General features: G+C 48.2%; 1 protein-coding gene and 1 long non-coding RNA gene across 4 annotated transcripts in view; both read left to right on the top strand.

Moving 5' to 3' along the window:
* Nucleotides 1-2,594, top strand: part of LOC143766819 (uncharacterized) — a 112,873-nt gene extending 110,279 nt beyond the window's left edge. For 2 of the 3 annotated variants that reach the window (XR_013213645.1, XR_013213646.1), the window contains exon 2: nt 2,361-2,594. This is a non-coding gene — a long non-coding RNA (uncharacterized LOC143766819). Of the gene's footprint in view, nt 1,272-2,360 lie in introns of all 3 variants that reach the window. The other variant, XR_013213644.1, reaches the window with a different exon arrangement.
* Nucleotides 2,595-35,347: 32,753 nt separating this feature from the next.
* On the top strand, nt 35,348-61,675 carry LOC143766799 (protein S100-A10-like). Its single transcript, XM_077254763.1, has 3 exons — nt 35,348-35,504; nt 52,905-53,059; nt 61,400-61,675. The coding sequence occupies exons 2-3, from the start codon at nt 52,925-52,927 to the stop codon at nt 61,553-61,555; spliced, it is 291 nt and encodes a 96-aa protein (XP_077110878.1). The 5' UTR covers nt 35,348-35,504; nt 52,905-52,924; the 3' UTR covers nt 61,556-61,675.
* The last annotated feature ends 10,414 nt before the right edge of the window (nt 61,676-72,089 follow it).

Genomic DNA, 72,089 nt, shown 5'->3' with positions numbered 1-72,089 from the left:
AGACTCCTTTCCATGTTGTCAATGGATCTGTGTTGCCAGCTGCACATTTAGATCCAGAATCTTGGCTTCCAAATGCTCAATGTGCTCACATCTCGCACAGCAGTATGCACCCTCGACCGGCTGATCAAGGATTGCATACATGTGGCAAGATGTGCACTGGATGGCATTAACAATAGTGGAGCACATTTCCTAATGGGGATTGCACCACACAGAAACGTTAAATAAAAAAATAAATACAAAGTATTAATAAAAAAACAGACAGCAATTCCTCCCTTGGAAACTCCCTGATTCCAAAGTCACTGAATCACAAGTCACACTTACCGCCATTCACACTTACACTCAGGTCACACTCAGCACGCTCACACTCGCTATGCTGAAGATTTATAGATTTTTTTTTTTTTCTCTATTTCCCCTCAACAGCAATCCACCTTGCTGTTCAAATGCGCTTACCCTTTGAGTTCAATGGTGGTGCGTACATGTCAGATCTTTCACATGGACCATATGTCCATGTGAAAAACCCGCAAGCTTGTCCATTTTATTCACCATTGATGAAATGCATGTGGCACAGGTGCACACTGATGACACATGGAAAGTTCACGCTTTTCCCGGGTGCTGAAGACCACTCTGATCGATCGCTGTTGCCTGATCTCTCTAAGCTCAGTGCGACCAGGTGACAATGATGGGAGTTGTATTCAGCAGCAGCTGTGTAACTCCTGGGTAAAGTAAAGAGATAAATAAAAAAAAAAAAACCTGGGTAGGCTCCCACACAATTTTCTGAACCGACAGCGAGAAAGATGGCTGATATTAATAAAGTGGGACTAGGGACAATACCCCATAAGGATATTAATAACCGCTCACCACTGCTTGCTAAGCCTTTCTTGGTGAATTTATGGGGACCCCAGAAAAAAATGGGTACCGCTGGTCACTGCCAGTTATTCCAACACTGAGTTCAGTGTAAGCCAGCCAATGAACTGCGGTAACCTTCATGATGTCACTGCTAGCACTGAGAATTTTCTCATGGTGCTAGCGGTGATTTCACTGAGGTCACCGCTGTTCATCAGGCTGCTCACAATGAGCAGCGCATGGGAACCGCAGCTTCAGTGACCCAAAGTAACCTCCATGATGTCTGCGCAGGTCACTGAAGCTGCGCTCTAACGCTAAGTGTCTCCTGGATGCCAGGCTGAACAATCAACTCATATCACCATTCATCAGGGCCTCCAGATGAAGCAGAGATGGATTACGGCGGGGGACAAATAATTGTTGCCGGACAGGTGAGGAATATGGTGTGTTTTTGTGGTTTTTAAAATTTTACACAAATAGGTAAAAGAGGGTGGGGAGTGTTTATTTCCAATGAAAGGATTTTATTCTGGCTGTGCCTTTTCACAATATGACTATGGGGTTAGTAATGGGGGCGTCTTATAGAGCTCAACCGTATTGGGTGAAGGTTGATGTCAGCTGTTTTATATCCGCTGACATCTAGCCCAGGAATTAGTAATGGAGAGGCATCTATTAGATGCCCAATTGCTAACCCCATAGTCATATTGTATAAACACTCAGCCAGAATAAAATCCTTTTATTTGAAATAACCACTGCCAACCCTCTTGAACCTATTCATTAGTGTAAATAATCCCACTTTCCCCCACACCAGGGCAAGTGGGAAGAGCAAGGCCAAGTACCAGAAATGGTGCATTGAAGGGGGGCAATATCCATGGTCCTTTCCTTGACCATTAAAATCCACAGCTCTCTGTTTAGCCTTTGCTGGTTAGAATTTATAGGGGGACCCTTTTTTTTCTGGCGTACCCCGTAAACTAACTATTAAAGGCTAAACAAACAGCTGTGAGCTGTTAATAGTCTTGGAACCTTTTGGGATATTAGCCCCTTTCCCAGAATAGTAACATCAGCCCCAGCGGTCAGCTTTCCCTCTGCTGGTTATGAAAATTAGGTGGGAGCTCAAAACTTGTTTTTTATTTTTTTATTAAATAAAAGAAAAAAAAGTACAGAAATTCTATACTTATATGAAATATGCTGCATTCCATAAATGATACACGGATGATACATACATACATACATACATACATACATACATACATACATACATACATACATACATACATACATACATACATACCATGGATCTGACAAGTACTGCTTTTTCCAGTACCAAAATCACCAGGATGTGTGAAGGGGCCTAAGTGTAAGAGCGCTTCCAGCAGCACAGAACATGTCATGATGGACGTGGGGTTAGTGAGATTGGGGTAGTGTCATAGTGTGAGGTCAGTGTGACTCCAGTCTTTTACCCTGCATTTTGGTAGGCCTTTTCTCTGTGACCCCCTTTGTCTTTCTTCCCCTCTTGCCCTCAGAACCAGAAGGACCCAGACATCGTTCGTAAGTTGATGAAATCGGTGGATGGAGCAGTGGACTGTAAGCAGGATGGAGAGCTAAATTTCCAGGAGTTCATGAACCTGATCGGAGGGATGATGGTGGCTTGTCATCAAGCTCTATTGAGACATCTGAATCGGGTGTGAGGAGCCTGGGGCTCCCCAACCATTGTCTGTTTTTGTCACTTTTCTTGTAATAAAATGATAAAATCATCACCACAAGTCTTGTACGGTTCAGAGATGTCTGAGGTTAAATGACACTACATCAATGACCTCTTTCCCCAGCACAGTCTTGCCTCTTGCCGAACAAAGGACAAAATGGGCAGGGATAAGATAAAACGAGCCCAAAAGTTGGCACTCCTGAGGTGTCCACTTTACCTATTAAAATGCTGGTAAACAATCCTGGATTGTAACATAGGGTACTGTTACTTTCAAAATGGATGCTGTCTCTTACCATCGTCTTTGTCATACAGACCCTATAGCAATAAAATGTCCAGACTCCAGCACAGGCCTCTTCTTTATGCCACCTTAAACTAGTATGTCTCCATAAGGAGCTACTGTGTATGTCACATGACTCAAAACTATATCCACAGTCCACTTACCAGGCCAATTGGGTAATCAAAGGGGTTGTGTCTAGAGATGAGCAAATATTTCAATGTTCGGATTACGATCGCCGAATTTGCAATATTCGCTGAACATAACCGAATGCCATTCAAGTCAATGGGAGGCAAAAACAAACGGATGCACAACACCTTATAATGGCCCCAAAATCTGCTAACACATCAAATGAGGGGCAGACATCAGGAAAGTGGCCTCAATTCACCCACAGTATAAATTGTAGCATGGCAGCACTACAGCAATCAGCCAGCCATGAGGTATAGGGGTCTGGGACAGCATTTACAGGTTTCAATTAAACGCAGTAAGATGAGGTGGGTGATGGATCAGTGTTGGGCACTTTTGATGGAAGCCCTGATACCACATACACTAGCTCAACCTGCTTTCGTGCTCATCCACACTCAGGTGGCACAAATATCATATCAATTTTGTAGACTACTAATGTCAGAATAATCTAAGGATAATAACATGGGTAGTTGACTCCAAGGAAGTGAAGGTCTGCTGGTCTTGGAGGCATACTGGTACAGGCAACAAGCAAGAAGGAGACGCAACCAGAAGTCTACACATTTACAAAAATTAGCAGCAGACACCAACAAAGTGGCATCTATTATTATTAATTTATTATTATAGCGCCATTTATTCCATGGCGCTTTACATGTGAGGAGGGGTATACATAATAAAAACAAGGACAACAATCTTAAACAGTACAAGTCACAACTGGTACAGGAGGAGAGAGAACCCTGCCCGTGAGGGCTCACAATCTACAAGGGATGGGTGAGGATGCAATAGGTAAGTGTAGAGCTGGTCGTGCAGCGGTTTGGTCGATCGGCGGTTAGTGCAGGTTATAGGCTTGTCGGAAGAGGTGGGTCTTCAGGTTCTTTTTGAAGGTTTCTATGGTAGGCGAGAGGCTGATATGTTGTGGTAGAGCGTTCCAGAGTAGGGGTGATGCGTGAGAGAAATCTTGTATGCGATTATGGTAAGAGGGGAGTAGAGAAGGAGATCTTGTGAGGATCAGATGTTGCGTGCAGGTAAGTACCGTGAGACGAGGTCACAGATGTATGGAGGAGACAGGTTGTGGATGGCTTTGTATGTCATGGTTAGGCTTTTGTACTGGAGTCTCTGGGAAATGGGGAGCCAGTGAAGGGATTGACAGAGGGGAGAGGCCGGGGAATAGCGGGGGGACAGGTGGATTAGTCGGGCAGCATAGTTTAGAATAGATTGGAGGGGTGCGAGAGTGTTCAAGGTGAGGCCACAGAGCAGGAGGTTGCAGTAGTCAAGGTGGGAGATGATGAGGGCATGGACTATGGTTTTTGCAGATTCTTGGTTTAGGAATGTATGGATCCGTGAAATATTTTTGAGTTGAAGGCGGCAGGAAGTGGAAAGGGCTTGGATATGTGGTTTGAAGGAGAGATCAGTGTCAAGGATTACCCCGAGGCAGTGAGCTTGTGGGACTGGGGAGAGTGGGCAGCCTTTTACTTTTTACTGTAATGGATAGGTCCGTTGGGGGGGTCGCGAGAGATGGGGGGGGGGAAAGATGATGAATTCTGTTTTGTCCATATTAAGTTTTAGAAATCTAGTGGAGAAGAAGGATGAAATAGCGGACAGATATTGAGGGATTCTGGTTAGTAGGGTGGTGATATCTGGTCCAGAGATGTAGATCTGTGTGTCATCAGCATAGAGATGATACTGAAAGCTGTGAGATTCTATAAGCTGTCCCAGGCCAAAGGTGTAAATGGAGAAGAGCAGGGGCCCTAGGACTCAACCTTGCAGGACTCCGACAGATAGGGGACGAGGTGAGGAGGTGGTGTGGGAGTGGGAGATGCTGAATGTCCGGTCTGTTAGATATGACAGGAAAGGGCCAAGTCTGTGATTGCAATAGAGTAGAAGTAGAACTAGTATAGCAGGGACAGGCACCTCTTCAACTACAGCCAACCCAGCAGATGGAGACTAACGGGCAAGGTGATGGAATCACTGTTCTGTATCCCTCTGAAAATCTGGAAGGGGCGTAACTAGGTGGCCTATTAAATCCCTGCTTGGACAAGTGACAGTTGGCGAAAACTGTGACCCAAGGAGAAGGCACCAGGTGCTACTCCGTGGCTGACCTACAGAAAGTAGCAGCTGACCTCCTACAGTGGGTAAGCTGCTACGGCCCAAAGGAGGGATGAAAAATGCAGGCAGACAGTGTAGGGACTCTGGAACCATGGAGACATAGGTTGAGAGGGCACCATCCAACTCAAATAAAGGAGGGGGGGATCACCTGATGCATATCAATATAAACCTACACCACACAAAGAAAAGTACATGCATCATACAAATGGGATCACCACACCAATAGTTTATGTACAAAAATATAACAAAGTTTTTGTTTAGACAACACCACACAAAAACTGTAGTTTAAAAACAATTAGAAAACTCCCATAGACAAAAATGGGAGGTAGGGGTCCATACAATACATGAATTAAATGCTCAAAGAAACATTGCATAGTCTATATTAAATTTGTGAATACAATTCTCAGAGTGTGAACACATGCAAAATAGTGTGGGTCAGACAGTATAAGCATGCTGTCTCTCCTATCGATACGACAATTCAAATAAGCTTAGTGTCCCAATACCATATTGAATGTACAAGTAGCATACATACTGATATGGCAATACCCCATACAGATTAGTGGGGATATCTAAATGTCCAAAGGGCTCAATAAGGTTGATCGTTTTTGGAGAAAAAATATATAGCAATCTCTCAAAAGAGCCGCACCTAAAGACCCGGTATCTTACCCCCCACACCATCAGACAGGTCACCTCAATTCATGACAAAGCAGACTAAAGCAATGTAAGACCCACGCGTATCGACGCTTGAAGCGTCTTCCTCAGGGTCCACAGTCATCTAGTGGTGTAGTCCCCATTTAAATACAAATTTTTAAGTCAATTTTACATACCATGACCGTTGGCAAGAAATTATGCTGAGATATCATATAAGCAGCTATTGCAGCTAAAATAGCTGTATAGAATCTAATTATAGGTAAATGGTTATTTTGTTGAACAATTGTTGCATATTTATTCATAATAAGATGCCCACAGCATGGCTACCAAACCCCAGCTATGTACCCTGATAGATAAGAACATAAATTCCTAATCCTCATCCTTGAAATACGGCCTTTCCCATATTCTGTGATACAGAAATGGGTGCCTAATATATCTAAAGTGCAATAGATCCCCTAATTCACTTAGATACAAAAAATGCACAACACACAGGGAGACTTAATGGGAGTAGCAGAAAGTAAGCCTAAATGATCTGGAAACCAGATCAGTAACTGTGGAGGAAGACCCAGCATGCTTATATGAAAGAGGTGACCTGGACATATATATTAATTATGAAAAAAAAAACAAAAAAAAACCACCTTTATATATATATATATATACACACGTATCATATGGGCTAAACCTTCATAACAATAGAATCAAATATCTAAAGCAATGTTGTTCCAATAGTCCAACAAATGTCCATATGAGGTTGAAGCAGTTTTTGGGCTTGATCTTATCGTTCTTCAGAAAGCCAAAGGATGGTGCTCAATTAACGCCAAGATCCGAGTAATCCAAGCTGATGCAAGATCTAAGAAAGGAGGAAAGATGATCAAAAAAGCAAAAAATTATCAAAAAGTGTTCAATTTACCACCACCCGAACCCAAAGGACTGCACCAATGGTAATCCACAAATATGTAAGTGCCACCAAGGTCACTATAGTCTTTTGTAGAAGCCCGTGTACAGCAGTTCCTCATTCAGACCACCAGGTGATAAACTATTCAGTTTGTAGATCCAACGAGATTCCCTTCTCAGGAGTTCATCCGTTATTCTACCACCCCTAATGTTTAAGGTAACCCCCTCCAATCCCATGACCCTAAGGGTTCTGGAGGTATCATTGGGGTGGTCTAAAAAATGAGCCACCACCGATGTGATCTGCTTACCCTTTTCTCTGTCAGTCCTGGCCGTGGTGATATTAGATAGTCTCTTTACCTCTTTACTGAAGACTTCTGGATCCTCAATCCGGAGTACGGTTAACAGGGCTGGCTGAGACCGGCCGGTCCGATGGCACCTCCAGAGTTCCCTTTGCAGGTGGAAATCTGTGCCTTCCTTCTAGCGCTTGTGTGTTGTAGTCCTTCCCTGCTTAGCTTTCGGGATAGTCCTCACAACTGTTGTGTCTGTTTCTGAAGTTCCCTCACAACTGCTTTTGATGTTCTTCTTCGTCCCCCAGATGATATGGCTAGGACGCACCCGTATGACGGGTAGGCTCGGAGGTCTTCCGGGATCCTAGTGTCGCCCCTCTCCAAATGTTGCCCCCTATGTCTGCTTAGGTGATTTGAGTGAGACAGCCCGCCTATAACTGACTGTCCTGCCGTAGGTTTGAAGTAAGGCCTGGAGCTCAATACTTCCTCGGCGTTTCCGGCCACTGGCTACGCGCCTCAGTAGGATGTTGCCTCGTTTTACAGCACGACTCCTACTGGTGTTCTCCTTGTTGCGTTGATCTCGTTTCTCACTCAGCACAATAAACCTTGCTTCTTGTCCTTTCTTGGCGTACCGCCGCAATGAAGTGCAGGCGCGGTCCCGTAACGTTCTTTCTGTTCGCTAGGCCTCTGTCAGGATCCCACCCCTGACAGGGACCCCCCTGAATCTTCCCCGGCAACACCCTATGCCACAGGATGTTGCCTGGTTCCAACCCAGTCAGCTTTCTGTCTAACTTTCTATCTAACCCCCAGTTTTACCAGATTGTGAGGAGTGGCCTAATACATAGCACCCTTAGCTCCCCCTGGAGGCCAGACTGTGAAGTGTGTGGGTGTCTGTGATACCTGGTCAGGTGAACTCCTTCAGTGCCATCAGACGTACCATAGCCCCCCTTAGTGGCGGAGCATCAGTACTGCAACGACCAGGACTCTGGGGCGCTGCAACAGCATAATTTCTTGCCAACGGTCGTTCATATTCTAATTGACCCAACTGGGTGTACGTTTCGATAGACCCAGCATTGTATGGAGGTTAAATTCCTCCTTTATGCTTGGTCTGTTACAACTGTATCTTTGCAGGTCATGTCTTCGCCTTATATGACTGCGCATGTGGAGCGGCCCCCAAGCGCAGGGCAGCAGGGTACTCGGTACCGGTCCCTCAGTCCTGGGGATGTCACGGTGGCCCGACCCGGTCCGTGGCCCTGCTAAGGGGCGCCCAATTAAAGATGTAGGTGATGGTGTAGGTTCGCAGTAAATAATGAGGACACAGGGTTGCAGTCTCTTTACCTTTTTACTGAAGGCTTCGGCATCCACAATCCAGAGCACTGCTAACAGGGCTGGCTGAGACCGAAGGCACATCCAGAGTTCCCTTTGCAGGTGGAAATCAGTAGCCTTCCTACTAGCGCCTGGGTGTTGTAGTACCTCCCTGCTGAGCACCACGGGATAGTCCTCACAACTGTCGTGTATGTTTCTGTTCTCTCTCTCCGTCCCCCAGATGATATGGATAGGACGCACCCGTATGACGGGGTAGGCCTGGAGTTATTTTATAGGGACCATAGAGACGCCCCTCTCCCACAATTGCCTCCGTTGTCTTCATTAGGTGTAAAGGTGAGACAGCCAATCTAAAGTTAACTGCCCTGCCGTAGTTCAAAGTAATGCGTAGAGCCTATTACTTCCTCGGCGTTCCGGCCGCCGGCTACGCGCCTCAGAAGGATGTTGCTGATCTTGGGGCACGACTCCTTCTGGTTTTATCTCCTTTGTGCTGTGATCTCGTTTCTCACTTCTCCACAATATACTTCGCTTCGTGTCCTTTCTTAAGATGCCGCCGCAATGAGGTGCAGGCACGGCTCCGTAACGATCTGTCTGTGCTAGGCCACTGTCAGGATCCCACACCTGACAGGTCCTCTCTGGAACTCTTCCAGACTGCTTTCTCCCTAACTTTCTATCCAACTCCCAGTTTTACCCATGTGTGAGGAGTGGCCTAGTAGATAGGACCTTTTGCTCCCCCTGGTGGCCGGAGTGTGAAGTGTAATATGTGACTGTGATATCTGGCAAGGTGAACTCTTTTAGTGCAATCAGACGTACCATCACTCCCCCTGGTGGAAGAGCGACGTTACTGCAATGACCAGACTCCGGGGCGCTGCACTTGGACAATACCTGATCCCTTGCCATCACCCAAGTAGGGGATGTTGTGATTACAACTTTTTGCGAACATCCTCTGAGTAAATTGGTGCACACTTTAAATCTATATAGTTTTGGCAGAGATGTGGGGTTTGTAGCAGAGGCTTACCGCACTGCCCAGAGTGCAATACTCCGTTCCCTTCTTATTTACTTGTATATGCGTCTTGGTTGTCATGGCGACTTGCCTGCTTAATCACGCATGCGTTGTGCGCTGTAGCTAGGTTTCCGGCTAGGCAGGTAACTTGGCATCTGCGCACTGGCCAATATATTACGCCGCTCTGACACATATTCTTTTGGTGTCGCAGTCTAATACATATAGAATTTGGTTAGGTCTTTGTGACTTGTAGCGGAGACATACCGCATTATACGGAGTCATATACTCTGTTTACTTGTAAATACGCTTTGGTTGCCATGGTGACCTATTTCGCTGGATCACGCATGCGCAGTGCGCCAGAGCCAGTATTCCGGCTAGACAGGGAATCTAGTGCCTGCGCATTGGTGATGACAACACGCTGGACTTACACATTTCCCTTTGTTGTTCGCCGCCATCATGCTGCACACCTGGTATGTAAAATTGACTTAAAATTTAGTATTTAAATGGGGACTACACCACTAGATGATTGTGGAGCCTGAGGAAGACGCTTCAAGCGTCGATACACGTGGGTCTTACATTGCTTTAGTCTGCTTTGTCATGAATTGAGGTGACCTGTCTGATGGTGTGGGGGTAAGATACTGGGTCTTTAGGTGCGGCTCTTTTGAGAGATTGCTATATATTTTTGCTCCAATAACGATCAACCTTATTGAGCCCTTTGGACATTTAGATATCCCCACTAATCTGTATGGGGTATTGCCATATAAGTATGTATGCTACTTGTACATTCAATATGGTATTGGGACACTAAGCTTATTTGAATTGTTGTATCGATAGGAGACACAGCATGCTTATACTGTCTTACCCGCACCATTTTGTATGTGATCACACTCTGAGAATTGTATTCACAAATTTGATATAGACTATGCAATGTTTCTTTGAGCAATTAACTCATGTATTGTATGGACCCCTACCTCCCATTTTTGTCTATGGGAGTTTTTTAATTGTTTTTAAACTACAGTTTTTGTGTGGTGTTGTCTAAATAAAAACTTTGTTATATTTTTGTACGTAAACTATTGGTGTGGTGATCCCATTTGTATGATGCATGTACTTTTCTTTGTGTGGTGTAGACTCTGGAACCATGGGTGCAGATGGGACCGGCTGAAGAACAGAAAAGCACTGGCAAGTGCGGTCTGGACCGGGTGTTAGACAAATGGGCCCTGGCAGGGGCGATCTGGACTAGCTGATGGACAGAAGAGAGCAGACGGGCAGACCAGGGGAACCTGACAATTAGCAAGTATACAAGGAAAACTAACAACATATCTCAGGCACCTCCATATTGGAGGAGAAGCCTTTAATAGAAGGTGTTGTAGAGGAGGTGACTGGGCTGTGGATGCTGACAGGGCACCAGGTCCGGAACTGCTAGGGCCGAATCTAATGTTGCAGGGGGAAGGAGATTGGAAATGGAGCAGAGTTTGTACAGAAAGGACGTGTTGAGCCAGGGAGAAATAAAAGCGTTTGTGTGGGGAAAAGATGGGGGCTTCTCAACCGAGAGCGAAGTCAGGGCAGACCAGCGCTGGGCTGTGGAAAAAGATAGGCCGCATAGCAGCAAAAACGGCCATGTGTGGAAAGGACTCTCATGCTTCAGCGGGTGTGCAAAGGAATGCATGCCGAATAAAAGATTGCAGTGGATTCCTGTCATGATCTCAATGGCAAGAGAACATAGCATCAGCATATATAGGAACTAGCTCTTGGAAGATGGAAACTGAGCTGACCATGAACTAAACCTAACGCACAACTAGCAGTGGCCGGGTAGCATGCCTACGTTGATTCTAGATGCCCAGCACCAGCCGGAGGACTAAATAATGCTAGCAGAGGAAAATATTAGTCCTAGCTCACCTCTAGAGAAATACCCCGAAAGGAGACAGAGGCCCCCCACATGTATTGGCGGTGAATTAAGATGAAATAACAAACGTAGTATGAAAATAGGTTTAGCAAATTTGAGGTCCACTTACTACATAGCAGAAGACAGAAAGGACACTTTCATGGTCAGCTGAAAACCCTATCAAAACACCATCCAGAAATTACTTTAAGACTCTGGCATTAACTCATAACACCAGAGTGGCAATTCCTGTTCACAAGAGCTTTCCAGACACAGTAACGAAACTACAGCTGTGAACTGGAACAAAAATGCAAAAACAAACATGGACAAGAGTCCAACTTATCTAGTAGTTGTCTAGGAGCAGGAACAAGCACAGAGAGGCTTCTGATAACATTGTTGACCGGCAAGCAACTAACAGAGAAGCAAGGTTATATAGCGACTCCCACATCTTGATGGGAACAGGTGAACAGAGAAGGTGAAGACACCAGTTCAATTCCACCAGTAGCCACCGGGGGAGCCCAGAATCCAAATTCACAACAGTACCCCCCCCTCAAGGAGGGGGCACCAAACCCTCACCAGAACCACCAGGGCGATCAGGATGGGCCCTATGAAAGGCACGAACCAGATCAGAGGCATGAACATCAGATGCATTCACCCAAGAATTATCCTCCTGGCCGTATCCCTTCCACTTGACCAGATACTGGAGTCTCCGTCTGGAAACACGGGAGTCTAAGATTTTCTCCACAACGTACTCCAACTCACCCTCAACCAACACCGGAGCAGGAGGCTCAACGGAAGGCACAACCGGTACCTCATACCTGCGCAATAATGACCGATGAAAAACATTATGAATAGAAAAGGATGCAGGGAGGTCCAAACGGAAGGAAACAGGGTTAAGAATCTCCAATATCTTATACGGGCCGATGAACCGAGGTTTAAACTTAGGAGAAGAGACCCTCATAGGGACAAAACGAGAAGACAACCACACCAAATCCCCAACACAAAGCCGAGGACCAACACGACGGTGGCGGTTGGCAAAAAGCTGAGTCTTCTCCTGGGACAACCTCAAATTGTCCACCACCTGCCCCCAGATCCGATGCAATCTCTCCACCACAGCATCCACTCCAGGACAATCCGAAGATTCCACCTGACCAGAGGAAAATCGAGGATGAAACCCCGAATTACAGAAAAACGGGGACACCAAAGTGGCAGAGCTGGCCCGATTATTGAGAGCGAACTCCGCCAATGGCAAAAAAGCAACCCAATCATCCTGGTCAGCAGACACAAAACACCTCAGATATGTCTCCAGGGTCTGATTAGTCCGCTCGGTCTGGCCATTCGTCTGAGGATGGAAAGCGGACGAAAAAGATAAATCTATGCCCATCCTAGCACAGAATGCCCGCCAAAATCTAGACACGAATTGGGTCCCTCTGTCAGAAATGATATTCTCAGGAATACCATGCAAACGAACAACATTTTGAAAAAACAGAGGAACCAACTCGGAAGAAGAAGGCAACTTGGGCAGAGGAACCAAATGGACCATCTTAGAGAAACGGTCACACACCACCCAGATGACAGACATCTTCTGAGAAACAGGCAGATCTGAAATAAAATCCATCGAGATGTGCGTCCAAGGCCTCTTAGGAATAGGCAAGGGCAACAATAATCCACTAGCCCGAGAACAACAAGGCTTGGCCCGAGCACAAACGTCACAAGACTGCACAAAGCCTCGCACATCTCGTGACAGGGAAGGCCACCAGAAGGACCTTGCCACCAAATCCCTGGTACCAAAAATGCCAGGATGACCTGCCAACGCAGAAGAATGAACCTCAGAGATGACTCTACTGGTCCAATCATCAGGAACAAACAGTTTATCAGGTGGGCAACGATCCGGTCTATCCGCCTGAAACTCCTGCAAGGCCCGCCGCAGGTCTGGAGAAACGGCTGACAATACCACTCCATCCTTAAGGATACCTGTGGGCTCAGAGTTACCAGGCGAGTCAGGCTCAAAACTCCTAGAAAGGGCATCCGCCTTAACATTCTTAGAACCCGGTAGGTATGACACCACAAAATTAAACCGAGAGAAAAATAATGACCAGCGCGCCTGTCTAGGATTCAGGCGCCTGGCGGTCTCAAGATAAATCAAATTTTTGTGGTCAGTCAATACCACCACCTGATGTCTGGCCCCCTCCAGCCAATGGCGCCACTCCTCAAAAGCCCACTTCATGGCCAAAAGCTCCCGATTCCCAACATCATAATTCCGCTCAGCGGGCGAAAATTTACGGGAAAAGAAGGCACAAGGCCTCATCACGGAGCAGTCAGAACTTTTCTGCGACAACACTGCCCCAGCTCCGATCTCAGAAGCGTCGACCTCAACCTGAAAAGGTAGAGCAACATCAGGCTGACGCAACACAGGGGCAGAGGAAAAACGGCGCTTAAGCTCCCGAAAGGCCTCCACAGCATCAGGGGACCAATCAGCAACATCAGCACCCTTCTTAGTCAAATCGGTCAATGGCTTAGCAATATCCGAAAAACCAGCAATAAATCGACGATAAAAGTTAGCAAAGCCCAAAAATTTCTGAAGACTCTTAAGAGAAGAGGGCTGCGTCCAATCACAAATAGCTTGAACCTTGACAGGATCCATTTCAATGGAAGAGGGAGAAAAAATATATCCCAAAAAGGAAATCCTCTGTACCCCAAAAACACACTTAGAACCCTTCACACACAAAGAATTAGACCGCAAAACCTGAAAAACCCTCCTGACTTGTTGGACATGAGAGTCCCAGTCATCCGAAAAAATCAGAATATCATCCAGATACACAATCATAAATTTATCCAAATAATCGCGAAAAATATCATGCATAAAGGACTGGAAAACTGACGGAGCATTTGAAAGACCAAAAGGCATCACTAAATACTCAAAGTGGCCCTCGGGCGTATTAAATGCGGTTTTCCACTCATCCCCCTGCCTGATTCGCACCAAATTATACGCCCCACGAAGGTCAATCTTAGAGAACCACTTGGCCCCCTTTATGCGAGCAAACAAATCAGTCAGCAACGGCAATGGGTATTGATATTTAACAGTGATTTTATTCAAAAGCCGATAATCAATACATGGTCTCAAAGAGCCGTCTTTTTTTGACACAAAGAAAAAACCGGCTCCTAAGGGAGATGACGATGGACGAATATGTCCCTTTTCCAAGGACTCCTTTATATATTCTCGCATAGCAGCATGTTCAGGCACAGACAGATTAAATAAACGACCCTTTGGGTATTTACTACCCGGGATTAAATCTATGGCACAATCGCACTCTCGGTGCGGAGGTAACGAACCAAGCTTGGATTCTTCAAAGACGTCACGATAGTCAGACAGGAACTCAGGAATTTCAGAGGGAATAGATGATGAAATGGAAACCACAGGTACATCCCCATGAGCCCCCTTACATCCCCAGCTCAACACAGACATAGCTCTCCAGTCGAGGACTGGGTTGTGAGATTGCAGCCAAGGCAATCCTAGCACCAAATCATCATGTAGATTATACAGCACCAGAAAGCGAATAATCTCCTGGTGATCCGGATTAATACGCATAGTTACTTGTGTCCAGTATTGTGGTTTATTATTAGCCAATGGGGTGGAGTCAATCCCCTTCAGAGGAATAGGAGTCTCCAAAGGCTCTAAATCATACCCACAGCGTTTGGCAAAGGACCAATCCATAAGACTCAAAGCGGCGCCAGAGTCGACATAAGCGTCCGTGGTAATAGATGACAAAGAGCAAATCAGGGTCACAGATAGAATAAACTTAGACGGTAAGGTGCAAATGGAAACAGATTTATCAAGCTTTTTAGTGCGCTTAGAGCATGCTGATATAACATGAGTAGAATCACCACAATAGAAACACAACCCATTTTTCCGTCTAAAATTCTGCCGCTCGCTTCGGGACAGAATTCTATCACACTGCATACTCTCTGGCGACTTCTCAGTGGACACAGCCAGATGGTGCACTGGTTTGCGCTCCCGCAAACGCCTATCGATCTGAATAGCCATTGTCATGGACTCATTCAGACCCGCAGGCACAGGGAACCCCAAGGCCAGAAAAAACGCATCCACATTGAGCAACGCAGGATCCCCTGGTGTCAATGAAAAAGCCCAGTCTTGAGGGTCGCCCCGGAGCAAGGAAATCACAATCCTGACCTGCTGTGCAGGGTCTCCGGCAGAGCGAAATTTCAGGGACAAAAATAATTTGCAATTATTTCGAAAATTCTGAAACTCAGATCTATTCCCCGAGAAAAATTCCGGCAAAGGAATTCTCGGCTCAGATACAGGTGCATGACAAACAAAGTCTTGCAAATTTTGTACCTTCGTGGCGAGATTATTCAAACCTGCAGTTACACTCTGAAGATCCATTACAACAGGTGGACACAGAGCCATTCAAAGATTAGAAGGAGAGAAAAAAAAAAAAAAAAAAATTTCAGCAGACTTCTTATTTCTCTCCTTTCTCAGCCAAGGATTTTAACCCTTTAGTGGGCCGGTCAAACTGTCATGATCTCAATGGCAAGAGAACATAGCATCAGCATATATAGGAACTAGCTCTTGGAAGATGGAAACTGAGCTGACCATGAACTAAACCTAACGCACAACTAGCAGTGGCCGGGTAGCATGCCTACGTTGATTCTAGATGCCCAGCACCAGCCGGAGGACTAAATAATGCTAGCAGAGGAAAATATTAGTCCTAGCTCACCTCTAGAGAAATACCCCGAAAGGAGACAGAGGCCCCCCACATGTATTGGCGGTGAATTAAGATGAAATAACAAACGTAGTATGAAAATAGGTTTAGCAAATTTGAGGTCCACTTACTACATAGCAGAAGACAGAAAGGACACTTTCATGGTCAGCTGAAAACCCTATCAAAACACCATCCAGAAATTACTTTAAGACTCTGGCATTAACTCATAACACCAGAGTGGCAATTCCTGTTCACAAGAGCTTTCCAGACACAGTAACAAAACTACAGCTGTGAACTGGAACAAAAATGCAAAAACAAACATGGACAAGAGTCCAACTTATCTAGTAGTTGTCTAGGAGGAGGAACAAGCACAGAGAGGCTTCTGATAACATTGTTGACCGGCAAGCAACTAACAGAGAAGCAAGGTTATATAGCGACTCCCACATCTTGATGGGAACAGGTGAACAGAGAAGGTGAAGACACCAGTTCAATTCCACCAGTAGCCACCGGGGGAGCCCAGAATCCAAATTCACAACAGATTCCCCTTTGCTGCGCTGCAGCATAACGGAACAAGGGGCTCAGCAGGTAAGACTGGTGACCGCCCACTGCCGCCAGAAGTGAGACAGACTTGTTAGGCGGGGAAGCCAGAAGAACTCAGCACCGGCCTCAGCCGGCAACCATCCATCCAATGCATACACACAGAAGGACAACCAAGTCACACTAAGTGAAGTTGATATTTTCAAACTGCCATTTTGAGTTATTCTTTCCCTTTGTACCCTTCAGCCTTTACATGTTTATTCCTTGTTGCTCCCTGCGAGGAGGTTACCCCTGTACTTATAAAGTGAGTAATTATTAACCCCTACTCTGTGCTTCTGTGTCACTAAATCCGAATACCTGTGTTACACGATATTGGTGCATACCTGGTTGGTGGACCTACGCCAGGCTAACCTTACACACGTGCCTTGCATGGCTTGCATCCTCAACCTGATGGTACAGCAATTTCTCTGCCACTGTCCCAGCCTGGATGCGCTGCTGCAGAAACCACTGTTGTGTGCTGACTTCCACCATTCCAATTCAGTTGGTATAGAGATCTTTCAAATTACCTGTTAACTGGTTGATATGTGATATGAACCTACCATGGAATTAAACTCTGCACATGTTGCAGTGACTCTGGCAGCAATGCCGAGACCTGGTGCAGTATGACATTTTTCATAGCCTGGCACAACGCAGTACGGACGTGGTGCAATTCACACTTGCATAGTGGACACAGATGAAGGACCTCTGCACCCTTCTGCATGTTTTCTTAATGGCTACTAGGATGGTTATTGGTGACGATGCCATCATCAGCACCCCTATTACTGTCATCTACATGCTGGAGCACACTTTAAATACTCTAGGTGAGATGGTGGTGGTGGTCCCGAGGGAAGAGTAGGAAGCAGAGGAGGATTCCTTTAGGGTTAACAATATCTATACGTTCAGTTCTGTTGTCTCACAGGCGATTGCCATGGGAGGAACAAATGAAGAAGGATAATAAAAAGGACGAGAAGGAAGAGGTGGACGCGCAACAGTTCGGAGATGAGACGATAATTATTCCCTCTATGTTGTCCATGATGGTTAGGTGGGGATGGAGGAAGAAAGCTTGAGTGTTACCCTGCTACCAACACACTGTGGAGTTGGACCTCATGAAAGAGAAGAACCCATGAGTGCCTTCTTGCAGCACTATCTACAACATGATTGTTACCCGTTGTGGTAGTTCACTCACATGGCGGCACACAGATATAGAAAAAAATGGGAACACCGTCTCTTTAACCCCTTAAGCCCCAAGGGTGGTTTGCACATTAATGACCGGGCCAATTTTTACAATTCTGACCACTGTCCCTTTACGAGGTTATAACTCTGGAACGCTTCAACGGATGCCCGTGATTCTGGCATTGTTTTCTTGTGACATATTGTACTTCATGATAGTGGTAACATTTCTTCGATGTAACTTGCGTTTATTTGTGAAAAAAAATGGAAATTTGGCGAAAATTTAGAAAATTTAGCAATTTTCCAACTTTGAATTTTTATGCCCTTAAATCACAGAGATATGTCAGACAAAATAATTAATAAGTAACATTTCCCACATGTCTACTTTACATCAGCACAATTTTGGAACCAAAATTTTTTTTATTAGGGAGTTATAAGGGTTAAAAATTGACCATCAATTTCTCATTTTTACAACACCAATATTTTTTAGTGACCACATCACATTTGAAGTCATTTTGAGGGGTCTATATGATAGAAAATAACCAAGAATGACACTATTCTAAAAACTGCACCCCTCAAGGTGCTCAAAACCACATTCAAGAAGTTTATTAACCCTTCAGGTGTTTCACAGGAATTTTTGGAATGTTTAAAAAAAAAATGAACATTTAACTTTTTTCACAAAAAATTTATTTCAGCTCCATTTTGTTTTATTTTACCAAGGGTAACAGGAGAAAATAGACCCCAAAAGTTGTTGTACAATTCGTTCTGAGTATGCTGATACCCCATATGTGGGGGCACTGTTTGGGCGCATGGCAGAGCTCGGAAGGGAAGGAGCGCCGTTTGACTTTTCAATGCAAAATTGACTGGAATTGAGATGGGATGCCATGTTGCGTTTGGAGATCCCCTGATGTGCCTAAACATTGAAACCCCCAACAAGTGACACCATTTTGGAAAGTAGACCCTCTAAGGAACTTATCTAGATGTGTGGTGAGCACTTTAACCCACCAAGTGCTTCACAGAAGTTTATAATGCAGAGCCGTAAAAATAAAAAATCATATTTTTTCACAAATATGAACTTTTTGCCCCAATTTTTTATTTTCCCAAGGGTAAGAGAAGAAATTGAACACCAAAAGTTGTTGTGCCATTTGTTCTGAGTACGCCGATACCCCATATGTGGGGGTAAACCACTGTTTGGGCGCATGGCAGAGCTCGGAAGGGAAGGAGCGCCGTTTGACTTTTCAATGCAAAATTGACTGGAATTGAGATGGGATGCCATGTTGCGTTTGGAGAGCTCCTGATGTGCCTGAACATTGAAACCCCCCACAAGTGACACGATTTTGGAAAGTAGACCCCCTAAGGAACTTATCTAGATGTGTGGTGAGCACTTTGACCCACCAAGTGTTTCACTACAGTTTTTAACGCAGAGCCGTGAAAATAAAAATTTTATTTTTTTTCCCAAAAATTATATTTAGCCTCCAGTTTTGTATTTTCCCAATGTGAAATTGGACCCCAAAAGTTGTTGTCCAATTTGTCCTTAGTACGCTGATACCCGATATGTGGGGGGGAACCACCGTTTGGGCGCATGACAGAGCTTGGAAGGGAAAGAGCTCCGTTTGGAATGCAGACTTAGATGGATTGGTCTGCAGGCATCACGTTGCATTTGCAGAGCCCCTGATGTACCTATACAGTAGAAACCCCCCACAAGTGACCCCATATTGGAAACTAGACCCCCAAAGAAACTTATGTAGATGTGTTGTGAGAACTTTAAACTCCCAAGTGTTTCACTACAGTTTATAACACAGAGCCGTGAAAATAAAAAATCTTTTTTATTTTTTAGCCCCGGTTTTGTATTTTCCCAAGGATAACAGGAGAAATTGGACCCCAAAAGATGTTGTCCAATTTGTCCTGAGTACGCTGATACCCCATATGTTGGGGTAAACCCCTGTTTGGGCGCACGGAAGAGCTCGGAAGGGAAGGAGCACTGTTTTACTTTTTCAACGCAGAATTGGCTGGAATTGAGATCGGACGCCATGTCGCGTTTGGACAGCCCCTGATGTGCCTAAACAGTGGAAACCCCCTAATTCTAACTGAAACCCTAACCCAAACACACCCTTATCCCTAATCCCAACCCTAACCACAGCCCTAACCCTAATCCCAACCCTAATCCCAATTGTAAATGTAATCCAAACCCTAACTTTAGCCCCAACCCTAACTTTAGCCCCAACCCTAACCCTAACTTTAGCCCCAACCCTTACCCTAACTTTAGCCCCAACCCTAACCCCAACCCTAACCCCAACCCTAACTGTAGCCCTAACCCTAACTTTAGCCCCAACACTAACCCTAACTTTAGCCCCAACCCTAACCCTAACTTTAGCCCCAACCCTAACCATAACCTTAATTTTAGACCCAACCCTAACCCTAACCCTAATTGGAAAATGTAAATAAATGCATTTTTAAAATTTTATTATTTTTCCCTAACTAAGGGGGTGATGAAGGTGGGTTTGATTTACTTTTATAGCAGGTTTTTTATCAGATTTTTATGATTGGCAGCCGTCACACACTAAAAGACGCTTTTTATTGCAAAAATAGTTTTGAGAGCTATAATTTTTCCATACTTTGGTCCACAGAGTCATCTGAGGTCTTGTTTTTTGCGGGACAAATTTACGATTTTATAGATACCATTTTTGTCAGGCAGAATGAACAAAAACCAGCTATTCATGAATTTCTTTTGGGGGGGCGCTTATACCGTTCCACGTTTGGTAAAATTGATAAAGCAGTTTTATTCTTCGGGTCAGAACGATTACAGCGATTCCTCATTTATATCATTTTTTATGTTTTGGCGCTTTTATACGATAACTATTTTATATAAAAAATAATTGTGTTTTCATCACTTTATTCTGAGGACTATAACTTTTTTATTTTTTCGTTGATGACGCTGTATGGCAGCTCGTTTTTTGCGGGACAACCTATTCATGAATTTTTTTGGGGGGGTCGTTTATACTGTTCCACGTTTGGTAAAATTGATAAAGCAGTTTGATTCTAGGGGTCAGTACGATTACAGCGATATTTTATATAAAAAATAATTATTTTTGCATCGCTTTATTCTGAGGACTATAACTTTTTTATTTTTTCACTGATGATGCTGTATGGCGTTTTTTTTTTTTGCAGAACAAGATGACGTTTTAAGCGGCACCATTTTTTAATATCCCTCTTTTTGATCACAAGTTACACTTTTTGTTCGGCGGTATGATAGTAAAGCGTTGTTTTTTGCCTCCTTTTTTTATGGTGTTCACTAGTGGGACAGTTTTATAGGTCGGTTTGTTACGGACGTGGCAATACTAAATATGTGTACTTTTATTGTTTTCTTTCATTATTTAGATGAAGAAATGTATTTATTGGAACATTATTTTTTGTTTTCTTTATTTAGGAATTTTTTTTTTTTTTTTACTCATGTAAATATTTTTTATTTTTTTATTTTTAACTTTGTCCAAGGGTGGATCATCATGGTATAGTGTCAGATCGTGATCTGACAGGTAGTGCAGAAGGCTTGCCGGCGCCTGCTCTCAGCAGGCGCTTGCAAGCCGCCTACCTGCAGGACCCGGAAGGAGCCCCGCTGCAATTTTGGATCCGGGGTCTGCAGAGAGGAGACGCTTGGAACAACGCGATCACATCGTGTTGTTCCGAGGGTCTCAGGGAAGCATGCAGGGAGCCCCCTCCCTGCGCGATGCTTCCCTATGCTACCGGAATGCTGCGATCATGTTTGATTGCAGTGTTCCGGGGGTTAATGTGCCAGTAGCGGTCCATGACCGCTCCTGGCACATAGTGCCGGATGTCAGCTGTGATAGTCAGCTGACACCCAGCCATGATTGGCCGTGCTCCCCCCGTGAGCACGGCTGATCGGTGATGACGTACTATCCCGTTGGTGGTCATAGGGGCCCAGACCACTTCGATGGGATAGTACGTCGGATGTCAGAAAAGGGTTAATGGTACAATATCTGCTTGCTGTCATCTACTGCTTATCCTGCAACATTCCCTTTAATAGTGCAATATCTGCTTGCTTTCATCTACTGCTTATCATCCTGCAACATTCCCTTTAATGGTATATAACACTGCCTGCTGAATGTGTGCTAAATCCATTTGTTGCATTGTACTCACTGCTGTGTATCCATGCTGGGGCCACAGGAGATGTTATCTGGTGCAAGGTGTTACAGCATATGGATGTAGCCAGGCCCAGTGCCTTTGATGATGTAACCTCCCCTGGTGTGTTGGTCAATTGCTATCCCAAATCAGGTCCCACAATCCCTTTCACCTGATCCTCTACTTAGTCCTACAAATTTAGTAGCATGAGTAAGCACTTCTTATTACTTGTATCTAGCTTTTCTATTAACCCATCTTCATCATGCTTACATATGCCCTTACAGTGTTTGCTCCAGTAATACTCACTCTCCTTCGCTATCTACAAACCCCAGCACCCTCTATCCAAGTAATCATCTCCCCTTCCCTCTTACCTCCCCACCTGACCTCCTCTTCTCACCTGCTCCTCAACCTCAAATCTGTCCTAAGAAAACATAAAACAAGCCTCCCACTCTCCTTCTCCCACCTGCTCTCCCTTTCTCTGCCTCTCACTGCTGGAAACATATCTCCCAACCCTGGACCCCCACAGCTCATACCTCCCATTACTACCCCATCCTACCACTCCCTATCTAATATGAACTACCGCAATCTTTCCAACTTAAAACCCATGCCCCTGACGCCCACCCCCCTGCTCCCTCTCTCTGGAGCACTCTGGAATGCCTGCTGAATCTACTATATAATTGTCTAAGGGTCACTTCCGTCTGTCCTTCTGTCTTTCTGTCACGGATATTCATTGGTCGCGGCCTCTGTCTGTCATGGAAATCCAAGTCGCTGATTGGTCGCGGCAAAACGGCCACGACCAATCAGCGACAGGCACACTCCGGCGGCAAAATGGCCGCTCCTTACTCCCCCCAGTCAGTGCCCGCTCCATAATCCCCTCCAGTCAGCGCTCACACAGGGTGAACCCGCTGCCTCCTCACCACTACCGGAGCTAGCGTCTCACCAACATCGGAGCTCCTGCAACCCTCAACCTATTGTCTCCTTCCCCACTATCCTGTAGAATGTAAGCCCACAAGGGCAGGGTTGTCACCCCTCTGTTTCAGTCTGTAATTGTTCGTTTGCTTACTGTAAGTGATATCTTTAATTTATATGTAACCCCTTCTCATGTACAGCACCATGGAATCAATGGTGCTATATAAATAAATAATTAATGATAATAATAATACTAGATGGGTATTTCCTGAAGGAACTACAGATAGTGCTTTGGAATGGTGCCCGGGCTGCCCCTGCAAGACTTTCACACTTAGGTGCCCCTCAGGCGCTGGTTTGGTAGTTGTAGCCCCTCAGGGTTGAGGCTTGGTGGGCCGGGTCACTCTGGGTCCGATTTGGTGGGCCGGGTCACTCTGGGTCCGATTTGGTGGGCCGGGTCACTCTGGGTCCCATTTGGTGGGCCGGGTCACTCTGGGTCCCATTTGGTGGGCCGGGTCACTCTGGGTCCCATTTGGTGGCCCGGGTCACTCTGGGTCCCATTTGGTGGGCCGGGTCACTCTGGGTCCGATTTGGTGGGCCGGGTCACTCTGGGTCCCATTTGGTGGGCCGGGTCACTCTGGGTCCCATTTGGTGGCCCGGGTCACTCTGGGTCCCATTTGGTGGCCCGGGTCACTCTGGGTCCCATTTGGTGGCCCGGGTCACTCTGGGCCCGATTTGGTGGCCCGGGTCACTCTGGGCCCGATTTGGTCAACCCGGGTCACTCTGGGTCCGATTTGGTGGGCCGGGTCACTCTGGGTCCCATTTGGTGGGCCGGGTCACTCTGGGTCCCATTTGGTGGGCCGGGTCACTCTGGGTCCCATTTGGTGGGCCGGGTCACTCTGGGTCCCATTTGGTGGCCCGGGTCACTCTGGGTCCCATTTGGTGGCCCGGGTCACTCTGGGTCCCATTTGGTGGCCCGGGTCACTCTGGGCCCGATTTGGTGGCCCGGGTCACTCAGGGCCCGATTTGGTCAACCCGGGTCACTCTGGGCCCGATTTGGTGGCCCGGGTCACTCTGGGCCCGATTTGGTGGCCCGGGTCACTCTGGGTCCGATTTGGTGGCCCGGGTCACTCTGGGTCCGATTTGGTGGCCCGGGTCACTCTGGGTCTGATTTGGTGGCCCGGGTCACTCTGGGTCCGATTTGGTGGCCCGGGTCACTCTGGGTCCCATTTGGTGGCCCGGGTCACTCTGGGTCCCATTTGGTGGCCCGGGTCACTCTGGGCCCGATTTGGTGGCCCGGGTCACTCAGGGCCCGATTTGGTCAACCCGGGTCACTCTGGGCCCGATTTGGTGGCCCGGGTCACTCTGGGCCCGATTTGGTGGCCCGGGTCACTCTGGGTCCGATTTGGTGGCCCGGGTCACTCTGGGTCCGATTTGGTGGCCCGGGTCACTCTGGGCCCGATTTGGTGGCCCGGGTCACTCTGGGTCCGATTTGGTGGCCCGGGTCACTCTGGGTCCGATTTGGTGGCCCGGGTCACTCTGGGTCTGATTTGGTGGCCCGGGTCACTCTGGGTCCGATTTGGTGGCCCGGGTCACTCTGGGTCCGATTTGGTGGCCCGGGTCACTCTGGGTCCGATTTGGTGGCCCGGGTCACTCTGGGTCCGATTTGGTGGCCCGGGTCACTCTGGGTCCGATTTGGTGGCCCGGGTCACTCTGGGTCCGATTTGGTGGCCCGGGTCACTCTGGGTCCGATTTGGTGGCCCGGGTCACTCTGGGTCCGACTTGGCGGGCGGCGCCACTCTGGGTCCGACTTGGCGGGCGGCGCCACTCTGGGTCCGACTTGGCGGGCGGCGCCACTCTGGGTCCGACTTGGCGGGCCGGGTCACTCTGGGTCCGATTTGGCGGGCCGGGTCACTCTGGGTCCGATTTGGCGGGCCGGGTCACTCTGGGTCCGATTTGGCGGGCCGGGTCACTCTGGGTCCGATTTGGCGGGCCGGGTCACTCTGGGTCCGATTTGGCGGGCCGGGTCACTCTGGGTCCGATTTGGCGGGCCGGGTCACTCTGGGTCCGATTTGGCGGGCCGGGTCCCTCTGGGTCCGATTTGGCGGACCGGGTCACTCTGGGTCCGATTTGGCGGGCGGCGCCACTCTGGGTCCGATTTGGCGGGCGGCGCTACTCTGGGTCCGATTTGGCGGGCGGCGCTACTCTGGGTCCGATTTGGCGGGCGGCGCCACTCTGGGTCCGATTTGGCGGGCGGCGCCACTCTGGGTCCGATTTGGCGGGCGGCGCCACTCTGGGTCCGATTTGGCGGCCCGGGTCACTCTGGGTCCGATTTGGCGGGCGGCGCCACTCTGGGTCCGATTTGGCGGGCGGCGCCACTCTGGGTCCGATTTGGCGGGCGGCGCCACTGTGGGTCCGATTTGGCGGGCGGCGCCACTCTGGGTCCGATTTGGCGGGCGGCGCCACTCTGGGTCCAATTTGGCGGGCGGCGCCACTCTGGGTCCAATTTGGCGGGCGGCGCCACTCTGGGTCCGATTTGGCGGGTGGCGCCACTCTGGGTCCGATTTGGCGGCCCGGGTCACTCTGGGTCCGATTTGGTGGCCCGGGTCACTCTGGGTCCGATTTGGCGGGCGGCGCCACTCTGGGTCCGATTTGGCGGGCGGCGCCACTCTGGGTCCGATTTGGCGGGCGGCGTCACTCTGGGTCCGATTTGGTGGCCCGGGTCACTCTGGGTCCGATTTGGCGGGCGGCGCCACTCTGGGTCCGATTTGGCGGGCGGCGCCACTCTGGGTCCGATTTGGCGGCCCGGGTCACTCTGGGTCCGATTTGGTGGCCCGGGTCACTCTGGGTCCGATTTGGTGGGCGGCGCCACTCTGGGTCCGATTTGGCGGGCGGCGCCACTCTGGGTCCGATTTGGCGGGCGGCGCCACTCTGGGTCCGATTTGGCGGGCGGCGCCACTCTGGGTCCGATTTGGCAGGCGGCGCCACTCTGGGTCCGATTTGGCGGGCGGCGCCACTCTGGGTCCGATTTGGCGGCCCGGGTCACTCTGGGTCCGATTTGGTGGCCCGGGTCACTCTGGGTCCGATTTGGCGGGCGGCGCCACTCTGGGTCCGATTTGGCGGGCGGCGCCACTCTGGGTCCGATTTGGCGGGCGGCGCCACTCTGGGTCCGATTTGGTGGCCCGGGTCACTCTGGGTCCGATTTGGCGGGCGGCGCCACTCTGGGTCCGATTTGGCGGGCGGCGCCACTGTGGGTCCGATTTGGCGGGCGGCGCCACTCTGGGTCCGATTTGGCGGGCGGCACCACTCTGGGTCCGATTTGGCGGGCGGCGCCACTCTGGGTCCGATTTGGCGGGCGGCGCCACTCTGGGTCCGATTTGGCGGGCGGGGGCACTCTGGGTCCGATTTGGCAAGCGGGGGCACTCTGGTCCGATTTGGTGGGCTGGGTCCGATTTGGTGAGCGGGGCAATAATGATAAGACTACAGATAGTGCTTTGTAATTGTGCTGTACTGTCACTTTAAGAGCTGATATTATCTGACAAAACTTGTGACCTGGTGGGCTGGTAGAGTTTATAGGCGTTGGCATAGTAACTGGGTCTCACTGTGCATATCAATGAGGTAATCAGCCAGGTGGCAGTTATTTTTAGAAATTGCCTCAGAAATCAGGCCCATTATAAACGTATTGGAAAATTTCCCTATTGAAATGCATTGAGACACTTTTTTCAAACGCAAATTGCGCCAAAACTACAAATCCGATCGACACGAAAAATACTTAGCACACCTCTCAGGAACGCTGGCTTCGAAATGACACCTCACTGGAGTCTGTGAGTTTAGCGGTTCGGGCCGCATTACGTGCGGACTGAATAATAATAATAAGAACTAGATGGGTATTTCCTGAAGGAACTACAGATAGTGCTTTGGAATGGTGCCCGGGCTGCCCCTGCAAGACTTTCACACTTGGGTGCCCCTCAGGTGCTGGTTTGGTAGTTGTAGCCCCTCAGGGTTGAGGCCACTCTGGGTCCGATTTGGTGGCCCGGGTCACTCGGGGTCCGATTTGGGGGGCCGGGTCACTCGGGGTCCGATTTGGGGGGCCGCGCCACTCGGGGTCCGATTTGGGGGGCCGCGCCACTCGGGGTCCGATTTGGCGGGCCGCGCCACTCCGGGTCCGATCTGGCGGGCCGCGCCACTCCGGGTCCGATCTGGCGGGCCGCGACACTTCGGGTCCGATCTGGCGGGCCGCGCCACTCCGGGTCCGATTTGGCGGGCCGCGCCACTCCGGGTCCGATTTGGCGGGCCGCGCCACTCCGGGTCCGATTTGGCGGGCCGCGCCACTCCGGGTCCGATTTGGCGGGCCGCGCCACTCCGGGTCCGATTTGGCGGGCCGCGCCACTCCGGGTCCGATTTGGCGGGCGGCGCCACTCCGGGTCCGATTTGGCGGGCGGCGCCACTCCGGGTCCGATTTGGCGGGCGGCGCCACTCCGGGTCCGATTTGGCGGGCGGCGCCACTCCGGGTCCGACTTGGCGGGCGGCGCCACTCCGGGTCCGATTTGGCGGGCGGCACCACTCCGGGTCCGATTTGGCGGGCGGCGCCACTCTGGGTCCGATTTGGCGGGCTGGGTCCGATTTGGTGAGCGGGGCAATAATTATAATAAGACTATAGATAGTGCTTTGAAATTGTGCTGTGCTATCACTTTAAGAGCTGATATTATCTGCCAAAACTGTCCTGCTAGGGTCATGTACAGTTCGCAGGCGTTGGCATAGTAACTGGGCCTGACTGCGCATACCAATGAGCTAATCAGCCAGGTGGCAGGTACATTTCAAATTGCCTCAGAAACCCGGCCATTATAACCTATGTGAAAATTTCCCTATTGAAAAGCATTACAATGAGGGGAAAAAACATTTTCAAACGCAAATTGCGCCAAAACTACAAATCCGATCGACACGAAAAATACTTAGCACACCTCTTGGGGACGCTGGCTTCGAAATGACACCTCACTGGAGTCTGTGAGTGAAGCGGTTCGGGCCGCATTACGTGCGGACTGAATAATAATAAGAATAAGAATAAGAAGAAGAAGAAGTTATCCACGGTGGAATAACAGTATAGTGCTTTGTTCCAAAGCACTATAATAAGAAGTTTACCACGGTGGAATAACAGTATAGTGCTTTGTTCCAAAGCACTATAACTAGATGGGTATTTCCTGAAGGAACTACAGATAGTGCTTTGGAATGGTGCCCGGGCTGCCCCTACAAGACTTTCACACTTGGGTGCCCCTCAGACGCTGGTTTGGTAGTGGAGGATTTGGTGGGCGGGGCCACTCTGGGTCCGATTTGGTGGCCCGGGTCACTCTGGGTCCGATTTGGTGGGCCGGGTCACTCTGGGTCCGATTTGGCGGGCGGCGCCACTGTGGGTCCGATTTGGCGGGCGGCGCTACTCTGGGTCCGATTTGGCGGGCGACGCCACTCTGGGTCCGATTTGGCGGGCGGCGCCACTCTGGGTCCGATTTGGCGGGCGGCGCCACTCTGGGTCCGATTTGGCGGGCGGCGCCACTTCGGGTCCGATTTGGTGGCCCGGGTCACTCTGGGTCCGATTTGGTGGCCCGGGTCACTCTGGGTCCGATTTGGTGGCCCGGGTCACTCTGGGTCCGATTTGGTGGCCCGGGTCACTCTGGGTCCGATTTGGTGGCCCGGGTCACTCTGGGTCCGATTTGGTGGCCCGGGTCACTCTGGGTCCGATTTGGTGGCCCGGGTCACTCTGGGTCCGATTTGGTGGCCCGGGGTCACTCTGGGTCCGATTTGGTGGCCCGGGGTCACTCTGGGTCCGATTTGGTGGCCCGGGTCACTCTGGGTCCGATTTGGTGGCCCGGGTCACTCTGGGTCCGATTTGGTGGCCCGGGTCACTCTGGGTCCGATTTGGTGGCCCGGGTCACTCTGGGTCCGATTTGGTGGCCCGGGTCACTCTGGGTCCGATTTGGTGGGCCGGGTCACTCTGGGTCGTATTTGGTGGCCCGGGTCACTCTGGGTCCAATTTGGTGGGACGGGTCACTCTGGGTCCAATTTGGTGGGACGGGTCACTCTGACTGACAGCAGGATAAGGGAATGGCTGATAACAGAGAGAAATAGACTGGCAGCAGGACGGGGAATGGCTGATAACAGAGAGAATAGACTGACAGCAGGACGGGAATGGCTGATAACAGAGAGAAATAGACGACAGCAGTACGGGGAATGGCTGATAACAGAGAGAAATAGACTGACAGCAGGACAGGGGAATGGCTGATAACAGAGAGGAGCTGATATTATCTGACTGACAAAACCTGTTTTCTAGTGGGCTCGTAGGCGTTGGCATAGTAACTGGATCTGACTGCGCATATCAATGAGCTAATCAGCCAGGTGGCAGTTATTTTTAGAAATTGCCTCAGAAATCAGGCCCATTATAAACGTATTGGAAAATTTCCCTATTGAAACGCATTGAGACACTTTTTTCAAACGCAAATTGCGCCAAAACTACAAATCCGATCGACACGAAAAATACTTAGCACACCTCTCAGGAACGCTGGCTTCGAAATGACACCTCACTGGAGTCTGAGAGTTGAGCGGTTCGGGCCGCATTACGTGCGGACTGAATAATAATAAGAATAAGAAGTTTACCACGGTGGAATAACAGTATAGTGCTTTGTTCCAAAGCACTATAATAAGAAGTTTACCACGGTGGAATAACAGTATAGTGCTTTGTTCCAAAGCACTATAATAATCACAATATGTTTCAAGGGAGGGTGTCGAAGCTTCTCCACTCCTTCACAGGATGTCAGTTTGTGGTTTGAGCCTGGTTAGGCTGCCATCACACTATCAGTATTTGGTCAGTATTTTACATCAGTATTTGTAAGCCAAAACCAGGAATGGATGATAAATACAGAAGTGGTGCATATGTTTCTATTATACTTTTCCTCTAATTGTTCCACTCCTGGTTTTGGCTTACAAATACTGATGTAAAATACTGACCAAATACTGATAGTGTGACGGCAGCCTAACTGATTAATTTATCCTCTGCAACGCAGGTCATTTTTGATCTTTCTTGCTTGGGGTGGTCCTCATAGCCAGTATTATCATAGCGATTGATGCTTTTCATGACTGCATTTGAGGACATCTTCAAGAGTCCAGTAATGTTCCAATTCACTGACCATCATGTTGTAATAGTGGACTGTGGATTCTCTTAGTTGATCACTTCTTGCCAGGTACTTCTCGCTTAGGACGGGTACAATGCGAGACATGGGAAAAAACAAGAGGCACTATAGTATATAAATAAATCCTACCCAGGGTGCAAAAGTGGCAAAACATAATATCGCAAAAGAGAACAAAGGGGAAAGGAAGCCACCATAAGGATGCACACCACAGGAGCATGAAACACAAATGAGTCACATATAAGAAACAAAAAATTTATTGGCACACCACACAAAAAAATCTAAAACATAATTAAAACAATACAACATGAAAACTTGGTCTATACATATACAATAACATATAATATTTTAAAGTACACTCGCATGCCTGCACAAAACCATAAATATAAGTTTACCTCCTGGCTCTTGGGGCTAAAGCAAGAAATGCTATAATGGATCCGCATATAAACCGCCCATATCCAACAGGCAAATGGAAATAGAAATACCCAAAAGAGGCAGAACACACCCTGACTGCAATACCCAGTAATGAACCACCCAGTCAATGCAGGTGGATAGAGATAAATATTCCCAACAGGAGCAGATAAGAATCTGACAACGATATGTAGTTATAGAATATTTAGAACGCCCATAATAGAGCCAGAAGGCATAGCAGGAACATTACCCAAGATGGAGATAACAGGGGACAAAGTCCCCGTGTGCAGGCAAGCTGGACCAAGAGACGCGACCCCACGCGTATCGCCCCCTCCCAATAGGGCTTCGTCAGGGAAAGTTGTGGTGTATGAGCCACATCCTGTTTAAATAGCACAGAATATGCAAAACCTGATAGCGATCCGGTGAGCGTGGGCATAGCGTGGGCGGAGGTAGGCCATACAATCTACTGCGCGTGCGCAGCCCAAGTCAGCAAGGACACGGCGCATGGCAAATACATGCATCCCGGCCTGGAGAGCAAGAGGACCATTGCGCCACAGGTGCACATGCACGGACAGACCAGAAGCGCTGGCAGGATACGAAGTGTCAACAGGATAAGTAAAAAGATCAATGCGCCACAAGTGCGCATGCGTGGATGAATAGGAACTGCCGGTAAGATGTAAAAATCTATCGTCGGGCGCGCTGCCAATGAAAACAGTCCCGATATATATTGAGAAGAATTGGGGCACGGTGTAGAAAAGACCACAGAAATAAATACATGCTTAGACTAAGCAAAAAGCAAAAAGAAAGGGAAGGGGAGGGGAGGGAGGAGAAAAATGCAGGGGGACGGACAAAATATTCCCTCTCAATCCTGGGGGCTGCAATGGACATTGGCATCAAATGGTGTGAAAGATAGTGCAGCAACCCTCTGTCGAGGATCTAGAGAAATAAAAATAATAAATGCACAAAAACCATCCCAATAGCCAGACAACCATAGACAAAATATACAAGGACCCACGGCCATGAAGATACATTCATAACCATGCATACCACATTCAACCCCCAGGGGTACAGTCCAACACTCAACATGTTCCATACAATCATCATTCAAACATGAAATATGACCACAAACTTTATAACAAAATACACATAAAGCCCTAATAAGCATGTACTCAGAAACAACTTTATTATATAAACAGCAAAAAATCACGTGTCAAATATATTTATTTTACATATATAAAACGATTATATATCATAATGATTGCACAGGGCCCATAATACGGCCTGAAAAGAATATTGCACACTAATCCCCAAAAATACCCTCCAAGAGAGAAGACCATTCGGACGCATTTAGGCCATGAACTGGCCCAAACCAACGTCTATGAACACAAAAATATAGCTCAAGGAGTACATACATATAGTATAGGACCCCAAGAACAAAAGAGGGCCCAGTTCAACGAAATAATTAGGCTAACCCAATAGCAATCCCATCCACAGGGTAAAGGTAACCCAAAATATACGATATAGAGTACAAAATACCCCTTATCACTATATATACAGGACAAGGAGCCCCATGAGCCAGGCCTAAAAGTAATAATGTACACCATATAAGAAATTGGACCATGGTATACTAATCCCACTAACAGATAACCCATAGACCACATACATGGAGAGAGTTGGACCAGCGCGATAGCGCACCAAATATACTCAATCAAACAGGATACAAGTGCTGCTGAGTAATCCACCGAACAGGTGGTATGCCAACCATCAAAGGAATAAAATGTCCGTAGGCAGTAGATCTAAATCCCCAAATGGGGTCCACATATCCAACCGAATGAGAGCAAAGAGAGCCATGATCTCATCCCCTTTCAAAAATGAAGTCTTCAAGTCCAGGCCAACATAGGTGTACGATTCTTTTCCTCCACATGTAAAATCCAGACAGTGTGCCATGCTGATCTCACCCATGACCTGGGAAGGAAAAGAAAAAGAGACAGTGTCATCCCAAAAAGCCCGTGAACAGGAGCTCCTCATTGAGTCCCGCCGCAGCCACCGAACCTAAAGATCCAACGAGCCTCCAACCTCAAAAAGCCTAGGCTTGGTCGGACCACCCCTGTTGGAGACATGGATCCTTTCCAGACCCACCACTTGTGTGTTCCGCACACGACCCGCATGATGGGCCAGAAAATGGGCCGTCACAGGAGTGAGTCTTACCCTTAAATAGATCACTAGAGGCCAAGTTAATCGTTGAAAAGTGCTTTTGCACCCTCCGCCGCAATTCCTGCGAGGTTTGGCCCACATAAACCAACCGGCATGAGCAGATCAGCGCATAAATAACGCAGGTTATTTTGCAGTTAACGTAGAACCGTAGTCTGTGCCATGCGCCATCCAAGGGATTAATGAAGACATCCCTAGTTGCCACCATGTGGGAGCAGATGTTACAGCTCCCACATGCAAAGGAGCCATTAAGCCTAATCCCCTGGTTTGTCCTCATAGACTGTCTCCTATAATGGCTCCTAGTGAGGAGATCCCTAAAGTTTGGGGCCCTCCTTGCAGTAAGCAGGGGACGCTCTCCCACTACCTCAGAAGTACTGAGATCAGTGGTCAGGATCCCCCAATGTCTTCGTAGGATGGCCCCCAGACTGTCTCTATTGTTGTTGAAAGCAGTAATGAATCTGGGCTTGTCGTCACATACCTTGGCCCTGGATTCCAAAAGTGATTCCTGTGTCTGGGCCCTGGCCCGCTGAAATGCCATGGAGATACTCCTAGGTGGGTAATGCCTATTCCTGAAACGATCCGTGAGCTCCCTCTCCTCCATTTGAAAGTCCCTGTCGGCAGTGCAGTTCCTTCTGACCCGCAGAAATTGGCCTGTTGGAACCCCCATCCTGGTGTGTAATGGGTGAAAACTCCTGTAGTCAAGCAGGCTGTTGGTAGCCGTGGGCTTCCGAAATAGTTTTGAATATAGTGACTCAATGTCACAAGTCACTAGCAAAGCCTCTGGGGGTAACGTGAGGCCCCGGCAGATCCTAATAAAATGTGCGGAATCCTTCACAAAAGAAGGCAAGGTCTTAACAAGGGGCTGTAAAAAACAGTCCACATAGATGCACGCCTTCTCACATAGACTGCCAATACTGGCCACAATGGGCCTACCCGGGGGTTTAAGGAGACACTTATGAACCTTGGGCAGCATGTAAAAGGTGGCTGTGACGGGGCACTCAACCCACAGGAATTTGAATTCATGGTGATCAATAATGCCTAAATCCCTAGCCTTCTCCAGGAGATTTCTAAACCTGGCCGCAAATATCGCAGTGGGATCCGAAGGCAGCCTTTTATAAAACTTCTCATTGCCCAATTGACGTTGTGCTTCTTCCAGATAGAGGGTATGAGGCCACAAGACCACATTACCCCCTTTGTCCGCCTCCTTAATGAGAAACGTGTGATTTTGTTGCAAACCAGAAAGAGCCCGTTTCTCCTCCCTGCTCAAGTTATTTGGGACCAAGGACCGTGGTGACATATTCATAATGTCCTTTTTGACGAGTTCAAAAAACACCCGAATGGCAGGCACCAAAGAGAAAGGAGGCGCCACATTGGACCTACTCCTGTAGGGAAAACGATTCCTACCTGTGTCGGGTTCGATCTCCTGGAGTAGCTGGATCAAGTCCTGCAATATTTGTTGGTCAGTTTGATTTGGATCCCCCAATAAACGAGGCCGGTTGTGTAACACCCGGAGAACAAGGTTTCTACAAAACAAGTATAAATCTTTAATTAAAGTGAACTTGTCAACAGTCTGAGCGGGAGAGAAAGTAAGACCCCTCTGTAAGACTGAGAGCTCAATCGACGAGAGTTCATAGTCCGTAAGATTAATAACTTGTAGGGTATTACCTGATGTCTCAGTTCCCCCAGAGCCTGCCTCGGATATTGAGGATGCTAGTACTTGCGGTGACTCCTGTATTGTTTCTGCGCCGGTGGCCGACGTCCCCCGAATCTGGTGGTTCGCATGGATACCAGAGCGGCGCCTGCGTCCCCTTCGGGTACGGCGTCTGGCTCGCTCTCTGCCGAAGATAAAAAATCACTTCCGGATGTATAGCCAGTACCCCTACGGGGCTCCTGTGTCGTATCCCTGATATTTTGAACTGGCAGGACCAGCCTCTGGTTGCCCTGATGCCTCCACTTAAAAGCCCTAGAGGACTCAAAGTCAGTCCGGTCTCTGAAAAATTTGGACTTTTTCTTGTTCATTATATCCCAATCATATTTGTCCAAATTTTCTTTCAATCTGTTTTTAAAAAGCTGCACCTCTTTACTCTCATCAAACTTAGACAATGCGAGAAACTCGCGGGTATTGATGCGAGAGACTCGTGCGAGTTTCTCGCATTGTACCCATAAACATGAACCCGGCCTTACAATAGTTGTGGACTAATTACTTGGCTTCTGCAAAACACACTGGATGGTCGCATACACTTTTTGAAGGCAGGTGAGCCCACACATGGTCTCCTGACAAGGCGACCTGCTCATTGGAAGCAATTCCTGGTGTGAACCTGATTAAGCTGCTGGAGAAGCTGAGGGAGTGAAAATTGGTCATGGGAATGGGGGCAGAGGAGGAATCTGAGGTGTCACAGGTTCTGCTTGGCGTCACACATTCTCTTACTCCTCATTCTTTCTGTATGTGTCCTTCATCATTTTGATGACTTCAATATGCATCTACAATGTGCACATTCCAATGAGACCAAGGAAAACCTTTCATGAAAGGGAGCCCAGACTTTACTGTACATCCATCACACACTGACACAGTGTAACAAAACATAAGGACGGCAAAGATGTGTGCAGCTCACAGAGGATTGTTCAGACTGGATACAATTGTACCAAACCCTCAGCTATGAGAGGCGTCTGGGCACGCTGGAGTTTCTGCTTCTTGATGTGAGCTAGAATATCACTATTTTACTGACAGCAGAGATCTTGAAAAGAGTGAGTACTAGAAACACAAAGCCTGTTACAAGGTGCGGATGTGTTTTCGGGCGGTCTGTGAGCACCGGGGTGCGGTCTGGGAGGCCTCACACATCCCTAATACCGGCCCATTGTCCTGGGAGTGGGAGAAATTCTTGGCCCAGGAGAATGGAGAACTGGCCATGGGGGCGGCAGTGACTCACAACATCATCAGATTTCAGGGGCGGCTCTGCTGCTAGAAGTGCCTGCCTTCCGTGATCTACACAGACTGTGTCCTCTCTTCACTTACAGCAGGACCCACTGCCAGCAGCTCAGCGCTCTCTGCCACCAGGTGAGGCACCGCCATCCTCCTGCTACAGGGCACATCCGGTAACCCCTGCGGCTCTATACCCTGCACGAGTCCTGGGCCACAGAGCTGACACACAGACACGGGGCCCCAGCGGTGCCAGGCACGCCCAGACCCAGCACATTACTACAGAGCCATAGAGCTGACACACAGAGACGGGGCCCCAGCTGTGCCAGGCACGCCCAAACCCTGTACATATGTCCTGGGCCACAGAGCTGATACACAGACTGGGCCCCAGCTGTGCCAGGCACGCCCAGACCCAGCACATTACTACAGGGCCATAGAGCTGACACACAGAGACGGAGCCCCAGCTGTGCCAGGCACGTCCAGACCGAGTACATGAGTCCTGGCTACAGAGTTGACAGAGACGGGGCCCCAGCTGTGCCAGGCACACCCAGACCCAGCACATTACTACAGCGCCATAGAGTCCTGGGCCACAAAGCTGACACACAGAGACGGGGCCCCAGCCGTGCCAGGCACGCCCAGACCTAGCACATTACTACGGGGCCCCAGCTGTGCCAGGCACGCCCAGACCCAGCACATTACTACAGGGCCATAGAGCTGGCACACAGAGACTGAGCCCCAGCTGTGCCAGGCACGCCCAGACCCTGTACATGGGTCCTGGGCCACAGAGCTGACACACAGAGACGGGGCCCTAGCTGTGCCAGGCACGCCCAGACCGAGTACATGAGTCCTGGCTACAGAGTTGACAGAGACGGGGCCCCAGCTGTGCCAGGCACGCCCAGACCCAGCACATTACTACAGGGCCATAGAGTCCTGGGCCACAAAGCTGACACACAGAGACGGGCCCCAGCCGTGCCAGGCACGCCCAGACCCAGCACATTACTACAGGGTCATAGAGCTGACACACAGAGACGGGGCCCCAGCTGTGCCAGGCATGCCCAGACCCTGTATATGAGTCCTGGGCCACAGAGCTGACACACAGACGGGGCCCCATCTGTGCCAGGCACGCCCAGACCCTGTACATGAGTCCTGGGCCACAGAGCTGACAGACGGGGCCCCAGCTGTGCCAGACATGCCCAGACCCAGCACATTACTACAGGGCCATAGAGCTGACACACAGAGACGGAGCCCCAGCTGTGCCAGGCACGTCCAGACCCTGTACATGAGTCCTGGGCCACAGAGCTGACACACAGACGGGCCCCCAGCTGTGCCAGGCACGCCCAGACCCTGTACATGAGTCCTGGGCCACAGAGCTGATACACAGACTGGGCCCCAGCTGTGCCAGGCATGCCCAGACCCAGCACATTACTACAGGGCCATAGAGCTGACACACAGAGACGGAGCCCCAGCTGTGCCAGGCACGCCCAGACCCTGTACATGAGTCCTGGGCCACAGAGCTGACAGAGACGGGGCCCCAGCTGTGCCAGGCACGCCCAGACCCTGTACATGAGTCCTAGGCAACAGAGCTGACAGAGACGGGGCCCCAGCTGTGCCAGGCAGCACGCCCAGACCCTGTACATGAGTCCTGGGCCATAGAGCTGACAGAGACGGGGCCCCAGCTGTGCCATGGATGCCCAGACCCTGTACATGAGTCCTGGGCCACAAAGCTGACAGAGACGGGGCCCCAGCTGTGCCAGGCACGCCCAGACCAAGCACATTACTACAGGGCCACAGAGCTGACACACGGAGAATGAGCCCCAGCTGTGCCAGACACACCCAGACCCAGCACATTACTACAGGGCCACAGAGCTGACACACAGAGAGGAGCCCCCAGCTGTGCCAGGCACGCCCAGACCCTGTACATGAGTCCTGGGCCACAGAGCTGACACACAGACGGGGCCCCAGCTGTGCCAGGCACGCCCAGACCCAGCACATTACTACACGGCCATAAAGCTGACACACAGAGACGAAGCCCCCGCTGTGCCAGGCACGCCCAGACCCAGCACATTACTACAGGGCCATAGAGCTGACACACAGAGACGGAGCCCCAGCTGTGCCAGGCACGCCCAGACCCAGCACATTACTACAGGGCCATAGAGCTGACACACAGAGACGGAGCCCCAACTGTGCCAGGCACGCCCAGACCCTGTACATGAGTCCTGGGCCATTGAGCTGACAGAGACGGGGCCCCAGCTGTGCCAAACACGCCCAGACCCTGTACATGAGTCCTGGGCCATAGAGCCGACAGAGACGGGGCCCCAGCTGTTCCAAACACGCCTGTTGTGAATTCTGCTCTTGGGCTCCCTCCGGTGGTTGTAAGTGGTAGCGCTGCTGTCTCTGAATCACAGCATTTATCAGGTGTGTTCACTTTTTGCAATTTGGACTGGGCTATTTAGTCTTGCTTCACCCTTTAGTCAGTGCCAGTTGTCCATTGTTCCTGGAAGATTCACATCCCTGCCTGGTCTCTTCTGCTTTGCAGTTCTTTTCAACAAAGATATGTTCTGGCCTTGATTTTGCTGTCCACATGCTGTGGTCTTATTGTTCAGTTCTTTTCTATGTTTTGTCTTGTCCAGCTTGGTCTGTATAAGGATTTTTTTAGCCAAGCTGGTATCTCTGGAGATGCAGATATACCCTCCATATCTTTAGTTAGCTGTGGAGTTTTTGTATTTTCTGTGGTGGATATTTTCTAGTGTTTTAATACTGACCGCATAGTACTCTGTCCTATCCTTTCTATTTAGCTAGAAGTGGCCTCCTTTGCTAAATTCTCATTTCAGTCTGTGTATGTTTTTTCCCTCTTCTCTCACAGTCAATATTTGTGGGGGGCTGCCTATCCTTTGGGGATTTTCTCTGAGGCAAGATAGTTTTCCCTTTTCTATCTCTAGGGGTAATTAGTCCTCCGGCTGTGTCGAGATGTCTAGGGAGCGCTAGGTACATTCCACGGCTACTTCTAGTTGCGGTGTTAGGTTCAGGGTCTGCGGTCAGTACAGGTACCACCTTCTCCAGAGTACGTCTCATGCTGCTCTTAGGCCACCAGATCATAACACACGCCCAGACCCTGTACATGAGTCAGTGGGCCATAGAGCTGACAGAGACGGGGCCTCAACACACCCAGACCCTCTACGTGAGTCCTGGGCCACAGAGCTGACACACAGACGGGTCCCCAGCTGTGCCAGGCACGCCCAGACCCTGTACATGAGTCCTGGGCCACAGAGCTGATACACAGACTGGGCCCCAGCTGTGCCAGGCACGCCCAGACCCAGCACATTACTACAGGGCCATAGAGCTGACACACAGAGACGGAGCCCCAGCTGTGCCAGGCACGCCCAGACCCTGTACATGAGTCCTGGGCCACAGAGCTGACAGAGACTGGGCCCCAGCTGTGCCAGGCACGCCCAGACCCTGTACATGAGTCCTGGGCAACAGAGCTGACAGAGACGGGGCCCCAGCTGTGCCAGGCAGCACGCCCAGACCCTGTACATGAGTCCTGGGCCATAGAGCTGACAGAGACAGGGCCCCAGCTGTGCCATGGATGCCCAGACCCTGTACATGAGTCTTGGGCCACGAAGCTGACAGAGACGGGGCCCCAGCTGTGCCAGGCATGCCCAGACCAAGCACATTACTACAGGGCCACAGAGCTGACACACGGATAATGAGCCCCAGCTGTGCCAGACACACCCAGACCCAGCACATTACTACAGGGCCACAGAGCTGACACAGAGAGGGGCCCCCAGCTGTGCCAGGCACGCCCAGACCCTGTACATGAGTCCTGGGCCACAGAGCTGACACACAGACGGGGCCCCAGCTGTGCCAGGCACGCCCAGACCCAGCACATTACTACAGGGCCATAAAGCTGACACACAGAGACGGAGCCCCAGCTGTGCCAGGCACGCCCAGACCCAGCACATTACTACAGGGCCATAGAGCTGACACACAGAGGCGGAGCCCCAGCTGTGCCAGGCACGCCCAGACCCAGCACATTACTACAGGGCCATAGAGCTGACACACAGAGACGGAGCCCGAGCTGTGCCAGGCACGCCCAGACCCTGTACATGAGTCCTGGGCAACAGAGCTGACAGAGACGGAGCCCCAGCTGTGCCAGGCACGCCCAGACCCTGTACATGAGTCCAGGGCCATTGAGCTGACAGAGACGGGGCCCCAGCTGTGCCAAACACGCCCAGACCCTGTACATGAGTCCTGGGCCATAGAGCTGACAGAAACGGGGCCCCAGCTGTGCCAAACACGCCCAGACCCTGTACGTGAGTCAGTGGGCCATAGAGCTGACAGAGACGGGGCCTCAACTGTGCCAAACACGCCCAGACCCTCTACGTGAGTCTTGGGCCACAGAGCTGACACACAGACGGAGCCTAAGCTGTGCCAGACATGCCCAGACCCTGTATGTGAGTCCTGGGCCACAGAGCTGACAGAGACGGGGCCCCAGCTGTGTGAGACACGCCCAGACCAAGCGCCTTACAACAGGGCCATAGAGCTGACACACAGAGACGGAGCCCCAGCTGTGCCAGGCACGCCCAGACCCTGTACATGGGTCCTGGGCCACAGAGACGGAGCCCCAGCTGTGCCAGGCATGTCCAGACCCTGTACATGAGTCCTGGGCCACAGAGCTGTCACACGGAGACGGAGCCCCAGCTATGCCAGACACGCCCAGACCCAGCACATTACTACAGGGCCTCAGAGCTGACACACAGACAGAGCCCCAGTTGTGCCAGGTCATCCATAGCATGTGATAATGGGGAGGTATAATGCAGAACCTGTACAATGGGGGGTACAGATAAAAGGGGCCCCCAAATAAGACATCAGGGGCCCCTAGTGTACGGCAGACACAATGTAAGACACCAGGGGATCCTAGTATACGGCAGACACAATGTAAGACACCAGGTAGTCACCCGATGTACCTGTGCTGTGAGGCCTATGGACAGTTTCCTCTTCCCTGTGCAGGGCCTCGACCGTCTGGGCACCCTACATGGGCCCTCTGTAGGGCCACTCTTCCCATCCTGAGAGCAGGGCGTGGATGTGATCAGCGGATCGTGGGCTCGAGGTCAGTAGCCCTCGTCCCCTCAGGGATCATCTTACTCCTGGTGTTTCCACGCCTCGGTCGTCTGGGTACCCTACATAGCCCCCCTGTAAGGATACTCTTCCCATCCTGAGAGCAGGGCGTGGCTGTGATCAGCAGATTGTGGGCTCAAGGTTAGGAGCCCGCGTCCCCTCAGGGATCACCTTCCTCCTGGTGTTTCCACGCCTCGGTCGTCTGGGTGCACTACAGTGCCCCTCTATAAGGCCACGTTTCCCATCCTGAGAGCAGGGCGTGGCTGCGATCAGCGGATCGTGGGCTCGAGGTCAGGAGCCCTCGTCCCCTCAGGGATCACCTTACTCCTGGTGTTTCCACACCTTGGTCATCTGGGTACCCTACATGGCCCCTCTGTAATGCCACTCTTCCCATCCTGAGAGCAGGGCATGGCTGTGATCAGCAGATTGTGGGCTCAAGGTTAGGAGCCCGCGTCCCCTCAGGAATCGCCCTCCTCCTGGTGTTTCTACGCTTTGGCCGCTCCCTTCCTCTGATTCTGGGACACCTCCTGATACATGTAGAAAGTCGTACTATAAGGCCAGGATCACACACAGCGAGATACGGCCAAGTCTCGCAGGTTAAAACCAAGCTCTGGCACCGGCACTCCAGAGCGGAGCGTGCGGTCGTATAGCAATACATGGAGCTACACGCTCCGCTCCGGAGTACCGGTGCCAGAGCTTGTTTTTAACCTGCGAGACTCGGCCGTATCTCGCGTATGTGTGACTCCGGCCTAAAGTCCAGGGGTAAATCCTGCTGTTATCCATGTGGCCATGATTCCTCCGGGGGCAGGGCTGGTGTTAGGACGTGTGTAACCACAGAGGGCCAAGTCTCCTTATACCGCCATCATAATATAAATTGTACAGCAATTATCTGTACCAGGGCTGTGGAGTCGGTAAGCCACAGTTGCGACTCCGACTCCTGGATTTTATCAGGTTCCGACTCCATCTCCTTCATAAATGGCCAATTCGTAACAATAAATTTACTGTTGGAAATATTAACATCGTGCTTATTCAGTTTCTCACCATCATATAAGTAATCAGACCACTTAGAGCAAAAACTATATTTATTAGAATACAATTAGAATTTAGCAAATAACTTTTATAAGCTTTTCTAAACTCTTGTAAGTAAATATGCAATAAACACTGTTATGCAGTTTAATAAGAAGAAATCTATAAATTTGTCCTCAAAAAAAGCATTGCCTCTGTCAGATCCTCCTTCATGGATGCCCTCAAATCTGATCTAATGATTTTGAGAGCAGAGAACAACCTCTCTACCCTAACTTGGGTTGGTGGCAAAGCAGTAACCACTCGGGCAACATCTCTGACAATGTCAGGATACAGAGGAATCGCTTGTTGCACTGTTATTTTTGATGAACGGTCACATTTCTCAATTTCTTTTAGTGCACATGAAAAATTCTGCTGAAATGTACTGGCTCTGTTCTTTGATGGGGATGACTCTTCTATGCGGGAACGCTTTGCACGGTCCTTGTGATCCAAATATTTTTCGAAATGAAATTCTTCATCAGTTGATGAGGGTGAAGATGTGGACGACCAAATTCTTGTTCCTCCTGACTGTTCTGCAACCCTTTCATCCTTACTGCTATTTCAAACAGAGCTTCTTTTCCTTTAGTTAGCTGTTGATCATCTAGAAGAATCCGATGCATTGGGTCTACATAAACGGCTGCCAAAAGAATGTTATTTTGTAATAGTAGCTCCTGTCTCCGTTTCATTGATGTAGCAATGCCACTTGCAATTAACCATCCTCTTTGGGACAGGCGAAACATCAGGTTCTTCCACTCCTTTAGGAAAATACCTGGAGTTAAATCCTCTGCTTGTAATTTTTCAGTCACTGTAAATGGGTGCTCTAGCAATTTTTCCAGCTCAGTCACCTGATTCCACTGACTTTCATTTAGCGTCAGTTGAGGGTTAGCCATGTCTACAAGAAAGGTTTTCAGTTCAACCAATGAATCATTAAGTACTGCCCCATCGTGTAGCTTGATCAATAATTGCCCCTTTTCCAGCACGTCTCTTCAAAATTGAGTCAACTTTAGGGGTTCTGGCAACAGTAGCCAATTTTCTCACCTTGCCAATCAGTGCAGCAGCATGTCCTTCTTGCAGACTGTCTCTTATAGCCAGCTGTAGCGTATGCACAACACAGCGCATGTGATGAATGAAAGAACGTATTGACACAGTTTCAACAAGATCATCTAAACTATCATGTTGCTGTTCATCTGAAGCCACTTCAGTTTGCTCCTCAGTTACAATACTGTGTTCCTCTATTTCAAATATTTCTGTGTCTGTGGACCCAGAATGTTCTTCTAGCTGCTGGTCACCATTATTACTCTCATTCATTAGCTTAATAGTACTTATCATATTTGAAGCATTGTCAGTTACGAGAGAAAGAACTTGCTCTTTTTTAAGTTCATAGTCTTGCAGAACCTTTTCCACCAAGACCTGGAGAAACTCACTGGTGTGATGAGCTTTGGTGTCTTTTACTGCCAATGTCTTGGTAACTATTTCATTTTTGTCACAAACAAATCGGACATTGATGGCAAAATAGTTCACTCTGTGATGTGTGCAGGCATCCATTTTAAGAAACCGAAAGCGTCCCTTGAGAGTTTTTTTTAAGTTCTTCCTTTTGTTTAAAAGCTTCTTCGATTACTAATTTTCTAATACTCTCTCCAGAGAAACACCAAGCTTGCAGGCCATTTCCCCATTCAGACACATAAAAGCTGGTCGTGAAAATAATGAAATAGGCATACTATCCTTTACAACAAGCTCTATGATCTGTTTTTTAAATGTATCTACTGTCATTGTCACAGTAACTTTGTCACTGACAAAATATCTTGCAACTGATGGCTGCAAAGTTCTCTGCGCCTTTGTTTGGCTGGATGAGCTGGGCACTGGTTCATTGGTTTGGATGCAGTCTTTCTCATCCACTGCTTTCAGTACTTCTGGATGAAAGCACTGTAAATGTCTCTTTAGATTAAAAGCTCTGGTAGGAGCATTTTTATCTTTGCCTGAATATGCACTGACCTTGGCTTCACAGCATTTGTTTTCATCTGGATCATTTGTCATACACTGACAGACATAATGTTTTCTATCTTGAGTGATGGTGAAATGTTCAAATACAGCTGATTTAATGTGACGCTTCTTTGACATTCTCAGGTTTTTAATTCTGCATTCACAATCCAAATGACAATTGTTTTTCCTAAAAACAATTGTACAAAATTATTGCCAGGTCGTACAACTGATACAGTGGTCAGTAATACAGTTATTCCTCATGTACTCACAGTTAACTGATGCAAAGTTTGTTGAAAGGATAATACTTCTAAAGGTACCGTCACACTAAGGCTACGTTCACATTAGCGGCGGGCGCCGCAGCGGCGGGCGACGCATGCGTCATGCGCCCCTATATTTAACATGGGGGCGCATGGACATGCGTCGCACTTGCGTTTTGCGCCGCATGCGTCGCTGCGGCGCCCGCGTCCGGGCGCAGAGGACGCAGCAAGTTGCATTTTTGCTGCGTCCAAAATCAATTTAAAAAAGGACGCATGCGGCGCAAAACGCAGCGTTGTGCATGCGTTTTGCTGCGTTTTTGTTTGCGTTGTGCGCTGCGGCGCCGACGCTGCGGCGCACAACGCAAATGTGAACGTAGCCTTAGCGACGCTGCAGCGATACAGACAACGATGCTGATCGCTGCAGCGTCGCTGTTTGGTCGCTGGAGAGCTGTCACACAGACCGCTCTCCAGCGACCAACGATGCCGAGGTCCCCGGGTAACCAGGGTAAACATCGGGTTACTAAGCGCAGGGCCGCGCTTAGTAACCCGATGTTTACCCTGGTTACCAGCGTAAAATGTAAAAAAAACAAACAGTACATACTTACATTCGCGTCCCCCGGCGTCCGCTTCCTGCACTGACTGAGCGCCGGCCCTAACAGCAGAGCGGTGATGTCACCGCTGTGCTGTACTTTCACTTTCACTTTACGGCGCTCAGTCAGTGTGGGAAGCGGACGCCGGGGGACGCGAAGGTGAGTATGTAGTTTTTTTTTTTACATTTTACACTGGTAACCAGGGTAAACATCGGGTTACTAAGCGCGGCCCTGCGCTTAGTAACCCGATGTTTACCCTGGTTACCAGTGTAAAACATCGCTGGTATCGTTGCTTTTGGTGTCAAACACGACGATACACGCCGGTCTGACGACCAAATAAAGTTCTGAACTTTGTTCAACGACCAGCGATATCACAGCAGGATCCTGATCGCTGCTGCGTGTCAAACTAAACGATATCGCTAGCCAGGACGCTGCAACGTCACGGATCGCTAGCGATATCGTTTAGTGTGACGGTACCTTTACATCTTCCTCTTCTAGCAGCTGTGAGATGCTTGGAAGACGCACACCTAGTAAACATCTAGTCTAGAGGAGGAGCTTTACTACTAAGAATTTGCAACACATTTTCACTTTCAGTTTCATACATTGTAAGTAGGGGGGTTGGGGCACCATGAGGATAACCAAGTATAAGATTAGATAAGGGCAGTGGAGAACAGTGACACACAAGAAGTAAAGGCCCCGTCTCACTTAGCGATTTACCAACGATCACGACCAGCGATATGACCTGGCCGTGATCGTTGGTAAGTCGCTGTGTGGTCGCTGGGGAGCTGTCACACAGACAGCTCTCTCCAGCGACCAACGATCAGGGGAACGACTTCGGCATCGTTGAAACTGTCATCAACGATGCCGAAGTCCCCCTGCAGCACCCGGTAACCAGGGTAAACATCGGGTTACTACGTGCAGGGCCGCGCTTAGTAACCCGATGTTTACCCTGGTTACCAAAAAAAACAAACACTACATACTCGCCTTTCGGTGTCCAGGTCCCTTGCCGTCTGCTTCCTGCTCTGACTGAGCAGCCGTACAGCGAGAGCGCAGCGGTGACGTCACTGCTGTGCTCTCACTTCTCACTGTACGGCCGGCAGTCAGTGAGAGCAGGAAGCAGACGGCAAGGGACCTGACGGACATCAGAAGGCGAGTATGTATTGTTTGTTTTTTTTTACATTTACGCTGGTAACCAGGGTAAACATCGGGTTACTAAGCGCGGCCCTGCGCTTAGTAACCCGATGTTTACCCTGGTTACCAGTGAAGACATCGCTGGATCGGTGTCACACACACCGATTCAGCGATGTCAGCGGGGCCTCAACGACCAAAAAAAGGTCCAGGCCATTCCGACACGACCAGCGATCTCGCAGCAGGGGCCTGATCGCTGGTACGTGTCACACATAGCGAGATCGCTATGGAGGTCGCTGTTGCGTCACAAAACTTGTGACTCAGCAGCGATCTCGCTAGCGATCTCGCTATGTGAGACGGGGCCTTAAGAAATGTCTCTATCTCCAGCAGAACTGCTTATCACTGTTGTTCATAGTTTGATAGAACATATATATTTGAGTAACATTTATAAAATTCATATGAATGTTCAATTATGAAATATTAATACATTTTTTTTAAAGCTGGAGTTGGAGTCGGTACGGCAGCATTGTATCGCAATGCTATTGGGCTTCCTGTTTCCTTCAGCTTGTTATGCCACTGTTTTTAAGTCACTTGGTTTTTCTATCTCACTATAATTTGGCCACTTATTTTTTTCAGTACTATATGGTGGCATTACATGGCAGTGTTTGGCCACTTGTTTTTTTCAGTACTGTATGGTGGCATTACATGGCAGTGTTTGGCTACTTGTTCTTGGTTCTACATTGCCGATGCACAGTATATTCTACTCGCTGGTTATGGTGGTGGTAGCACTGTATAGCATTGTTATTTAGGCAATTGTATGGAATTATTATTTGGGGAATATACTTTGTGATGCCGTTCATAAGGCGCTGTATGGTGTGTTTGTGTATGACAGTACATCACTTTGGAGGAGTCATCTGATGTTTGGCCGACCGTTACCAGATGGGCAGCGTAGCAAGCTGCTGTATATGACGGTTTTATTCTTTTGCAATATGCAGAACAATGTCATACAGTCCAGATCTAGTGCTGGTCCTCACTACCACACCCATTTATTTATTATGCTTTGCTTATATGGCTATCATATTTTGCAGCGCTTTAGACATTATCCTCACTGTCCCCATTGGAGCTCACAATCTAAATTCCCTATCAGTATGTCTTTGGAGTTTGGGTATAAGCCGGAGTACCCTGAAGAAACCCACACAAACAGTGAGAACCCAGGACCCCAGCGCTGCAAGGCCACCGTGCTGCCCACCAATCATCCATCCCATTGGGCCTGTCCCTACAGCTGTCTCCAGATCTGATAATACCACAATATTAGGGAGTCAATGTCTTTACGGGTATCTCCTATATTCACATGAGTTCACTAGAGGTGACTTGATGATCTCACCCGCGTCCCATTGACTCCACCCAGCAGGATACAAAAACATCTCAAATAAAGATTACAGGAAGAAATGTGAGAAGATGAAGAATTAGTAAGGAGGATTGTGGACACTGGATACATTGTAAAAAAAACCTCAGCTGTGAACAGTATTGTTGGGGTATAACTGTAGTATGACAAGCGATGAGTGGGTGTATGAACCAGCTCTTGGGTGATAATGTTAATGATGGGAGCCTCAAGTCTAGCTTTGGTTGCTGTGTGATGGGAGGCTCACTCTAGCTTTATAGTCACTCTGTAAGAAAACAGCTGACCTCACCATCCAATTTCATGCTCCGTGAACACACCGGCTTTCAGCAGACGCTGGCCAGTTGATCTCGGGTGCTAAGCCCAGAAGACATGCTGATGTAAATCATTTAAGGAAGAATGTGGCAGCACTCACGGATCTTCAAAGCAATTTAATCTTTATTGCATTAAAATCTTCACGGCTCGGGGGTGCACATACAACGAAGTGTACAAACTCAAATGACGGCCGTTTCGCGCTTTTGAGGCACTTCAATGGGTTTGTCACTCTAGCTTTAGTTGCTGTTGTGATGGGAGGTTCACTCTAACTTTAGTTGCTGGTGTGATGGGAGGCTCTCTAGCTTTGGTTGCTATGTGATGTAAATCATTTAAGGAAGAAAGTGGCAGCACTCACCGATCTTCAAAGCAGGTTAATCTTTATTGCATTAAAATCTTCACGGCTCGGGGGAGCACATACAATGAAGTGTACAAGCTCAAACGATGGTCGTTTCGCGCTTCTCGGGCGCTTCAATGGGTTTGTCACTCTAGCTTTAGTTGCTGGTGTGATGGGAGGTTCACTTTAGCTTTAGTTGCTGGTGTGATGGGAGGCTCTCGCTAGCTTTGGTTGCTGTGTGATGGGAGGTTCACTCTAGCTTTGGTTGCTGGTGTGATGGGAGGTTCACTCTAGCTTTGGTTGCTGGTGTGATGGGAGGCTCACTCTAGCTGTGGTTGCTGGTGTGATGGGAGGCTCTCTCTAGCTTTGGTTGTTGGTGTGATGGGAGGCTCACTCTAGCTTTGATGGTGTGATGGGAGGCTCACTCTAGCTTTAGTTGCTGGTGTGATGGGAGGCTCACTCTAGCTTTAGTTGCTGGTGTGATGGGAGGCTCTCGCTAGCTTTTGTTGCTGTATGATGGGATGCTCACTCTAGCTTTGGTTGCTGGTGGGATTGGAGGCTCACTAGCTTTGGTTGCTGGTGTGATGGGAGGCTCTCTAGCTTTGGTTGCTGGTGGGATTGGAGGCTCACTCTAGCTTTGGTTGCTGGTGTGATGGGAGGCTCACTCTAGCTTTGGTTGTTGGTGGGATTGGAGGCTCACTCTAGCTTTGGTTGCTGGTGTGATGGGAGGCTCTCTCTAACTTTGGTTTCTGATGTGAGGCTCACTCTAGCTTTGGTTGCTGTGTGATGGGAGGTTCACTCTAGCTTTGGTTGCTGGTGTGATGGGAGGTTCACTCTAGCTTTGGTTGCTGGTGTGATGGGAGGCTCACTCTAGCTTTGATGGTGTGATGGGAGGCTCACTCTAGTTTTAGTTGCTGGTGTGATGGGAGGCTCACTCTAGCTTTAGTTGCTGGTGTGATGGGAGGCTCTCGCTAGCTTTGGTTGCTGTGTGATGGGACGCTCACTCTAGCTTTGGTTGCTGGTGGGATTGGAGGCTCACTAGCTTTGGATGCTGGTGTGATGGGAGGCTCTCTAGCTTTGGTTGCTGGTGTGATGGGAGGCTCACTCTAGCTTTGGTTGCTGGTGTGATGGGAGGCTCACTCTAGCTTTGGTTGCTGGTGGGATTGGAGGCTCACTCTAGCTTTGGTTGCTGGTGTGATGGGAGGCTCTAACTTTGGTTTCTGGTGTGATGTGAGGCTCACTCTAGCTTTGGTTGCTGTGTGATGGGAGGTTCACTCTAGCTTTGGTTGCTGGTGTGATGGGAGGTTCACTCTAGCTTTGGTTGCTGGTGTGATGGGAGGCTCACTCTAGCTTTGGTTGCTGGTGTGATGGGAGGCTCTCTCTAGCTTTGGTTGTTGGTGTGATGGGAGGCTCTAACTTTGGTTTCTGGTGTGATGTGAGGCTCACTCTAGCTTTGGTTGCTGTGTGATGGGAGGTTCACTCTAGCTTTGGTTGCTGGTGTGATGGGAGGTTCACTCTAGCTTTGGTTGCTGGTGTGATGGGAGGCTCACTCTAGCTTTGGTTGCTGGTGTGATGGGAGGCTCTCTCTAGCTTTGGTTGTTGGTGTGATGGGAGGCTCACTCTAGCTTTAGTTGCTGGTGTGATGGGAGGCTCACTCTAGCTTTAGTTGCTGGTGTGATGGGAGGCTCTCGCTAGCTTTGGTTGCTGTGTGATGGGACGCTCACTCTAGCTTTGGTTGCTGGTGGGATTGGAGGCTCACTAGCTTTGGTTGCTGGTGTGATGGGAGGCTCTCTAGCTTTGGTTGCTGGTGGGATTGGAGGCTCACTAGCTTTGGTTGCTGGTGTGATGGGAGGCTCACTCTAGCTTTGGTTGCTGGTGTGATGGGAGGCTCTCTCTAACTTTGGTTTCTGATGTGATGTGAGGCTCACTCTAGCTTTGGTTGCTGTGTGATGGGAGGTTCACTCTAGCTTTGGTTGCTGGTGTGATGGGAGGGTCACTCTAGCTTTGGTTGCTGGTGTGATGGGAGGCTCACTCTAGCTTTGGTTGCTGGTGTGATGGGAGGCTCTCTCTAGCTTTGGTTGTTGGTGTGATGGGAGGGTCACTCTAGCTTTGGTTGTTGTGTGATGGGAGGCCCTCTCTAGCTTTGCTGGTGTGGTGGGAGGCCCTCTCTAGCTTTGCTGGTGTGATGGGAGGCTCACTCTAGCTTTGATGGTGTGATGGGAGGCTCACTCTAGCTTTAGTTGCTGGTGTGATGGGAGGCTCACTCTAGCTTTGGTTGCTGGTGTGATGGGAGGCTCACTCTAGCTTTGGTTGCTGGTGTGATGGGAGGCTCACTCTAGCTTTGGTTGCTGGTGTGATGGGAGGCTCACTCTAGCTTTGGTTGCTGTGTGAGGGGAGGCTCTCTAGCTTCGGTTGCTGTGTGATGGGAGGCTCACTCTAGCTTTGCTCGTGTGATGGGAGGCTCACTCTAGCTTTGGTTGCAGGTGTGATGGGAGGCTCACTCTAGCTTTGGTTGCTGGTGTGATGGGAGGCTCACTCTAGCTTTGCTGGTGTGATTGGAGGCTCACTCTAGCTCTGGTTGCTGGTGTGATGGGAGGCTCTCTTTAGCTTTGCTGGTGTGATGGGTGGCTCTCTCTAGCTTTGGTTGCTGTGTGATGGGAGGTTCACTCTAGCTTTGGTTGCTGGTGTAATGGGAGGCTCACTCTAGCTTTGGATGCTGGTGTGATGAGAGGCTCTGTCTAGCTTTTTTTGCTGTGTGATGGGAGGCTCACTCTAGCTTTGCTGGTGTGATGGGAGGTTTGCTCTAGCGTTGCTGGTGTGATGGGAGGTTTGCTCTAGCGTTGCTGGTGTGATGGGAGGTTCATTCTAGCGTTGCTGGTGTGATGGGAGGCTCAGCCTAGGTTTGGTTGCTGGTGTGATGGTCGGCTCAGTCTAGGTTTCGTTGCTAGTGTGATGGGTGGCTCAGCCTAGGTTTGGTTGCTGGTGTGATGGGCGGCTCAGTCTAGGTTTCATGGCTAGTGTGATGGGTGGCTCAACCTAGGTTTGGTTGCTGGTGTGATGGGCGGATCAGTCTAGGTTTCGTTGCTAGTGTGATGGGTGGCTCAGCCTAGGTTTGGTTGCTGGTGTGATGGGCGGCTCAGTCTTGGTTTCGTTGCTAGTGTGATGGGTGGCTCAGCCTAGATTTGGTTGCTGGTGTGATGGGTGGCTCAGCCTAGATTTGATTGCTGGTGTGATGGGAAGCTCAGTCTAGCTTTGGTTGCTTGAGCTGATGAGGGGGCTCAGTCTCATGGCTTCTTCCTCATGGTTTGGAAATGCTGTGAATGTGCTGGGTACACTGATCTATGGACTGACACATTGTTTTATTATAGCAGATAGAAAATAAACATTACAAATTCTCTAAGCGCACAGCATGTACATACCGGTGCTGAGGACTTCCAGATATCAGTCACACCTCTCATAACACTCCAGTACTGATGTGCTGGGTGTACAGAACGGGTGTACAGAACATGTATATCTGAGGGGTACTGAGTTTAGGGATGTGCACCTTAAAGGGAACCTGTCACCCCGTTTTTTCAAGATGAGATAAAAATAGCGTTAAATAGGGGCAGAGCTGTGCTTTACATTAGTGTATTTTTTGTGCCTTTATTCCCCACCTATGCTGCCGAAATACCTTTGTAAAGTCGCCGTTTTGGGCTGTCACTCACGCTGGTCTGGTCATATGGGCGTGGCGACATCGCTGTTTCTCCCCCAGATCTTGCTCAGCTTTCCGTTGGTGGCGTAGTGGTGTGCGCATGCCCAACAGGCGAATCCACTGCGCAGCTGAAGGAAAATAGCGCGATCTGCGCTATTCAGCAGTTTATCGGTGGGCGCGGCCATCTCCCTGAGGCCGCGCGTGCGCAGATGGTAGTGCTCGGCTTCCCGGGGCTTCAGGAAAATGGCCGCGGGATGCCGCGTGCCTCAGGAAGATGGCCGCGCCCACCGATAAACCACTGAATTGCGCAGATCGCGCTCTTTTCCTTCAGCTGCGCAGTGGATTCGCCTGTTGGGCATGCGCACACCACTACGCCACCAACGGAAAGCTGAGCAAGATCTGGGGGAGAAACTGCGATGTCACCACGCCCATATGACCAGACCAGCGTGATTGACAGCCTAAAACGGCGACTTTACAAAGGTATTTCGGCAGCATAGGTGGGGAATAAAGGCACAAAAAATACACTAATGTAAAGCACAGCTCTGCCCCTATTTAACGCTATTTTTATCTCATCTTGAAAAAACAGGGTGACAGGTTCCCTTTAAGGCTTTATCTTGCTGGTTGAATACGGGAAGTGCCAAATGCATTTAGAAGCTATTTCTCATCAGAACACATAATGGAAATTACAGCGAGCATTATCCTCCATTAAGTGTCCTTTCTGACAATGTTCTTCCTCCATTCTCCTCCTTGAATAGACCTGGTAATAATATCAAGACAGGAAACTGAGACATGACTTGTTCTGTGCGACATTAACCCCTGTGTTCACAGCACATCTATCACCAGACCAAGGGCGGGAACCCAATAGCTTAGTAAGTATATGTGACTAGCGAGAGCTCCACACGGACACACAGCCCCTGTGTTGTTCAGATATTTATTTCCTCCTGAACAGCAGAAGTAAGACATTGCCAGACCCCTTTGTCCTCTTTCAGACTCGTATTTCCCATCCAGACCCTGCTCTACCCCATTCTCCTCCGCTGGACCCCGATACCCCCCATTCTCCTTTTCTGGACAGTAACAAAACTAGACAGGTCCCACTAAATTCATGGTGTTTGGCTGAGTTTTCTTGTAGTTATCTGTAGATATTACAGGGAAGTGGCTCCTGATTATATAGACTAGTAATGTGCTCCAATATGGAGCCTAGGTATGTATGTGTAATATACAGGGATGTAACACAAATTATATATTACCGCATGTGCCGTCCCCACAAGGTGCCGCCTAAGGCTACGTTCACATTTGCATTGTTGTGTGCTGCGTCGGCGACGCAACGCACAACGCACGCAAAAACGCATGCGAAACGCAGCAAAACGCAGCGTTTTGTGACGCATGCGTTCATTTTTATAGCGCAAAAAAAATACAACATGCTGCGTCCTCTGCGCCCTGACGCTTGCCCAAAAAAACGCATGCGTCACAAAACGCAACACAACGCATGTCCATGCGCCCCCCCATGTTAAATATAGGGGCGCATGACGCATGCGTTGCCGCGGCTGCGCCCGACGCAACGCAAATGTGAACGTAGCCTTAGGCAATGGATCTTTAGTGCCTATTGGTAAAAATGGCCATGTCAGTATATCACTGGAAGTAATGGGCTTTGTCTTTTCTTGCAGAACCTCTGAACCCAACAATCATGGTTCCCTCAGATTTGGAGCAAGCAATGGAGACCCTGATGTTTAAATTCCATAAATATGCTGGGGACAAGAGCTACATGTCCAAGGATGATCTCCATAGACTTATGGAGACCGAATTCTCTGATTTTCTGAAGGTACATGTGCGATCTTAGACTGTTATGGAAAAAAGAGCCTTAGAGGCATTGTCTTATTTGGACAACAACTCTCTCACTGAAAAGGGGTCCTTTTTGGCCACTGACTGCTCGTGGTGGATCCTGCAGAAGAAACCTCTCGGGATCATATTGTACTCCATAAATTCCTATTTCTCCTAATACAAAGAATGGGCATCTGTACAGTTGTGGCCAAAAGTATTGAAACCCCTGCAATTCTGTCAGATAATACTCAGTTTCTTCCTGAAAATGATTGCAAACACAAATTCTTTGTTATTATTATCTTCATTTAATTTGTCTTAAATAAAAAAACACAAAAAGAATTGTCCTAAAGCCAAACTTGATATAATTCCACACCAAACATAAAAAAAGGGGGTGGACAAAAGTACTGGCACTGTTCGAAAAATCATGTGATGTTTCTCTAATTTGTGTAATTAACCCCTTAACGACCGCCGATACGCCTTTTAACGGCGGCCGCTAAGGGTACTTAAACCACAGCGCCGTTAATTAACGGCGCTGTGGAAAAAGTGAATAGCGCCCCCCAGAGTCGGATTTTCTCTGGGGTCTTGGTTGCCGAGGGTAGCCGAGACCCCAGAGAACATGATTCGGGGGGGTTTTACCGACCCCCGAGTTGCGATCGCCGGTAATTAACCGTTTACCTGCGGTCGCAACAAAAACAAACAAACCGCGATTTGCCATTTAATTTCTCTGTCCTCCGATGTGATCGCACATCGGAGGACAGAGAAATAGGGTCCCCGATGGCCCCCGATAGCCCCCCAATACTCACCTATCTTCCCCGGTGCTCCTCGTGGCTCCCCATGGGCGCCGCCATCTTTTTTCCTTGGAAAAAATGGCGGGCGCATGCGCAGTGCGCCCGCCGCCCGGCACCCGGAAGATCTTTGGGGTCTCGGCTGCCGGGGGTAGCCGAGACCCCAAAGAACATGATCGGGGTCGGTTTGCACCGACCCCTGTTTTGCGATCGCCGGTAATTAACAGTTTACCGGCGACCGCAAAAAAAAAAAAAAAAGCGATCTGTAATTCTATGTTCTCTGATGTGATCAGAGGACAGAGAAATAGGGGGATTCGGGGACCCTATCATACTCACCCGGTGTCCCTGGGTCCTCTTCTGTCTCCTCCTGCCGGCCGGCTTTTTCCTCATGGCGGGCGCATGCGCAGTGCGCCCGCCATCTGCTGCCATCTGCCGGCCGGCAGGAGAGACGAGTTGGGGCTAAAATTAGGGTTAGGGCTAGGGTTAGGGTTAGGGTTGGGGCTAAATTTAGGGTTAGGGCTAGGGTTAGGGTTAGGGCTAGGGTTAGGGCTAGGGTTAGGGTTGGGGCTAAATTTAGGGTTAGGGCTAGGGTTAGGGGTTAGGCTACTTTCACACTAGCGTTTTTTGGCTTCCGTCGCAATGCGTCGTTGGAGAAAAAACTCATCCTGCAAAAGTGCTTGCAGGATGCGTTTTTTCTCCATTGGCTTGCATTAGCGACGCATTGTGACGGATTGCCACACGTCGCATCCGTCGTGCGACGGATGCGTCGTGCTTTGGCGGACCGTCGGCACAAAAAAAGCTACATGTAACTTTTTTGTGCGACGTGTCTGCCATTTCCGACCGCGCATGCGCGGCCGGAACTCCGCCCCCGCCTCCCCGCACCTCACAATGGGGCAGCGGATGCGTTGAAAAAACAGCATCCACTGCACCCGTTGTGCGGCGCTTACAACGCTAGCGTCGGTACGTCGGCCCGACACACTGCAATGGGCCGAGTACGACGCTAGTGTGAAAGTAGCCTTAGGCTTCTTTCACACTTGCGTCGGTACGGGGCGGTCGCAATGCGTCGGCCCGACGTACCGACGCACGTTGTGAAAATTGTGCACAACGTGGGCAGCGGATGCAGTTTTTCAACGCATCCGCTGCCCAGTCTATGTCCTGGGGAGGAGGGGGCAGAGTTACGGCCACGCATGCGCGGAAATGGCGGACGCGACGTACAAAAAAAAGGTTACATTGAACTTTTTTTGTGACGACAGGGCTAAAGTTATGGTTAGGGTTGGGGCTAAAGTTAGGGTTAGGGTTGGGGCTAAAGTTAGGGTTAGAGTTGGGATTAGGGTTAGGGTTTGGATTAGGGTTGGAATTAGGTTACGTTTGGGATTAGGGTTACGTTTGGGATTAGGGTTGGGATTAGGGTTAGGGTTGGGATTAGGGTTGGGATTAGGGTTAGGGGTGTGTTGGATTTAGGGTTTTGATTAGGGTTATGGTTAGGGTTGAGATTAGGGCTGTTTTGGGGTTAGGGTTGTGATTATCGTTAGGGTTGTGATTAGGATTATGGATCGGGTTGAGATTAGGGTTAGGGGTGTGTTGGAGTTAGGGTTGGAGTTCTAATTTGGGGGTTTCCACTGTTTAGGTACATCAGGGGGTCTCCAAACACGACAGCCAATTTTGCGCTAAAAAAGTCAAATGGTGCTCCCTCCCTTCTAAGCTTTGCCGTGCGCCCAAACAGTGGTTTACCCCCACATATGGGGCATCAGCGTACTCGGGATAAATTGGACAACAACTTTTGGGGTCCAATTTCTCCTGTTACCCTTGTGAAAATAAAAACTTGGGGGCTAAAAATCTTTTTTGTGGGAAAAAAAAAATATTTATTTATTTTCGCTACTCTGCATTATAAACTTCTGTGAAGCACTTGAGCATTCAAAGTTCTCACCACATATCTAGATAAGTTCCATAGGGGGGTCTAGTTTTCAAAATGGGGTCACTTGTGGGGGGTTTCTACTGTTTAGGTACATCAGTGGCTCTGCAAACGCAACATAACGCCCGCAGACCATTCTATCAAAGCCTGCATTTCAAAATGGCGCTCCTTCCCTTCCGAGCTCTGCCGTGCGCCCAAACAGTGGTTTACCCCCACATATTGGGTACCAGCATACTCAGGACAAATTGGAGAACAACTTTTGGGGTCCAATTTCTCTTGTTACCCTTGTGAAAATAAAAACTTGGGGGCTAAAAAATCTTTATTGTTAAAAAAAATATATTTTTTATTTTTACGACTCTGCATTATAAACTTCTGTGATGCACTTGGGCATTCAAAGTTCTCACTACACATCTAGATAAATTCCATGGGGGGTCTAGTTTCCAAAATGGGGTCACTTTTGGGGGGTTTCTACTGTTTAGGCACATCAGGGGCTCTCCAAACGCGACATGGCGTCCGATCTCAATTCCAGTCAATTTTGCATTGAAAAGTCAAATGGCGCTCCTTTGCTTCCGAGCTCAGCCATGCGCCCAAACAGTGGTTTACCCCCACATATGGGGTGTTGGCGTACTCAAGACAACTTCTGGGGTCCATTTTCTCCTGTTACCCTTGGTAAAATAAAAATTTGGAGGCAAAAAATCATTTTTGTAGAAAAAATGCGATTTTTTTATTTTCACGGCTCTACGTTATAAACTTCTGTGAAGCACCTTGGGGTTTAAAGTGCTCACCACACATCTAGATAAGTTCCTTAAGGGGTCTAGTTTCCAAAATGGTGTCATTTGTGGGGGGTCTCCACTGTTTAGGCACATCAGCGGCTCTCCAAACGTGACATGGCGTCCGATCTCAATTCCAGCCAATTCTACATTGAAAAAGTAAAACAACACTCCTTCTCTTCCAAGCTCTGCGGTGCGCCCAAACAGTGGTTTACCCCCACATATGGGGTATCGACGTACTCAGGAGAAATTGCACAACATCTTTTGTGGTCTAATTTCTCCTGTTACCCTTGTGAAAATAAAAATTTGGGGGCAAAAAGATCATTTTTGTAGAAAAAATGTGATTTTTTTATTTTCACGGCTCTACGTTATAAACTTCTGTGAAGCACTTGGGGGTTCAAAATGCTCACCACACATCTAGATAAGTTCCTTAAGGGGTCTAGTTTCCAAAATGGTATCACTTGTGGGGGGTTTCCACTGTTTAGGCACATCAGGGGCTCTCCAAACGCGACATGGCATCCGATCTCAATTCCAGCCAATTCTGCATTGAAACAGTCAAACGGTGCTCCTTCACTTCCAAGCTCTGCGGTGCGCCCAAACAGTGGTTTACCTCCACATATGGGGTATCGGCGTACTCAGGAAAAATTGCACAACAAAATTTGTGGTTAAATTTCTGTTTTTACACTTGTGAAAATTAAAAAAAATGGTTCTGAAGTAAAATGTTTGCAAAAAAAAGTTAAATGTTCATTTTTTTCTTCCACATTTTTTCAGTTCCTGTGAAGTACGTAAAGGGTTAATAAACTTCTTGAATGTGGTTTTGAGCAGCTTGAGGGGTGCAGTTTTTGGAATGGTGTCACACTTGGTTATTTTCTATCATATAGACCCCTCAAAATGACTTCAAAGGTGATGTGGTCCCTAAAAAAAACATGGTGTTGTAAAAATGAGAAATTGCTGGTCAACTTTTAACCCTTATAACTCCCTAACAAAAAAAAAATTGTTTCCAAAATTGTGCTGATGTAAAGTAGACATGTGGGAAATGTTATTTATGAACTATTTTTTGTGACTTATCTCTCTGATTTAAGGGCATAAAAATACAAAGTTTGAAAATTGCAAAATTTTAAAAATTTTCGCCATATTTCCATTTTTTTCATAAATAATCGCAAGTAATATCGAAGAAATGTTACCACTAACTTGAAGTACAATATGTCACGAAAAAACAATCTCAGAATCAGCGGGATCCGATAAAGCGTTCCAGAGTTATAACCTCTTAAAGTGACACTGGTCAGAATTGTAAAAATTGGCTCGGTCATTAAGTACCAAATTGGCTCTGTCACTAAGGGGTTAAGAGCACCTGTAACTTACCTGTGGCACCTAACAGGTGTTGGCAATAACTAAATCAGACTTGCAGCCAGATGACATGGATTAAAGTTGACTCAACCTCTGTCCTGTGTCCTTGTGTGTACCACATTGAGCATGGAGAAAAGAAAGAAGACCAAAGAACTGTCTGAGGACTTGAGAAACCAAATTGTGAGGAAGCATGAGCAATCTCAAGGCTACAAGTCCATCTCCAAAGACCTGAATGTTCCTGTGTCTACCGTGCGCAGTGTCATCAAGAAGTTTAAAGCCCATGGCACTGTGGCTAACCTCCCTAGATGTGGACGAAAAAGAAAAATTGACAAGAGATTTCAACGCAAGATTGTGCGGATGTTGGATAAAGAACCTCGACTAACATCCAAACAAGTTCAAGCTGCCCTGCAGTCCGAGGGTACAACAGTGTCAACCTGTACTATCCGTCGGCATCTGAATGAAAAGGGACTGTATGGTAGGAGACCCAGGAAGACCCCACTTCTTACCCCGAGACATAAAAAAGCCAGGCTGGAGTTTGCCAAAACTTACCTGATAAAGCCTAAAACGTTTTGGAAGAATGTTCTCTGGTCAGATGAGACAAAAGTAGAGCTTTTTGGGCAAAGGCATCAACATAGAGTTTACAGGAGAAAAAAAGAGGCATTCAAAGAAAAGAACACGGTCCCTACAGTCAAACATGGTGGCGGTTCCCTGATGTTTTGGGGTTGCTTTGCTGCCTCTGGCACTGGACTGCTTGATTGTGTGCATGGCATTATGAAGTCTGAAGACTACCAACAAATGTTGCAGCATAATGTAGGGCCCAGTGTGAGAAAGCTGGGTCTCCCTCAGAGGTCATGGGTCTTCCAGCAGGACAATGACCCAAAACACACTTCAAAAAGCACTAGAAAATGGTTTGAGAGAAAGCACTGGAGACTTCTAAGGTAGCCAGCAATGAGTCCAGACCTGAATCTGTTATGACCCCAATGGCGAGGGTCTCAGAGGTACGTGGAAGTCTGCAGAATACAAAAATCCAGCTCATAGGGCAGTGGTAACTGGTTTGACCATATATCTACTCCTAACGCCAACACTAGAAGTAGCCGGGGATCATTCCTACGTTGATTCTAGATGACACGCTCCAGCCGGAGAATCTAGCTACCCCTAGTAGAGGAAAACAAAAGACCTTTCTTGCCTCCAGAGAAGGGGACCCCAAAGCTGGATAGAAGCCCCCCACAAATAATAACGGTGAGGTAAGAGGAAATGACAAACACAGAAATGAACCAGGTTTAGCACAGAGAGGCCCGCTTACTGATAGCAGAATAAAGAAAGGTAACTTATATGGTCAACAAAAACCCTATCAAAATCCACACTGGAAATTCAAGAACCCCCGAACCGTCTAACGGTCCGGGGGGAGAACACCAGCCCCCTAGAGCTTCCAGCAAAGGTCAGGATACAGATTTGGAACAAGCTGGACAAAAATACAAAACCAAAACAAATAGCAAAAAGCAAAAGGCAGACTTAGCTGATATAACTGGAACCAGGATCAGTAGACAAGAGCACAGCAGACTAGCTCTGATAACTACGTTGCCAGGCATAGAACTGAAGGTCCAGGGAGCTTATATAGCAACACCCCTAACTAACGACCCAGGTGCGGATAAAAGGAATGACAGAAAAAACCAGAGTCAAAAAACTAGTAACCACTAGAGGGAGCAAAAAGCAAATTCACAACAGAATCCCATAGAACACCTGTGGAGAGATCTAAAAATGGCAGTTTGGAGAAGGCACCCTTCAAATATCAGGGACCTGGAGCACTTTGCCAAAGAAGAATGGTCTAAAATTCCAGCAGAGCATTGTAAGAAACTCATTGATGGTTACCAGAAGCGGTTGGTCGCAGTTATTTTGGCTAAAGGTTGTGCAACCAAGTATTAGGCTGAGGGTGCCAATACTTTTGTCTGGCCCATTTTTGGAGTTGTGTGTGAAATGATCATTGTTTTGCTTTTTGCGTCATTCTCTTTTGTGTTTTTTCATGTAAGACAAATTGCATGAAGATAATAATACCAAAGAATTTGTGTTTGCAATCATTTTCAGGAAGAAACTGAGTATTATCTGACAGAATTGCAGGGGTGTCAATACTTTTGGCCACAACCGTATGTTCACATATAAATCTGCCAATGCCACCATGCAACCCCAGAGCAAGCATCCATGTGAATGATGTAGCAATACCTCCATTATTGGCTTTCAGGGATATTTTTCAGTCAGTGGACTTAAAAGTCTCCATGAGGGTTGCGCCTCAAGAACTGATGAGAATCCTCCCTGCGAGCCCCATCTTGCCCATGATTGCTGTATGTGTAATCTCTCTCCTCCTGTAGGAGTGACCTGCGTCAGAGCAGTCCAGTGACAATGAATGGGAATTAAAAGCAATTGCGCAATCAGATATTGGGATTATCATATGTAGGAAGTCAGAGGGACACTAAAGGTCAATAAAAACAGAGAAAGACTAAGCCTCCAGTACTCTTTAGGGTACTGTCACACAGTGCCATTTTGATCGCTACGACGGCACTATCCGTGACGTCGCAGCGATCGTATGATTATCGCTCCAGCGTCGTAGACTGCGGTCACACGTTGCAATCACGGCGCTGGAGCGATGCCGAGGTCCCCGGGTAACCAGGGTAAACATCGGGTTACTAAGCGCAGGGCCGCGCTTAGTAACACGATGTTTACCCTGGTTACCAGCGTAAACGTAAAAAAAACAAACAGTACATACTCACATTCCGGTGTCTGTCCCCCGGCGTTCTGCTTCTCTGCACTGTGTAAGCACAGCGGCCGGAAAGCAGAGCCGTGACGTCAGACGTCACCGCTGTGCTCGCTTTCTGGCTGGCCGGCGCTCACAGTGCAGAGAAGCTGAGACGCCGGAGGACAGACACCGGAATGTAAGTATGTACTGTTTGTTTTTTTTACTTTTACGCTGGTAACCACGGTAAACATCGGGTTACTAAGCGCGGCCCTGCGCTTAGTTACCCGATGTTTACCCTGGTTACAAGCGAACACATCGCTGGATCGGTGTCACACACAACGATCCAGCGATGTCAGCGGGTGATCAAGCGACGAAAGAAAGTTCCAAACGATCTGCTACGACGTACGATTCTCAGCAGGGTCCCTGATCGCTGCTGCGTGTCAGACACTGCGATATCGTAACGATATCGCTAGAACGTCACGAATCGTACCGTCGTAGCGATCAAAATGGCACTGTGTGACAGTACCCTTAGATGGCGGTCTGTCCTATACACAGAGGAGCACTTAGTGGCTTACCTCAGGGAGAACAAAAGGATAAGCAGTCTGTTATCAGACAGTGTGGAATCAGACATGCCAGCTCCTTAACTCCCCCCCAACAATCATTTGTCTGGTGCCCCCATATGTCCTTGCACAAGCAGAATTGAGAGTGCAGTACAGGATGTAATCCATACTAGTTTTGGAGGGGTAGTTTTAGTACTTTTTTCCTAATGTAACCTGTTTGCTGTCTCATCCCCTGACAGAACCAGAATGACCCGCTGGCTGTGGATAAGATTATGAAGGATCTGGATCAGTGTCGGGATGGACGCGTCACTTTCCATAGCTACTTCTCCCTAATTGCTGGTCTGACCATCGCCTGTAATGACTATTATTGTAAGAACATGAAGGGAAGGAAGTGAAGTCATTCCTAACCCCTTCTATATCCGCTTATCTTGCTAGACTGCACCAAAGAGAGAAATATCCCATCTGTACACTCAGCTCAAAACCAATGCTTTAATAAACACCCCAAGGTTTTGTAAGTCATGTTGTATTTTCTTCACATTGTAGCAGTAACCCCACACATATGGGTTGTTGGTGGATTTTGCCTAACGTCAGCTCATGTATATGGAGGTTCCACACCCCATCACACATGGCTGTTTTCGCCTGCAATATAATTACCTTGTTACCTGTAAGATATTGGCGCTGCACCATTTCCTCTGGGCACTATACTAGCAGCTCTGTCTCTTCCTCTCATGTCTAGAACTTGATTTATAAGATGACATTTTATAAGACCAGTGTCATGAACATGGATTTATTGTATTCTCCTCTCAGTGGACCCCCAAATGATCTTGGCTTGTTACTAAATGGAGCTTGGACCCATTTATACCCTCATGTAGTCCCTTAGTTCCTTTTACAGCTAGGCACAACTTGCCCCAGCTGTCCATTGTAAAAGCAGGCGGTACCCACTACATCTTCACCAGCCGATGGTCCTCTATAGCCACCCTAATTGGTGTGTCTGGGGGACTTTATGTAAACATGTGGTATTGGCTGGTGGCTGAAATGTATTTTCTTCTCAGGCATTAATCACTAATGCGTGTCGTAATGATCTGCTTCCACTGAACATTGCCACTTATCATGGCTACGCCCCTGCCAATCCATTCACACACTGTCATAAACACGCGTTACATGTTACATTCATGAGGTTCTAGAAGCTGGAGGCAGAATATGAGTTGCATAACACTAGGAAAACTGACAATTCTGCCAGCCCTGCCTTACAATCCTACTACACTATCCACACAAGTGAGGCTTATCTGACATGAACATCTGCAAAATCGAAGTTCTGGAGGTAGGAAGGGGAAAAACATTGTGCAGGACTTCCTAATAACAAAAGTGACCCACACACAACCTTCTGAAGGCCTCCATACACAAGTGCTTTGCTCCTGGAAAATGAAATGATTGGGCATTGTGATTCAATATACCTGATCCTTATCTTCTCAGATATTCCATGTCAGGGGAGAATCAGGAGGCCTGAGTTGTCTCAGGTTCAGGCTCACTATGAAGAAAGTCACTGGAACAGGCCATTGTCAACTTTCACTCCAAACAAATTTGTGGATATCTTAGTTTTGTGTGGTTTTGGATGAAGAAGACTCGAGACAAATAGTCCTTTATAATTTTTAGTTGACTTTGCCCTTGGTAATTTTGGATAATAATTGAGACCCTTTAGATCCTGTAAACACCTAAAGAATGCGAAACACCTTAAGGTCCATTTACTCTGTAGGATTATTGATGTTTTGTGATAATTGTGCAATCAAATCAGGCATCCAATCAGTCAGCAAAAGAGCAAAATTCTCGTTCGTTGGGTTAAATAATCTTTTGGACTTGGCAACACTTCGTCCTGTGTTAATATTACCTATGCCGCCGAGACCAATGGCAGCCTGTGCATTGAATGATTTATTACACAATGGAATGGGATTGGCCTATGAAAAAAGGCTATTAAACGACCAACGATCAGCAAATGTAGCTCTTTGGCGGTCGTTCTAGGGCCGCCAGTTGTCAGGTGTAAACGTAACCTTAGGTCGTTTTCATACTTCCGTTTATTTCCAGTACTGGAGAAAACGGTACCGGAGATGTCAGTGTGTGTAATACTTGCGGCACACGTGTGGCAACCGTGTGCCGCATCAGTACCACATGGACGGCTGCCAGGGAAGAAGACCAAAGACCTTTACATTGTCAGGTGACATCAAGCCCACGGCTTAGGTGTCTATAAGACATCCCTTTACTAATCCTATAGTTATATGTAAATACACCGCCAGAATAAAGTCTTTTAATTGAAAAAATGACACAGATTCCTTTATTAACCTCAATGAAACCATACTTATGACCTCGCCTAAATCCGATGAGTGTCAAACGGATTACATCAATTTGTGTTTTCCGTGTGCAGGTGTGCAGGACGTTTTGCCACCCGTGCTGTCGGTAAAAATCAGACATGTCTACGTGTCGGACACACGGTTCGTGGAAATACACTGACATGCACAAACCCATTCATTTGAATGGGTCTACGTGTGTCTGTGTCTCCGGTACATGTGTGAGAAAGAGGCCTTAGACAGCTTTTGGACAACATCTATTCATCCCACAATGAAATCCACTATACCTAACCTTTGTTCCCCTGGCATCTTCTGTGGAGAAAGAGTTGAGACAACTTCATGCACATAAAAAGGTAAAAGTTTAACTGTGTTTGCCCAGCATTCAAATGTGTACGGCGTCCTTCAGAAGTCATTGTGTGATCTACCTCATGGTTCAGGTGCCTATAGGTTCAGAGATGGCTCTGTGATCAGACTGTTCAGCTAGACAAACTCCTAGTGTAGTCACAGCCCATCATGGGTCAACTTAATGGACCCGCTCTCAGAGTTGTCAGATATCTTCAGATAGTCTATACAGGGTGAAGGAGGCTTTAGCATGTGATAACTGAGGCAAATATTTATCCACATTTCTGAGACGCAAAGATCAAAGCTCTTGTGTAACTTCCAGTTCAGATGTGTTTCTACTTGGTGAGATGCCAACACTTGAAGGTTTATGGTTCCTCCTTAGAGTACTATGACTCTAGAATGGAGGTTAGAAACCTTCCCCTATGTGTCATATACCAGAAAAGACTTGGTGAATGGACTTTCTATGTCATATCTTTGTGAGTTAGGCTACTTTCACATTAGCGTCGTGCACTGCACGTCGCACCGACGCATACTGTGGAAGCGCCGCACAACGGGGGCAGCGGATGCTGTTTTTAACGCATCCGCTGCCCCATTGTGAGGTGCGGGGAGGAGGGGGCGGAGTTCCGGCCGTGCATGCGCGGTCGGAAATGCTGGACACGACGCACCAAAAAAGTTACATGCAACGTTTTTTGGTGGCGACGGTCCGACGCAACCGTGCGGCAATGCGTCGCACTGCGTCGCTAATGCAAGTCAATGGAGAAAAAACGCATCCTGCAAGCACTTTTGCAGGATGCCTTTTTTCTACAAAACGACGCATAGCGATGTGCAGTGCACGACGCTAGTGTGAAAGTAGCATAAGTAGCTCTACAAGGAGAGCTGACCACTTAAGTCATATCAAGCAGGACCAAATTCGGGTCCAAGACAACTGCTTTAGGTCTTCTTCATGCAAACGTTTTTGTGTTTTAAGGGCCACAAATACTACACATGCACACCCATTGTATTTAACCCTTTCATGACCTTGGGATTTTCCGTGTTAGTTTTTTGCTCCCCTCCTTCCCAGAGCCATAACTTTTTTATTTTTCCGTCAATATGGCCATGGGAGGGCTTATTTTTTGCAGGACGAGTTGTTCTTTTGAACGACATCATTGGTTTTACCATGTCATGTACTAGAAAATGGGAAAAAAAATTCCAAGTGCGGAGAAATTGCAAAAAAAGTGCAATCCTGTTATGGACCTGGTGGTTAGGAGCACCCGGAATGACCTGATGAGTAAACTCAAAATCGGGACTAGCTCTGGGGAAATGGGAACTCTGCTGACCGCAAACCCTACTCCTATCACACACACTAGAAATAGCCGTGGAGCATACCTAACTCTCCCTAGACGCCTCTTCACAGCCTAAGAGCTAACTACACCTAAAGATAGAAATAGAAGCCTTACCTTGCCTCAGAGAAATTCCCCAAAGGTAAAGGCAGACCCCCACATATATTGACTGTGAGTTAAGAGGAAAGTCACAAACACAGGAATGAAAGAGGTTTTAGCAAAGGAGGCCAGATTTCACTAAATAGTCAGAGGATAGAAAAGGGAACTATGCGGTCAGCACAAAAGACTACAAAAAACCACGCAGAGTAAGCAAAAAGACTCCCCACACCGACTCACAGTGTGGAGGTGCCACTCAGCACCCCCAGAGCTTCCAGCTAGCAAGGAAATATCATGATAGCAAGCTGGACTAGAAATTAGCATTACTAAGAAATATATTCAGGAAGCAGTAACAACAAATGAACTAGCAAAGACTTAGCTTCTGCTGGAGTAGACAGGTCCTCAGAGAAGTCCAAGAGAGATCTGAACCAATACTGAGACATTGACAGCTGGCATGAAGTAACGATCTGAGTGGAGTTAAATAGGGAAGCCAGCATAGCAATAAACGAGAGCAGCTGATAAAGCCAACCTCAGTGACCAGCAGTTCCGCTCGAAGCCACCAGAGGGAGTCCAAGAGCAGAACTAACCAAAGTACCATTCATGACCACAGGAGGGAGTCCGAGAACGGAATTCACAACACAATCCCATGCATGTTTTTTGTTTGGCTTTTTTGCTAGCTTCACTAAATGCTAATACTGACCTGCCATTGTGATTCTCCAGGTCATTACAAGTTCAAAGACACCAAACATGTCTAGGTTATTTTTTATCTAAGTGGTGAAAAAAATTCCAAACTTTGCTAAAAAAAAATTGCGCCATTTTCCGATACCCGTAGCGTCTCCATTTTTCGTGAACTGGGGTCGGGTGAGGGCTTATTTTTTGCATGCTGAGCTGACATTTTTAGTGATACCATCTTGGTGCAGATAAGTTCTTTTTATCGCCCGTTATTGCATTTTAATGCAATGTCGCGCTGACCATAAAAAAGGTAATTTTGGCATTTCAAATTTTTTTCTCGCTACATCGTTTAGCGATCAGGTTAATCCTTTTTTTTATTGATCGGGCGATTCTGAACGCGGCGATACCAAATACAGTACAGACCAAAAGTTTGGACACACCTCATTTAAAGATTTTTCTGTATTTTCATGACTATGAAAATTGTACATTCACAGTGAAGGCATCAAAACTATGAATTAACACATGTGGAATTATATACTTAAGAAAAGTGTGAAACAACTGAAATTAGTTCTTATATTCTAGGTTCTTCAAAGTAGCCACATTTTGCTTTGATGACTGCTTTGCACACTCTTGGCATTCTCTTGATGAGCTTCAAGAGGTAGTCACCGGGAATGGTTTTCACTTCACAGGTGTGCCCTGTCAGGTTTAATAAGTGGGATTTCTTGCCTTATAAATGGGGTTGAGACCATCAGTTGTGTTGTGCAGAAGTCTGGTGGATACACAGCTGATAGTCCTACTGAATAGACTGTTAGCTGCTTTTTTTTCTTGCCATAATACAAATTCTAAGTAAAGAAAAACGAGTGGCCATCATTACTTTAAGAAATTAAGGTCAGTCAGTCCGAAAAATTGTGAAAACTTTGAAAGTGTCCCCAAGTGCAGTGGCAAAAACCATCAAGCGCTACAAAGAAACTGGCTCACATGAGGACCGCCCCAGGAAAGGAAGACCAAGAGTCACCTCTGCTTCTGAGGATAAGTTTATCCGAGTCACCAGCCTCAGAAATCGCAGGTTAACAGCAGCTCAGATTAGAGACCAGCTCAATGCCACACAGAGTTCTAGAAGCAGACACATCTCTACAACAACTGTTAAGAGGAGACTTTGTGCAGCAGGCCTTCATGGTAAAATAGCTGCTAGGAAACCACTGCTAAGGACAGGCAACAAGCAGAAGAGACTTGTTTGGGCTAAAGAACACAAGGAATGGACATTAGACCAGTGGAAATCTGTGCTTTGGTCTGATGAGTCCAAATTTGAGATCTTTGGTTCCAACCACCGTGTCTTTGTGCGACGCAGAAAAGGTGAACGGATGGACTCTACATGCCTGGTTCCCACCGTGAAGTGTGATGGTGTGGGGGTGCTTTGCTGGTGACACTGTTGGGGATTTATTCAAAATTGAAGGCATACTGAACCAGCATGGCTACCACAGCATCTTGCTGTGGCATGCTGTTCCATCCGGTTTGCGTTTAGTTGGACCATCATTTATTTTTCAACAGGACAATGACCCCAAACACACCTCCAGGCTGTGTAAGGGCTATTTGACCAAGAAGGAGAGTGATGGGGTGCTGCACCAGATGACCTGGCCTCCACAGTCACCAGACCTGAACCCAATCGAGATGTTTTGGGGTGAGCTGAACCGCAGAGTGAAGGCAAAAGGGCCAACAAGGGGGAACGCCTTCAAGATTGTTGGAAGACCATTCCCGGGGACTACCTCTTGAAGCTCATCAAGAGAATGCCAAGAGTGTGCAAAGCATTCATCAAAGCAAAAGTTGGCTACTTTGAAGAACCTAGACTATAAGACATAATTTCTGTTGTTTCACACTTTTTTGTTAAGGATATAATTCCACAAGTGTTAATTCAGTGTGAATGTACAATTTTCATAGTTATAAAAATACAGAAAAATCTTTAAATGAGAAGGTGTGTCCAAACTTTTGGTCTGTACTGTATGTATATATTTGATTTTATTTTTATTGTTTTATTTTGAATGGGGCGAAAGGGGGTGATTTAAACTTATATTTTTTTTAACATATTTCATATTTTTTTAAACCTTTTTTTTTTTTTACTTTTCCCATGCTTCATTACCCTCCATCTCTCACTCTCCTCAGGCATTTTCCCATCCTCCTTCAAACACTCTATCATTACTCCGTTACTAAAGAAACCCGCCCTCGACCCATCCTGCACAAATAACTACAGACCAGTCTCCAACCTCCCCTTCATCTCTAAACTCTTGGAGCGCCTAGTGTACTCCCGCCTTACCCGTTACCTCTCCATTCACTCCCTCCTAGACCCTTCACGGTCCGGCTTCCGCCCCCTACACTCGACAGAAACTGCACTCATCAAAGTGACCAACGACCTTCTGACAGCAAAATGTAACGGTGACCACTCTCTGCTCATTCTTCTCGATATTTCTGCAGCTTTCGACACTGTTGACCACCCTCTCCTACTCTCTAGGCTCCAGTCACTAGGCATTAAGGACACTGCTCTCTCCTGGTTCTCCTCCTATCTTTCTGACCGCTCCTTCAGTGTTCTATACTCTGGCTCCACTTCATCTCCTCTTCCTCTCACTGTCGGGGTACCTCAGGGCTCAGTCCTTGGCCCCCTTCTCTCTCTACACGGCCCCAATTGGACAGATCATCAGCAGATTTGGCTTTCAGTACCATCTTTATGCCGACGACACACAACTATACACGTCATCCCCTGACCTTACTCCCGCTGTACTACAGAACACCAGTGACTGTCTGTCCGCAGTCTCCGACATCATGTCCGCTCTCTATCTGAAACTCAACCTCTCCAAAACTGAACTTCTTCTGCTCCCACCATCTACTAACCTCCCTAAACCTGACGTTTCCCTCTCCGTGGGTGGCAACATAATAACATCCCGGCAGCAGTCGTGCTGTCTGAGTGTTATGTTTGACTCCGATCTCTCCTTCACATCCCATATACAATCTCTTGCCTGCTCGTGCCGCTTACACCTAAAAAACATCTCTAGAATCCTCCCTTTTCTCACTATGGAAACAACAAATACCTTCACTGTCGCCCTGATCCACTCCCACCTGGACTACTGCAATGCTCTATTAATTGGCCTCCCCCTTAATCGACTTTCCCCTCTCCAGTCAATCCTTAATGCAGCAGCCAGGGTTGTCTATCTAGCTAATCGTTACTCGGACGCGTCCGCTCTTCCCAAGTCATTACACTGGCTGCCCATTCATTATAGAATCCAATTCAAAGCACTTGTTCTCACCCACAAAGCTCTGCATAGTGCAGCACCCCCTTACATCTCCTCCCTCATTTCTGTCTATCGGCCTAACCAACCTCTGCGCTCTGCAAATGACTTTCTACTAGCCAATGCACTAATCTGTATCTCCCACTCCCGACTCCAAGACTTCTCCCATGCTGCGACAATCCTCAGGAATGCTCTACCCCAAGAAATTAGGACCATTCACAATTTGCATAGTTTTAGGAGCTCCCTCAAAACACATTTGTTCAGAGCGGCCTATCCCGTTTCCTAATCAAAGTCACGTGTGTGTGTAGCCCATTCACTACTTCCATCAATCCACTCAATACACACCTGTACTTTGTATCTCCCCCCACCTCATTGTAGATTGTAAGCTCTCACGAGCAGGGTCATCTTAAGTTGCTTTAATTGTTGTATTGTTAACATTGTTACTTATGACTGTTGTGTTTGAAACTGTTAAACTGTAAAGCGCTGCGGAATATGTTGGCGCTATTTAAATAAAGTTTATTAAATATTATTATTATCAGCTTTGCTACATAGCAGCGATCATCAGATCGCTCCTATGTAGCTTAATTACAGGCTTGCTATGAGCGCCGACCACAGGGTGGTGCTCACAGGAAGCCTGCATCAGTAACCATAGAGGTCTCAAAGACTTCTATGGTTACTATGCTGACGCATCACTGACCCCCGATCATGTGACTGGGGTCGGCGATTAACGCATTTCCAGCCGCGTGGCCGGAAGCGGTAGTTAAATGCCGCTGTCAGCGTTTGACAGCGGCATTTAACTAGTTAATAGCGGCGGGTGGATCGCGATTCCACCCGCTGCTATTACGTGCACATGTCAGCTGTTTAAAAAAGATGTTATGTCGCGGCTTTTATGTGGGCTCACTGCCGGAGCCCACATCAAAGCAGGGGATCTGACCTCGGACGTACTATCCCGTCCGAGGTCAGAAAGGGGTTAATGGTGGTACTCACAATGTCAGGTTTTTCACACAGACTGTGTGTCTGTGTGAAAAACCAGCAGACAAGTCAGATTTTTTTTCTGCGCACCACGGACAAAATGTGTGCTGAATAGTGATGAGCGAGTGTACTCGTTGCTTGGGTTTTTCCGAGCACGCTCGGGTGGTCTCCGAGTATTTATGACTGCTCGGAGATTAAGTTTTCATCGTCTCAGCAGTATCATTTACAGCTATTAGCCAGCTTGATTACATGTGGGGATTACCTAGCAACCAGGCAATCCCCACATGTACTCAGCCTGGCTAATAGCTGTAAATCATTCAGCTGCCGTGATGAAAACGTAATCTCCAAACACTAACAAATACTCGGAGGTCACGCGAGTGTGCTCGGGAAAACCCGAGAAATGAGTACACTCGCTCATTACTAGTGCTGAACACTCATACAGAGATGACATCAGCGTGCCACGAACCAGCGCATGGGAAGAAGCGGTACAGTTTGTGCTGTTCCCAGGCATCGGTGGCTAAAGGCAGCTATCATCATTGACTCCTGTTCTCCCTCTGCGTGGCCAGAAGACAATGATAGGAGTTGTTGTATTCAGCAGCAGCAGTTGTGTAACTTCTGTGTAAAATAAGGAATTAAATGGTTGGAAAAAAAGCGAGGGCTTCCGGCGTGATTTTCTAAACCAGCAGAGTGATATCCCATGGCTGTGGGCTGATGTTAATAGTCTGGGACAAACGACAATACCCCATAAGGTGCCTAGGCTATAAACAGCTATGAGCTGTTTTTTTTAATCTTTCCTGGTAAATTACGGGGGACCCCAGAAAAAATGAAGTAAGGACCCCCTATAAATTCAAACTAGCAAAGGCTAAACAGACAGTTGTGGGTTAATATTAATAGCCTGGGAAGGGTTTGTGGATATTGCCTCCACCCCACCCATCCCCCAGGCTATCGACATCGACCTTTAGCCGACACAGAAATGGTGCATCCATAAGATGCACCAAATTTGGCGCTGAACCTTGGTCTTCCCACTTGCCCAAGGGAAAGTTGTCATATCAGAGCGACCAGGAGACAATGATGAGAGCGGCCTTCAGCAGCCGAAACCTGTGTTCAGCATGAACTGTACTGTTTTTTTCATGCAGCGGTATGTGTCCCATGGACGGCGCACGGACAGCAAATGGACACACGGATGTCACATACATACTGATGGCACATGGACACGGATCTCACCAATACTGGTTTTTCCTGTACAGGAATCGCCAGTACGTGTTAATGAGGCCTTAGTGCAAGTCTGGATGAACTGGGTCAACCAGAGTTTGCCATACATAGAATAACTGGCTAAGGCCTCTTTCACACTTCCATTTTTTTTGCCATCCGTCGCAATCTGTCGTTTTGGCGAAAAAACGGATCCTGCAAATGTGCAGGATGCATTTTTTTGCCATTGACTTTAATTGACGTCGGATTGCGACGGATGGCCACACGTCGCATCCGTCGTGCCACGGATGCGTCGTGTTTTTGCGGTCCGTCGTGACAAGGGAACGTTTTTTTTTGTCCGTCTTATCCACCATTTCCAACTGCACATGCGCGGCCGGAACTCCGCCCCCTCCTCCCCGGACTTCATTATGGGCAGCGGATGCGTCGGAAAACTATTTGCACAACGTCCGTCGGTACGTCGGGCCGACGGAAATGTGAAAAAGGCCTTATAGGCAAAACAAAACCAATAACTCATTGATTGGAAAACTGACCCCAGGATTTGGCAAGTGACAATGGACTTGCCGTCTAGTTTACTTTCTTGGGTCCGCTCAAGGGCAGTGAAAGGCCATTATACAGCTGCATTTTTAGCATCCATACCTCAATACTCTGAATTCGGCCAAAAATCTGCAGAATTCATAACATTTCCCAGTTAGATCCAGAGTATGA

This window comes from Ranitomeya variabilis, chromosome 1 (assembly GCF_051348905.1).
Source record: "Ranitomeya variabilis isolate aRanVar5 chromosome 1, aRanVar5.hap1, whole genome shotgun sequence".
Classification (NCBI taxonomy): domain Eukaryota; kingdom Metazoa; phylum Chordata; class Amphibia; order Anura; family Dendrobatidae; genus Ranitomeya; species Ranitomeya variabilis.
Note: the sequence above shows the minus strand (reverse complement) of the source record. Positions and strands in the feature narration are given on the sequence as shown.

Bases quoted from the DNA above. Each gene is read 5' to 3' on its own strand.
- LOC143766799 (XM_077254763.1), top strand. From the start codon at position 52,925: ATGGTTCCCTCAGATTTGGAGCAAGCAATGGAGACCCTGATGTTTAAA. The intron at 53,060-61,399 runs GTACATGTGCGA...ATCCCCTGACAG, and splicing joins AATTCTCTGATTTTCTGAAG to AACCAGAATGACCCGCTGGC.